The following is a 72,089-nucleotide window of genomic DNA, read 5'->3' on the forward strand; positions in this document are numbered from 1 at the left end:
TTTGCATGGATGGCACCCACAATTATCTAGGAATTTTTGGTGGCTGTAGGTGTGGCCAGCTGTTTTTGATAATCTTCCAGTAATCTTCCAGTAACTGAAGCATGCAAGCTACGTAACAGAGTTCCAGTGATTGGCCCAGGGTTCTGATAAATGGTTACAAGACTCTGCATGTTTTCTGCTATTACTGGTCAGGGGAGGTACCTATTGACACCAAACTTTGTACACAGGAAAATGAAGTTAAGTAGAATACCTCTACCAAAAATTGCAATCCAGGAATATTTGGTGAGAAGGTATGTACATGTGGTGGAAATAAATGTTCGATTAATTGGCTGCTTACACTATGTGGCTGTACAGCTCCGTGGTTTAAATAAATAAAAGCTTTGCTGCAAATTTTAGTCAGTTTTAAGACTGAATGGCTCTTATTTGGCCAACGTATTCAATTTATAAGCAACCTTTTGCCTCCACCCCCTACCACCACCCCTGTTGGAGCTCGCCTGATACAGTAAACATGAAGTTAAAAACTATCTAAAATGGTCTGGAAAACAAGGAATTGGTGTATATAAAACATGTGAATATTTGTACATGTAGCTTCAACCATTGGTGAACTACAACACATCAAATACTTAAAGTCAGCATTTCTTGATACTTTTGAATAGGCAATAAGACCGATTTTGTCACAATAATAGTTGTTTATTGCACTTATCTCCAGTCTCTAGATTGTTAATATATATATAAGAGAATGTTTCTATACATCCGCTTTAAACCAGTCGTGAAAATTTCTTTGTGACAATGAAAACATTCATAATGGGCATGCACTAGCTTTGTGCACATTATATATGAATGCATAGCTTAGTCTGCATGTATCTACATACCTGGAATGATAGCAAAAGAACTCATGTATGACAATTTCTTAACAGCGTCCTCTAGTTTACCCCATGTGGGTGAGGGTGCATTGTCTAACCACTCTTTAAGCATAGTACAACAGCAATTAACTGCTCTGTCAGGATTATATGCATTATTCTTAGATATATTCTCAATTTTATGATATTCCAGACCAAGGAGTGTTCCTAGTCTCTCCCATTTTGCTGCATATGGTTCAATTACACTGTTATATAGATCCAGCATGGTGGGAGTATCTCCTCCTATAATCAGGTCACTTGATACTGACACATTTCAAACTACAATGTAACTCACTTTTTTTTGCCATTTGGTATGATGGAAGTGTCATCAGTCATACCAGCCATGATAGTAACTCAACCTACAGTATAACAAGATACATAGTGTACGAAGATCAAAAGACTAGCAAATCATTCTTATGTAAACAAAAATATGTAGACCACTGAGCAAAAATCCTCTTTTTTCACATTTTATACTTTAAATTGTATCATGAAAATTCTGTAGCTCCTTAGTGGCTTGCAGTATGCACATGAACAAGTAGATCTATCTAATAACAAAGCAATTACTCGACTTGTATTTTTTCTGCTGTTATTAGTGGTTTTTTAGTGGTATAGCTACAAGCATAAATTGATAACAGCTAAGGGGGCTTGATTTTTCTTTCAGTGTTGCTTTAGCCTGACAGGTGCCTTTAGGCATACTGTAGTACGTAAAATGCATGCTTCATGGATTTACCTGTGTCCTCCTTTGTGTCCCATTTATCTTTGCAGATAGCACAAGGTGTTAGAATTCTAGGAAAACAGGGAACAGAAAGTGGGAATGGGAATGACCAATGGAAAATGCCTGGTAATGTGAATAATATATGGATTAGATTTTACAGCACAATGCTTATTTGTTAGATCCTTCTATTAAAATAATCAAAACACTCTAATAGAGCAGTCACTTGCATTAAAATGTTCTAATAGAGCAGTCAAGAATGTTTCATTAACTATCCTGCATTGAAAGCCTGGTAATTGATGGATTATAGCTGCATGTCATAGATTAGGTACATTGTACATAGATTAGCAAAGTCATCACCACTGAAAGTTAGCTACTCCCTTGAAAATTTAACCATTAAATTGAATAGGTTGACTGACAGTGCCTGCATATAGATGTGGGAAGTTGTACCTGCAACCTCAGGATAAAATCACGATAGGTATGTGACAGCTGCAGTATATGTATAGGTGCATAGCTCCAATGAGGAGACTATTAAAGGACAGTATGAGCAGTCATGGGGACTCCTCTGGATATACTTCAACTTGACAAGCAAACCAGTGCTGCAAGCGTAGTCCTATCATATGTCTCAGTGGCAGAGGAAGTAGATGAAGTGAAGGGGTGTAGTGACGTAACTGACTTTATATAGTGTATGATGTAATATTGTGATTGTAAGTGCACGTGCATGGGTTGTAAGTGTCATTCCATCCTAGCCGTTTGCTGTAGTTGCGTGATTGTTTACAGTTGATTATGAATTGTTAATCTTCTTGTTGTGAACTATACACGAGATACTACATTGGCGACGAGTACGGGATCCTGATAGCAGAAACTCCTACCGTGACTGACAGTGGGAAGGCTAACTAAGTTTGACCCTAGGAACGACTCAATAACCGCTTATGTTGAAAGAGTTAATCTCTATTTCACGGCCAACGAGGTTGCTGACGGAAAGAAGGTTGCAGTATTCTTAAGTGCCATAGGACCAAAGACCTAGCTACGCTCTATACTGAGGAATTCGACTACCCTAGCGTCGGCTGAGAAGTCATTCACGTAGATAGTGGAAATTCTCAAAGGACACAATGACCCTAAGCCGCTGGTCATTGCCGAACGTTTTAACTTTCACAGACGCACTCAGCAGGCCAGAGAATCTGTTAACGATTTGCCGCGGAACTACAATGCCTCACAATTCATTGTGAATTCGGAGCTCACCTTGATCATAGATCCTGAAGCACAGAGAGATCGATTTGTTTGTGGACTGGGGAATGAAACAATTCAGAAACGGCTACTGACTGAAAAAGATTTAACTTTCAAGGGCGCCATTGACATTGCCCAGGATGGAATCAGCTGCCAGACATGCCAAGTCCTTACAAGGTGGTGCTTCACCCACGCATTGTGATGCAACAAATAGGCTGGGGCAGGGCTTTGCTAAGGAATGCTACTGGTGTGTCAATCTTCTCATAGACAAACACAATGTCCTTACAGAAGTGCCAAATGCCACAACTGTGGTAAACAGAGACACCTGAAGAAAATGTGTAGACAAAAGCAAACAGACCAACCACCCAATCATTCAAAAGAAATCAAGAAGAAATCAACCCACACTGCAGCTAAGCCTATTGACAATGTTGACAGTTCTACAGCACTCTATGCTGTGGGGGATAGGACAGTCAAACCATTTACAGTGGATGTACTGCTTAATGGAAAACCCTTTTCCATGGAGCTTGATCTGGTGCTACAGTCTCAATAATTTCAAATACAACATTTCAACAAGTTTTCCAAATGTCGATTTACAACCTTCCAGTGTAAAATTACATGCTTACTCAGGAGAGTCAATCTCTAGCTGTTCTGGGTCAGTTGAAAGTGAATGTTACGTATGGTAATCAACAGGCCAAACTCCGTTTAGTTGTTGTTTTTGGAAATGGCCCAGTCTCTTTGGTCGTGATTGGATGTTGTTAAATTGGAAACAAATTTACAATGTTGTTAGTGATACTACGTTGGATAATTTACTGGATCGTTACAGTGAGTTGTTTGAACCAGGACTTGGTAAGTTGAAAGATTTCAAAGCTAAAATTCATGTGGATCCTCAAGCCACACCTAAATTTTGCAAGGCTTGTTCCGTTCCATATTCAATGAAAGCCAAAATAGAGGAACAACTTTCACAATTGGAGAAAGATGGTATTATTGAACCAATACAGTATGCAGAGTGGGCAGCACCCATTGTGCCTGTCCTCAAGGCTGATGGCAAGTAACTAAGAATTTGTGGAGACTTCAAAGTCACAGTGAACAAAGCATCTAAACTTGATAATTATCCAATCCCTAAGATTGAAGATCTTTGTGCAACACTTGCCCATGGTACTTCATTCACGAAACTGGATATGAGTCAGGCTTATCAACAGATCATGTTGGACGATGACTCCAAGAAGTATGTGGTCATAAACACTCACAGAGGATTGTTTTGCTACAACCGGTTACCATTTGGTATCTCGTCAGCACCAGGCATATTCCAACGTGTTATGGAATGTCTCCTCAGAGAAATCCCTGGAGTGGCCGTCTATCTTGACGATATTTTAATTACTGCCTCATCACACGCAGAGCATTTGAAAACTTTCGACAGAGTCTTTCAGACACTAAAGGATGCTGGTCTCAAGTTGAAGAGGAACAAATGTGTGTTCTTAACTGAATCTGTTACGTAACTATTTAGGGCACCGTATTGATGCACAAGGCTTTCATCCAGTGGAAGAGAAAATCAAAGCTCTTTTGGAAGTCCCTGCACCTACCAATGTCACTGCACTCAAGTTCTTCCTGGGAATGGTGACATATTACACAAAATTCCTTCCCAATTTGTCAACAGAGCTTGCTCCTTTGCACAAATTGCTGAAGCAATCAGTTCAATGGCAGTGGACAGCAGAACAGCAGAAAGCTTTTGATAAGGCCAAGACTCTGTTGGCATTGTCACAGTTACTGTAGTTCATTTTGACCCCACTCTGGAGATTCGTTTAGCTTGTGACGCTTCAGATTATGGCATCGGTGCAGTCTTATCACACCTCATGCCAGATGGATTAGAAAAGCCCATTGGATTTGTATCACGAACTCTGGCAGATGCTGAGAAAAACTATTCTCAGTTGGAGAAGAAGGGTCTTGCCTGTGTGTATGGTATCAAGTGTTTTCATTCTTATTTGTATGGCCACAAGTTCATTTTACAAACAGATCATCAACCATTGACGACACTTTTCAGTGAGACAAAGAATGTTCCTAGTCAAGCATCAAGTCGTATTCAACGTTGGGCCTTGTTGAGTACATTGTCATTTTCCGATCAACCAGTAAGCATTCTAATGCTGATGCAATGAGTCGTTTACCTTTACCCGACAAACCTGTTAGTACACCCGTTCCAGCAGAATTAGTACTGATGATTGAGAAATTGGATGATGCTCCTATATCATCCACTCAGATTGCCAGTTGGACTAAGACAGACCCTGTATTATCAAAAGTGTTTCAGTACATTTTGTTAGGCTGGCCAAGGAAAGTTGACAGTGAGTTTACACCTTATTGGAACAGACATCTTGAACTTTCTACTCATGCTGGTTGTATTCTCTGGGGTGTCCGTGTCATCGTCCCACCTAAAGGACGAAGTGCTGTTTTGGCAGAATTACATGGTGGTCATCCCGGGATTACAAGGATGAAAGCCTTGGCACGTCACTTAGTTTGGTGGCCTAAGTTGGACAATGATGTTAAAGATGTTGTAAAACATTGTGATGACTGTCAGCAGAACCGAGCCACACCTTTTCCTGTGCCACTTCATCCTTGGCAATGGCCCACACGCCCGTGTACTAGACTGCACATTGATTTTGCTGGACCAATCGAAGGTAAAATGTTGTTAATTGTTGTTGATCCTCATTCAAAGTGGATTGAAGCCTTTTCCATGGAGAATGCTACCAGTACTGCCATTATTCACTACCTTAGACAACTTTTTGCTCAGTTTGGAATTCCTGAGACTATTGTATCAGACAATGGCACACAGTTTGTTTCTGTAGAATTCAAGGAACTTTGTCGACTGAATGGCATCCGCCATGTTCAAACAGCCCTGTACCATCCATCATCTAATGGATTGGCTGAATGTGCTGTTCGAGTTGTGAAGCAAGGCATTCATAAGCAGTCTTCTGGAACTTTGAATGATCGCATCTCCCGATTATTGTTTCAATATTGCATTACTCCCCACAGCACCACTGGAATCTCTCCAAGTGAACTGTTGATTGGTAGACGATTACGATCCAGACTGGATTTCCTGAAACCTAATATGGAAGAGAGAGTTGTTGTTAAGCAACAGAAGCAGAAGGAGTCACACGATCAACATTGTAGAGATTGTACCTTTTCTGTAGGAGAGAGTATATGCCAAGAATTATCGTAAAGGACAGAGGTGGTTATCTGGTTCAATCGTGGACAAGACTGGTCCTGTTTCTTTCAAAGTGAAACTACAAGATGGTAAGATCATTCGCTGTCACCAAGATCAACTCAGACCATGTTGCACTGATGACTCAGAGTTACCATTACTGAATGACAATGATGTGAATATGTTCCCTAGTATTCAAGAGCCTCGTGTTTCCAATGACGAAGTTTCAACTGACTCTACAAGTGAATGTCGCTATCCCTCCAGAATTCACAGACCTCCCACTCGTTACATAGAAGAGTCTGACACTTAAGGGGAGAGGAGATGTAGTGACGTAACTGACTTTATATAGTGTATGATGTAATATTGTGATTGTAAGTGCATGTGCATGGGTTGTAAGTGTCATTCCATCCTGTAGTTGCGTGATTGTTTACAGTTGATTATGAATTGTTAATCTTCTTCTTGTGAACTATACACGAGATACTACAAGGGGCTGACTAGATTATAAAATCTCTGGCAGCAGGGGGTCTGGAGGGCACAGCGCCCCAGAAGCTGTACCATTTCAATGCCTCAAAGTTATATAATTTGTGGAAAAAGCTTTTGGGAGCTGTAACATACAAGCCAAAAGTACCATGCAACTCACTAGTTATGATTCTGATGAGCAAGATGATGCTCTATTTGTATAATTATAGCAACATCGCAGGCATTCGAACAGCAAGCTTTGTTGGCAGGCGATCCTTTGGCTGTGAGGGGTGATTATGCACTCAGTGATGATAACACAAGAATTTGAACTCACGTTTGAGCGGGAACAACTATGAAGCTCGAGTGGTAGCAAGCTGCTCCCTTTTGTTTCAATGTGCAATCTGGTGACTTCTTTGATGACAACAACAAGCGACCCTTTATTTTCTTCACCCTGATTGTTACCTCAAATAAATAAAGTGAGGATCCTGACTAAAGCCAACATTGCTTGGTAGGCTTACAGTTGGTGAGAATGGGAAATTTACCGCAAGAAACATAATAACACCAGAAGAAACCAGGGCAGGAATGACACTGAAATTATCACAATGGAACTAGTGCTATTGGGTATTCGCTACAAAGGTTCGTCCTGGAGGAGAGGAAAGCTAACAGGCAACATTATTGTCCCGATTGTTTGTATCCAGTATTATAATTATGCTGTGGATTGCAGCAAGCATTAAGAACTGGAGATCAAGATGTACATTTTTAAACAGTTTGAATTTTCTTAATTTCAAGTTGTTCTTGATGGAGAACTGAAACAACTAAATTCCACAGGAAAATATTAATGAAAGTTGATCTTATTACTGAAGAGATGGAGGATGTCCTATGAGAAAAGGGCCATTTGCCACAACTTTTTAGTGACACTATGGTTTACTTCTTCGCTCTCAGATCTAGAAGTGGTGAAGAGCACAAACATTTATGATTTAAAACATGTCAAATTCAGCTAGTGGAGCCACCAGGAAGTTTAGTATACGTATCTTTGGTACAATGAAGATAAATCTAACCAAGCAGGAAAATATCATATGAATGTGGCTCCAATGGAGGTTATTCACCATGCAAATGAAGCTAACCCTTACAAAATGGCTGGTACTGGCAATTGTATAAGCTTGTAACTCATTTTGTCCATCTGAATGCTCTTTATCTTGCTCCACTTCCATATCCTGAAGAATTTTGGTTTAGAAAAGTCCACTAGGTCACTGCAATTTAGCAGTAGTACCTCTCATAAAGAGTGTCTCTTTACCAGGGTACTTCTGAATCATGTGCACCTTTGTGCTACTACATTGCATGATGGACTGGTGGATGAGGTATAATGAAGAGAACAGGACACAAATCTGTTAAAGGTGTTAGGGCATATAAGTGGTCAACTGCACAGTCAACTTCACTTTCACTCACTCAAAGAACAGTGACTAGGTCTTTGACTAATTTGTGCTTTGTTGTGTATAGCAAAAACAAATTCTGGTTAATAATAAATTCTTGCATGCATAGTGATAACTAATTTATTTATGTGTGGTTACCCACAAGTCTCTTAGTACTAAAGAGACTTATGTTGGAGTCTTTCAGTGAATATTAAGCAACTTCTATTTAATTGAACTTCAAAGCCCAGTCATGGTTTTTTTTCTCCTTTCTCCACCTTTTCAAACACACTTTATGTAACAACTTTAAACAGACTGTAGGACCAGGTGTCCTACAGACCTTTAGCACTTGTACTGTAAAGCCTTAATAAATAAATAAAATAAATAAATAAAAAGCGTTGCTCATATACCATTTTCTAAGCTACAGTAAGTTGATCATAACATTAGTTAGCTCAAGTTTTCAAAACAGCTGTGCAGTTTCCATCGAGGCTTTCAGTGTGCAGGAGCAGCTGCAAATTTGAGGCTAGAATCCCAAGGACAATTCATTATAGCTACTTGCATTTAGTAATCAGAAGTCAAGTGGCTCAAGAGTCAAGTCAGCTAGATTGAGTACTAGGTTCATTCCGAGGTTGGACTCCCAAGCCCAATCTATCAGAGATGCTAAAATCTTTCCAAAGAAACCATGGAAATCCCATGAAACTTCTCAGAAATCTTGAAATCTCTGAAATCTCATAGGCAATTATTGCATGGTTGCTAATTAATTGGTTGCTGACCCTCACACTTGTACACATACTACGCATTCCTCTGTTGTATGTGATATGTAGGAGATGATTGTTTAGGTTTGCTCCATTGAACAACTAAATGTCACATAGCTGCCACACAGGAAGAAACATCACCTATTAGACATGATGCCAATCAAGTTCAAGAGAAAGGCTTATTTTCAATACTGTGCCAAAGTGTGCTATATTTCCATCAAAGTGTAGGGTAAGTGGCCAATTATCGAGTCTCACTGAAACCACTATTGCAGCAACAAAAAATAATACTGTTTAACGTACTGTATAGTAAGGATACCAAAAAAATAGTGCTCCCAAACAACTTGCACGATGCCAATTATTGACCATGTATTTATGAATATTTCTGTTATTAATAACATATAGTGAGATGTAGAACTCTGGTTGTTGTCACATTCTTTGGCACAGTGTGGTCTTTTTGCATTTATAGGTAATGCTATACGTGCCTGACTGAAACCTTATGTTAGAACTTTTGTTTTTCACAGGGCGAAGATGCAGCATGGAAGGTACCCATGACAACTGACCAGACAGCTGCTCACACTAACACTGTCAATTGATACTCACTTGAAAACAGAGGAAGGAGACATCCTTTGTTGTATTTGTGATCAGAATGACTGACAATAAGTCCAACCATCAACAACTCTTGAAATTTACGTGATCATGTGTGCCATTGTAACAGGTGTAGAGAAGCAAATACCTGTAATAAAGCTGGAACATGTTATGACTGAATAGCAGTTGTTAGTGCTGTTGTAGACAACTGCAATGAAAACCATTTCTCAATGTTCTTGCAATTGGTTTGCATAAATCCATTTAAAAACATAATTAGTGTTGTTGCATGTGAAAACAGCCGGATGAAAAGTAATCAACCAGCACTGTTGTTGCATGTGAAAACAGATGAAAAGTAATCAACCAGCACATTAGCTTTGTCCTTAGAATCAGTAAACATAGTTCCTTGGTGGATAAGAGGGCCAATTCCAGTATTATCTTGTTTTCTACTTTTGATGAATGACCGTAATCTTTTGGTAACTTTGTTGCTATTAGGGTCTATCAGGGAAGAGATGTAATTATTGAACGCTTGACGATATTCTCTTTGGCATTGTCTTTTAAGGTCATGATATTTGGACCAGTCTAAAGGGGAGTCAGAAGTACGTGCGCGATTGTAGACACGTTGTTTCTTCCCACTTAAGCGTTTGACATTGTTGGTTACCCAGGGCTGCTTAGATTGAGTGGAAGTGGATTTAGTGGGCAGACCAGCATTGCATATCACAAGAAAAGTATTCCATAGGACATCTACTGGTGTAGAGGACGACTAGGTGGTCACACAAAGATTGCATTTCTTGTCTTATATGATCAAAATTAGCTCGAGACCATAGGTAAATAGATCTTTCTATAGGAGGTCCTAATGGAGCAAGGACATAAGATGTCACAAGGATGGCTTCGTGGTCACTAATACCATCAATTGTATTACAAAATTCAACTAACGAAGGTCTGTCAGTAATAAAAACATCTAGTATTTTTGAGCCTCTGGTTGGATAATTGACAAGTTGAGACAAAGCATTATCTTGCAGGAAGTCTAGAAATATCTGGTTTAGGTTAAGTGAGTATTGATGACTGTTGATGGTGTTGTTGATCCAATCTATACCTGGAAGATTGACATCTCCAGTAATCCACAGTACTGAGTCAGGATAGCTATGTCTGATAGATTCCAGCTGGTGACAGCATTCATTTAAATAAGCTTCATTACTTGATGGAGGTCGATAGAGTGAACAGATAATTAAGTGAGGCTGGTTGGGAAGTTGTATCTGGCATGCCACTAGTTCACAGGATGTTTCTATTTGTATGTTACAAGAAGCAAGAGAATCATGGCATGCTATAAAAATGCCTCCATAGCCATCAGCACGGTCAATCCGATGTACATTGTAATTGGATGGAAATATTTCACAGTTCTTAACATCAGGTTTGAGCCAAGATTCACAACCTATAATGATGTCAGAGGTATGGAAGCAGATAAGGTTAAGAAAGGACTCCTTTTTAGCTAAGAGAGACTGACAATTTAGAGCTAAGATGGTAAGGGAGCGATTAAATGAATTATCAAGATAATCATTGGGGGTAGGATCACTAGGGGTAAGGGGTAACTGATTATCAGTGCGGGGGGAAGCTAAGTTTGCCTCCACACTATCCTCCCATTTTTTATCGTGTAGGTGTTTTCTGTTTTGTTCATATTAATTAACTGCTCCCGTAAGGCCTTGTTCCTCTTCTGTTCAATGGGTGTGAAATCTGGGGTGATGAATACATTACGGACATCTTCTGGGTGAGAGGTGCATGGATCTTAGTTTAGATTTATTTCTTAGTATTAAGGCTTTCTCCTCCATACTGCTGAGGGTTAGTTTAAGTAAACGTGGTCGGCTAGATTTTTTCCTAAATGGAAAGCATTTGTAATAGCCACTTTTGCTCCCAAGTAATTCTGAAATAATGATACACATTTCTTGATGTTAGAGTCATCTTGTTTTCTAGATAGGCCATCATCTGCAGTGGATTCTTCTAACTTATGGATCATTATGTTCAGCTGCTGCTTCTTTCTCTTTTTGCTCGGAAAGTAAATATACTGCAATTTGCTCTGCAGATTCAGGGGGTACAGCATTAACAGAAGTAGAGACCTTTGATAGCTGTGTAGTGTGCTCATTTAGTAATGACTTTATTGATTTTTGAAAGGACTCAATTTGTGATTCAACAGATTTCACTCTTTCATGAAGTTTTCGTTCAGAACATTGAATCTCAGTGACGGAAGTTTCGACGGCTGTAATAGACTCTTTCCAAAAATACGTCACTGCTTAGCAACACCTTTCCGACATTTTGATTGGGGCCACTGTCAATAATCACGATTTCGCTACATAGAAATACGGTGGTGAAAACAGCTCGAGCAGAGTAGTATTGTTAAAGGACAGGCCATAAAAGTCTTCGAGGTTGCAAATTAGTGTTCTAGTTAGAGGCAGGTGGTTATCAGGGCTGAACAAGGTGCGAAACATCGACAACACTAATTTCAGTTTCGTCTGCCCGTACAAGAAGCTATTATAATATAGCATGTTAGTCTGGGTAATCATTAGTACTGTATTGGTGATAGTAACTGTAACAGTAGCTGACCTCCCACACGCTATTTAACAGCTTCTTGTGAGGGCAGACGGCAAGAAAATTAGTGTTGTCGATGTTTCGCACCTTGTTCAGCCCTGATAACCACCTGCCTCTAACCAGAACACTAATTTGCAACCTTGAAAACTTCTACGGCCTGTCCTTTAACAGTACTACTCTGCTCGAGCTGTTTTCACCACCGTATTTCTATCTTAGTGTAGCGCAATCGTGATTATTGACAGTGGACCCAATCAAAATGTCGAACATGTTGCTAAGCAGTGACGTATTTTTGGAAAGAGCCTATTCTAGCACTTGATTGTCATAGTGCCGTAAAGCAACAGGGCACTTTGTACAGGGGGTATTGGGAGAGATAGCGGTTCACTATGTTAATGTTCACTATACTGCAGCAAGGGGCAAGGTGAGGCATAGCTACATACTTAATTTCAAGACAAATGCGTATGGTTTTGCGTCAATACCAAAACTTAAGTTTGGTTTCATCTGGGGGACTCTTTCGCATTGCCATATCACGCTAACTAGCCTTTTACCTTTATTATCCAATAGTTAGGTCTACATGTCAAAGGAATGTTGACTTAGTAGAAGCTGTCCAAAGACGATCAGTGAGGTTTATCTATATATATATTTATTCTATATATTAATTCTCTTCGCCCACGCACGTGTTTTTCGAGCACTGATCCGTCATTCTTGGTCGGATTTCAATCGGATCAGTACCATTCTAGAATTTGAGACAAATCTTATGATCCAGGATTGGTGGCGATTCGTTGAACTACGGAAAATACCCTTTAAACCACCGTAACTACCCTAGGAAGACACGAATTCGTCCATAACTTTCTTGAGACCCTTATCGTGTTACCAGCCTTCCCCATCCCCCAGCCTACACTAGACTTTTCTCTCCCCTTTGGCCGACAGAACGAGAAACGTTAAAATCGAGGCCATTAAATTTTCAAACACAAACTCCTCCCAGGTTTTTCCCCCGATTAGCTTCAAACTCGCTAAATCAACTACCCGTCCAAATCAATGTGTCATAAGGTGGTTTTCGTGTCTATCATTACGTGCTAACCTTGGTTGCGAGATACTTATCACTGTCAATGGCCATTATAAGTTTACGATACGCGTATACGGCATCCCGGTATACACGCGTTGCCAATAGAAATCAGATGACGTCACGGTTAAAATTTAATATCTCAAAGCTTACAGTGAGATAGGATCAATCACTTTTTCATCATTTAACCAATCACATCAGCGAATTTGATCATGTGATCTGATGTGTACGCTATCATCCGGCAACTAAAAAAATTTTTTATCACAACCACCAGTATAAAAGGAGAGTTTCGTAGTGGGTGTGGCAAGTCTACGAGCTATGATCGGGCTACTTGACAGTCTACAGAGGGAAGACTCGCCGGGTATACACACTCTGCACCCTGCTGTGCTGTCCACTACAAGGATAGAGAAGTGTCAGCTACTGCGACACGAATGCAAGCATGACAGGGACTACAGACAGACCTAAAACGGAGGATTAACAGCAACACCACTGTAAGGGAGAAGGAAACAGTCGTAGTAGGGGTGGCAATTTAACGAGCTATGATCACTCCAATCAGGCTACCTAACAGACTACACAAGGAAGATTCGCCATTATGAGAGATACAGAACGGAAGATTACGTTCAACTACTCTAATAAAACATACATCTACTTTACCAGGCTACGAATCGTGGACAACATCATGAAGTGACTGTTGCAGTGTAGGGAAACATAAGATACGTTTTCATTCCTTGGTAACTCCACAGGGACAGCTAAAACTTCTAGAAGCTCTATTACTTATCTCTGTTGAACTACCCTAATAGAACATACATCGCGATATCTACCCTAATAGAACACACACAACCTCTCTACAAACAATCAATCAGTCAATCTCTCTAGAGTAACCACTCTTCATATGAAGGATTCACCTTGGTAATGCACCTTGATTCAGAAAGCAACAAAAGAACTCTTCTCTCCAAATCCACATGGTTGTGTTGACCTTGCTCAGTACAGCTGATAAACTTGGAATACCCATACTCAATACTGTACTGCATACACACTTGATCAAGCGATAAGTAAACATTACACTACCATGACTAGGATGTAGAAATAAAACTACAATTCAGTTACTCAAATTATATACAAAAACCACTCTTCATATGAAGGATTCATCTTGGTAACGCACCTTGATTCAGAAAGCAACAAAAGAACTCTTCTCTCTAAATCCACATGGTTGTGTTGACCTTGCTCAGTACAGCTGATAAACTTGGAATACCCATACTCAATACTGTACTGCATACACACTTGATCATGCGATAAGTAAACATTACACTACCATGACTAGGATGTAGAAATAAAACTACAATTCAGTTACTCAAATTGACTACATAAATATACAAAATGAATGTGCCAAATGCAAGTTGAATTAGAACATAGCTCATTGTGGTGATGCACCAACTATTGGTAAATTGATCCTCATACCACACTCAAAGACTTTGTTAGTTCATGCAACATCATCAAAGTTGAGTACATCCCTGCCATTCAAAACTAAATCTTTTTCATGGTTGTAATGGGACACATCTTGATACGCCACCTTCATGAGAACCCGAGTTCTGCATGAGTACTGTACAGATGTGCAGAAATTCCAGTGCACAAGGCCACCAACATTATAACTCAAACACTGCCACCACAATTGAGGAAATTATGCATGCACATCAGTAGCTATGTGTAGAGTCTAATCATGTCTTTGTTGGTATGTAATGATGTGATTACTCCTTGATCATTAGTAATGTTCAAGTATTCACACAATAGGACATAACAATTGTCTTAGTATCACGCGCATTTTGCGCGGGTACCACTAGTATATATTAATTCTCTTCGCCCACGCACGTGTTTTTCTAGCACTGATCCGTCATTCTTGGTCGGATTTCAATCGGATCGCTACCATTCAATTCTAGAATTTGAGACAAGTCTTATGATCCAGGATTGGTGGCGATTCGTTAAACTACGGAAAATACCCTTTAAACCACCGCAACTACCCTAGGAAGACACGAATTCGTCCATAACTTTCTGGAGACCCTTATCGTGTTACCAGCCTTCCCCATCCCAGCCTACACTAGACGTTTCTCTCCCCTGTGGCTGACAGAACGAGAAACGTTAAAATCGAGGCCATATAAATTTCAAACACAAACTCCTCCCAGGTTTTTCCCCCGATTAGCTTCAAACTCGCTAAATCAACTACCCGTCCAAATCAGTGTGTCATAAGGTGGTTTTTGTGTCTATCATTACGTGCTAACCTTGGTTGCGAGATACTTATCACTGTCAATGGCCATTATAAGTTTACGATACGCGTATACGGCATCCCGGTATACACGCGTTGCCAATAGAAATCAGATGACGTCATGGTTAAAATTTAATATCTAAAAGCTTACAGTGAGATAGGATCAATCACTTTTTCATGATTTAACCAATCACATCAGCGAATTTGATCATGTGATCTGGTGTGTACGCTATCATCCGGCAAACACACTCGCCAGTATAAAAGGCGAAGTTTCATAGTGGGTGTGGCCAGTCTACAACAACTTGACAGAGACTACACAAGAAAGATTCATCAGGAATACACACTCTGCACCCTGCTGCGCTCATTACAAGGATAGACGCCCTGAGGCCTACACCGCTGTCCGCTAGACGAAGTATGACTACAGCGACACGAAGACAGACAGTTCAGGGAAGCCTAAAATTTAGGATTACCAGCACACCACTGCAAGGGAGATGGAAACAGTAAATAAAGGAGAGTTTCGTAGTGGGTGTGGCAAGTCTACGAGCGATGATTATTTCTATCAGGCTACTTGACAGAGACCACACAAGGAAGACTCGCCGGAAATACTCACATTGTGCACCCTGCTGTGCTGTCCACCACAAGGATAGACGTCCTGAGGCCTATCCCGCTGTGTGCTAGACGAATTATAGCTACTGTGACAAGAAGACAAGCAGGTCAGGGACTATAGACATACCTAAAACGGAGGATTACTAGCAACACCACTGCAAGGGAGAAGGAAACAGTCAATAAAGGATAGTTTCATAGTGGGTGTGGCAAGTTAATGTGGGATGATCACTCCGACCAGGCTGCCTACAATGACACACTCTGCACCCTACAGGATGACACCTTTGTGAACAAGGAAAATTACGTTCAACTACTCTAATAGAACATACATCTACCTTACTAGGCGATGAATTGTGGGGACTAGATCATTTAGTTGCTATTGCAGTCTTCAATGTGTAGGGAGGCACGGACACATTTTCACTCCTTGGTAACTCAACAGGGACAGCTGAAACTTCCAGAAGCTCTACTGATCAACCACTCTTCGTATGAAGGATTCACCTGGGCTATGCTGATATACAACTCTTCACATATGCTGGTGTTGACCTTGCTCAGTGCAGTCGATTAACTTGAATACGTACTCAATACTGTACTGCATACACACTTTGTCATGTAATAAGTAAACAACACAACAATACCATGACTAGGATGTAGAAATGAAACTCCAATTCAGTTACTCATATTAACAAAACAATCTATCCACTATATGTGACAAATGCAACTTGGCTCATTGTGGTAATGCACCAACCATTGGTCAACTGATCCTCATGCCACACTCAAGCACTTTATGTTATTTCATGCAACATCATCCAAATGAAGTATAGAGTATATCCCAATTGTGGTATTTGTCTGCCGCTCAAAACTAATTTTATGTATGTGCATGGTTGTAATGGGACCTGCATGAGTACTGCACAGATGCGCAGAAATTCCAGTGCACAAGGCCAACCTACATTATATAAACTATAACATCAGTCACTCTTTGTTCATGAAGCCACCAACATTATAGCTAGATTTTAGTGCCACACACAATTGAAGAGATTATGCATGCACATAAGTAGCTATGTGTAATCATGACTTTGTTGGTATGTAATGATGTGATTACTTCTTGATCATTAGTAATGTTCAAACTTTAAGTGTATTCACACAATAGCACACAATTGTCTTAGTATCACGCGCATTTTGCGCGGGTACACCTAGTATTTAATAATTACTCACCTTATGCTAGTGTTACAGAAATGTTGGAAAGACTTGATTTTAAGACTTTAGCAGAGAGAAGAAATGAATCAAAATTGATATATTTGTACAAGATTGTTAATAATTTAGTAGAAATAAACACAGATGATATCCTTTTCCCCCAACCACCTATTCATAATACAAGAGGGCACCAACTGCGATTTTTACCACCTCCCACCAGAACCAACTCCTACCACTACTCTTTTTTCCCTTCAACAATTCGACAATGGAACAATCTTCCGGAATCTGTAATTAATTCATCAAGTGTAGAACATTTTAAATCCTTACTTAATTTATAACTGTAGTGTGCTTTTATACTCTACTTTGAGGTCTTGCACAGTAATAAAATAATAATGTCGTAAAATCCGCAAACAAAGTTCATTTTAGTGATTACATACGAAGTGCCCAGACTGCCCACACTATACACGGCCATTTTGTCAATTATGACGTCATTGCGGATAAGGTCCATAACAATAATAATCAGAAATGACACGAAAATCGTATATATCCGTAAATTACTGACGCATAAAATATGCTTCATTAAACTTAACAGGAGCGGTGTAAGGCTTCGAAACCCCCCGAGTCACTTAGCTAATCATCTGGCACTGGTTTGGCTGCCAATCTTGAATGTGTGTAATGGTATAAAATTCCACAGGAAGACAGTATTAACAAAGAATGAGTATCGACGAGAAATGAGGGCTGGCCGACACCGAGGACTTCTGGTAGATAACTAAAACTGAAACTACAGTGACAACTGAAATTGATGAATGTACGATGAGGCTTAACTAAATCTGTTCACCGGCTCACTGCTGCTATTAACAACTCGTGACAATTCAAGTTCAGTATATATCTGAAGTTTGAGAAAGGGGGTACGCACGTAACTGATTGACCGGCACGACTCGAGTCAGGTGGCTAGTGCAGCTGCAAGACACACAGCTGCACGGCCTCAAGTGTCTGAATATATAATACATAAACTTACAGGACATATAGACGGGTTGCCTATTTAGGGCGTGTCCCTTGTGTAACGCGAGAAAATGCGACTTTCCGTTTTACGCATGATTACAATGTTGGTCAAGAAGTCAACAAAAAACCCATTTTTTAAATAGTTTGGCTAACGTTTTTGGCTCTTCAAATGTACAAGATGAGTTAAAATCATCCAGTCTATCATTCTAAGTAGTAGCAAAGTCTTACAAAGAATGTTTTCAGCGAGTTTTATCGCTTTCCAAAAACCCGAGATTGAGAGAAAATCATCTTCTCGTTCAGCCTTCACCTTACACGCTGGATATGTTATAGCTCAAACCTTTCTCTATAACATACTTTCTGTTCTGAAGGCTGGCTAACTCTTGCTTGCTAAAGTTAACCGAAACGTTCATTTTCTCCAATAGCTGTAATACATTTTTGACTTAGCGAACTCGGAAAGTATGTGGAAAATTTACGGTAAAACGACCACGCCTTAAAAAGGCAACCCGTCTATAGTCTACTGGCAATGCAGCATGCAATGGAGAAAGTGAAGCGACCTCGTATAGCAGTGATAGGCGCTGGAATAACCGGTCTACCTACTGCAGTGATGTTGACAAAGATTTTGTACAAACCGGAAGTGACACTGATAGCCGAAGAGTTTTCCCCACACATCACTAGTGATATTGCTGGAGCAATAATCCGACCTGTTGTGGACAACAACGAAGTAGGGTCACGTGATTCCAGAAGGGATCAATGGACTAAGGTTACTTTCCAGCACTTGTACAGCCTCTTTTCATCACCACTTGCAAAGACACTGGACATTTCTTTGGTATCTGTTTATGACGTGTATGAGGGTGAGAGAGAAGACCCATGGTGGAAGGATTACGTTTTAGGTTTTCGTCATGTTGGAGAGGAAGAGATGAGAGTTTTGCAATATCCTGCTGGCAAAAACTGTTGGGCTTATTCTACCTTCACGATGATCAGTGGTTCCTACCTAACATGGCAGATGGAACAGTTCAAAGCTAATGGTGGTGTAGTAGTCCAGAGGAGACTGGAGAGTCTAAAAGAAATTGATGGTACTTATGACATCATAGTGAACTGTACAGGACTAGGTAGTAGACAACTAGTGAATGATCCTGAAGTGTACCCAGTTAGAGGTCAGGCTATTGTGGTCAAGGCTCCATGGATCAAGACGGTCTTTGCTGAGGAGACAGAAGATGGCATACTAACATATGTATTTCCAAGAGCTGACAGTGTAGTATTAGGTGGTACTGCTGATGTAGGCAACTGGTCCACACAAGTAGATCCATTAGTTAGTAAAGCAATCATGGAGAGATGTTGTATGTACATTCCCGGACTATCTACAGCTGAGGTGGTGAAGGAGATGGTGGGACTTCGACCAGGCAGGAGCAAAGTTAGACTTGAAGTAGATGAAACAACTTTGAAGAAATCCATAATTGTACATAATTATGGTCATGGTGGACTAGGAGTAACTTTCTTCATGGGGTGTGCTCTAGATGCTGTTAAATTGGTAGAACATTGCTTAATTCAAAAAGGGTTTACAGTGAACAGCAAACTGTAACATGCTTCTCTGTAGCTATATTTACCCCATATATTTATAGTTACTATAGTTACATGGCCAGATTGTACGAGGAGTAATTGACTGTAGCTATATTGTTGTATTTTTGGCAAGTCATGCAAGTATTACACATCAGTGTTCACTCGCTATGGTTAGAACATACGACTGAGTCACTGAAAGGTCACTCGTAAATTTGTCGCGGCAGGCGGAGAAAACAGTTGACCACAAAGGCACTCTACCCACGTGAGTAGGGGCGCGCTCATATATAGAGACCCGACGTACCCAAGACATCATTTTTTGATTACAATTCCTTTCGACACTCAACAGAGCGGCGATCGTCAAGGCAGTGAAGTCATCGGTGAGTTGGATTTTGCTTTCTGCTGAGTTCGCCCGGTTGGGTTTGTTTATGTTTGTACATGACAAAGGGACTAGCTATGACTAAGTTCCTTCCGGCAGTGACGTAGCTGCTCAGTGGCTAGTTAGCCAGAAACTTTCTTCACCTTTAACTCCGAAACTCATGCAGTTATTTTGAATCTCGCAAGGAAAAAAAACAGTAGCTAAACTGAGCGATCGAATTGCCAGCGCGGCAGTAGCAAGATCGAACTGTGATGAAATCGAACGCCCGCACTGATTTCGGGCCAGTGGTGACTAGAGACATTCATTGTTAGCTATCAGAGTACAGTTAAGCTTATAGCTATATTAGCTATAAAGCCTCCAACTTATTGATAGTCATCGCCGTTTTCGGATACCATCTCGCATTGAGCTACTGATAGCACTTCTGACGGTCAGGCGTCAACAAGTCGAGCAACAAGTGACGCTTGCATCTCTTGTTGTGTGTGGTTAGCGTAGGATGTAAACCCGGCCGGCTTAATTAATTGCGGAACAGTATAGCATGGGGCTAATCAGAGCGCTATACATTACCAACTTTGTCTGTAGAAGAATTAATTTAAGGGACATGACGTTATGATAAAAGGAAAAAAGGATTAATGCATTGCAAACATATGCGAATACAACTGGGCAACATGGTGCAGCAGTGAAAAGACTGCTGCTGTTAAATAGCAACAAAAGTTGTCAGCCATCTATTAATATATGACTTAGAATCAGAAAATCAGGAAAATGTTGGTGCTGTCACCTGGCAATTTCAGTGTTTTCTAATAGCTATTGCATTTCTACAAATGTACCAGAAATGCAATACTATTATAAATTAATACTGAAATTGTCAGGTGACAACACCAATATTTTCCTGATTTTCTGATGCTAAATTATATATTAATAGATGGCTGACAACTTTTGTTGCTATTTTTCACAGCAACAGTCTTTTCACTGCTGCACCATGTTACCTTAAATTTGCATTCCCATATGTTTGCAATACATTCTTTTTCCTTTTTAAATCATAACCTTATGTCCATCCAAACTTGGTAATGATTTGACTCGAGACCACTAGAGCCCCGAGTGCTAACGGTAGCCTATATATTTTCTGTAGTACACTGCGAGGGTGTGGTCGAGAGGACAAGGCGAAGCCACTCAGCAGAAATGTCTCGTAGCCTACAAAAGTGAAAAAAACAGCAACAGTAAAGCCATTAATCAATGAACAAGGCCGGAGGAGACGGTCCGGTTGGTCAGGCCTGAGCCGGACCAATAATCTGGAGTTTAACCAACTAGCTGACCAGCTCAAACTACATTACTCTCATGCAATCTTTGGACGATCACATCTACATGTAGCTACGTACATTTTACGGATGTTATTGAAAATGCATGACACGAGTAGTTACCTAGTTTCTCAGCCTCAGAACTACACGTATAGTACCTCCAATTACCTTACAGTACAGCATTGCATTCGTATCGTTTTGTACAGAAATGATTGTGGGTTCTACGTACAGTATCACGTGTGCTGATAGTTGGCATTTATCACGTGTAAGGCAGGTTCCTTCTTTGATTCTAAACCAGCACACTTATATCACAATTCAATCTTCATAAAATAATCATTAGCATTCCTTGGCTTGTCTCTCTTGGCTTCCTTTACTGGGCGAAGGGCTGGCAGTGACACACCAGATGACTCATTCCTCGGCAAGAAGCTGCACACTCATACATTACATGGTGGCCATCTGGATGAAATGTTGAGTGGAAATCACTCCTCTTCAACTACCCACTCGTCCTGTCGAGATACCGAGCAAACTCTCAGTCTCACCCACATCGCGCCATTTTCGAATGCTGATTGGTCTCGTGACTGTCCACCAGTATATTTACGTGATGATCCGTTCACTTGATACAAACCACTATAGTAGTATACAGCTGTGTAGCATTTTATTGTAGCTGTGTGAATTCACTGTATAGTAATTATATCCTAGCCAAAGGGGGCCATGCTGCATGGGTTCCCTGTGAAATTTGGGGGGAAAGTTGCAATTTGCTAGCTAGTTTACTTTAAAATTTAGCATCAATTTTAAATTTTAAGGCATTTTCAAACCTTTAAATTGCAAAAATTCTGCAGCTCCTGGGGGTTGCACCCCCAGACCCCCCTTGAACTTCTAATTGCTAGCTATAACTAAATGAACCATACAGCAAGTTTCATGCTGTGTCCCCTGTATGTCAGGTCTACAATAGTATATATAGAAAGTCTGAAGAACAACAGATAGACCTGAGCATATTTATATAGCTAGCTAGCAGTGAAATATCACTAAAATTGCATATCTGAGTGTCTAATTTTCAAAAATTTCCTGTGGGGGCATGCCCCCAGACCCCCCTAGAATGCTTTGCACACTCTGCAACAGCTCCTCTCTCATTGGCATGTATACAGTAGCAATTTCAACATTATAGTCAATGGCCTGACCAACTCAATTTTCCCTCCTCCGGCCCTGATGAAATATAATTGCAGCTACTAAATTGCTTTGATTATAATTGAACTAATCACCTGCAGCTGGCCTGAAATTTTTGTTTTTGAGCCAAATTTCCTGATATGGCTACAGTATATTCTGCCAGCGTACACCAGAGTGAGATATCTAGTTTTCTGCGTACTAGTGCACCAGGACTTCAGTTATTATATAGGTCTAGCTGTTTTTCTGCTTTTTGTTGTTTTTATAAATTAGGTGGAGATCGGGGAGGATGGCTGGGGAGTGCCATTAGGGTTGGAATAATTTTTAAACAAAGGAAAAAAAGTTAGTTTTTTAATTGGTACTGAGACTAGACTCCTGACCCTCTTGTAATTCAGTATATTGTAGCTATATGTAATTGTTAAATCATGACGTTATCATCATCAAGCATAGCTATAGCTACGCGCGCTTTAGTAATGTATGAACCTGGACTGAGTTACAATGAAGAAGATGGTAACCGTTTAAGAGTTTATTGCAGTGAGAAAACTAGTGCCTACTCGTGATAGTGAATTTGTAGCGAGTTATCAGTTAGCTAATCCATTGGATCCAGAATTCACTGGGACAGGAGGATGATCAGAACGACCGAGGAAGCCACTAGCTACATACAGTATATGTGGGTAATGGACAGTTTGTACAGCTATCTAATCATTGTTTTTGAGTCTGGCCATCAATGTGACAAAGTCGTATCAAAATCACTGAATGAGTCAATTAAGAATTCACTGGACTTGCAATGATGAGCAATTTATTGAGCAATTTAAAAACTGAATTGTGGGATTAGTGGGATTACAAACATTTGTGTGGGTAGCCATTAATTAATATTATTTTGTTGTTAATTGTTATGGTAATGTTGTTGACAGCTTTAATTGTTATTGGGGCTATATAGTTCTAGTTGTGGTCATTCCAGTCAGGGTGTCTCCGTGGGGTGTGTTTATGGTTGTGTCACATTCGCACAAAGTGCTTTATTGCCATAGGAAAATGAAGTAGCGACCAAGTTTGGTCCTTCCATTCATAACTCCATGTTGGTACGTCCTATCAACTTCCGCTTCACCATTCTCTTTGTCTCTCCTTGAGTTATCTCGTAAATTAAAGTTAATCTGAATCAAGTAGGCTTTTCTACTGACAGTTCTTCATAGTGGCGGAGGACAACAACCTGGTATTCCAAGACAGAATGTTTATCACTTTCCAGGGTTTCTAATGCCCAGCAGCTACAGAGCCTACAAACGGTTTGACTCTACATGCATTTTGGAGCTATCTTCATTATGGGCTCCTACTGGAGAAATTTAAAAGTGTGCTATGCATACCTAGCTAGCTAGCTAATGCATTCTGTGAGCAAATTTCACTATTACATACTGTACGTAGTGCATCACTGTTTTCTTCATCCATGACTTCTGAATCCATTGTAGTTAATATTGTTGAGTGATCAGCAAATATCAGTAGATCACAAGATTTAGCCATGGAATCAATCACAGCTCAGGTACCTCATTGATCATCCATTAAAAATCAACATCATTTGGAAACAACACCCCAACTGACTGGTCATATCTTCTAACAGAGCACATTAATTTTGCTATTTGTCCAATTCCATATGTAATTTAAAAACTCAGACAAAAGAGATCGGCAAAATGAAAAAAAAATTGCAAAACTTCCAGGTCTCAGACCTGGGCCACCAGTGTGAAAGGCAGGTGTGGTACCAACTGTGCTATCTAGTGTGCTACCACTGCTAGCTCCCCAGATTTCTTACTTTTCTATCTTATAAATGTGATTCAATAAGTAACCTGCATATAGTAAGAAGACCGGATGAGGAAGAAATCAAAGCTGAACCATAATCTTAAGTTTGCCTGTTAAGCATAGTGGTGTCTTTCACTGTCTGTATGAAGGTAAGTTTTTGGTGAGTTCAAGGCGAGCTAGGGTTGGCCCAGCTTCTTCGCTCACTCCAACTCTAACTCACCAAACACTTACCTTCATACAACTAGACTAGTGTGCTTGATGCTTGAGTTATGATGAGTGAGAGCCAGACGAATAGCTTGTATAAGTCGGCATCTGGAACATAGCCACTATGTATTTTTAACCAATTCCTCACGTTAGCTTCAACTGTGTGCACAAAAGTATAAGAATCGATTGTGGGCTCCCATTAGATGTATCATGCAAAGCTGTATGTTGTGTATCTACTTACTGTATGTAAGCCAGTCAGCTGTTAGTAGCCTCCTCTTCCTATGTATTGGCACTGCTTATTAGTCTAATTGCCATGCATTTATGCTGCTGCAACTGCTGCAATAGGTTTAAGCCAATTTTAGGGGGCATTTTCCCCCACTTTTTAATTCCCCTGATCTCCCCCCGCCAAGCATCTGCAGTATTATTGATCAGTCATACATTTGCAATTGTACAATTGTTGACCACCCAGCTAATACTAGCTATGACAAAACTTTGCCCTATTCTAAACATGATGTTAATCAGCAGTTATAGTCCACCAACCCACCAAGTTTCATATCCTTTAACTTCCCTCTTACCTGAAGTAAATGACATCCCTTTGCCTAGCATATCACCGTTAACAGTCCATGTTGAAGGAGTGGCCCAATTACTAACTAACATCCAAACACACAAAGCTAGTGGACCAGACAATTTACCTGCTCGTTTCCTCAAGGAAGTTGCTTACGAGATTGCTCCTGTTTTAACAATTGTTTTCCAAGCATCGTTAGACCAAGGTCTCTTACCAAATATTTGGTCAACTGCTGCAGTCGTTCCGATATATTAAAAAGGAAGTAAAACTGAGCCAAGCAATTACAGACTGGTATCCCTTACTTGTATTTGTTCCAAATTCTAGAACACATTGTTTATTCTGCCATATCCAAACACTTAGAACACCACCAAACACTTTGTGATGAACAGCATGGATTTTGTAAGAGAATAAGTTGTGAAACTCAATTGATTTCCACAGTGAATGATTTTGCCGAATGTCTGAATCAAAGGGGACAATGCAACATCCTTCTACTATAGATTTCAGTAAGGCTTTTGATTAAGTTCCTCACTCGCTCCTGTATCACAAGCTAGCACATTACGGAGTACAAGGATCACTACAATCTTGGCTAAAATCATTTCTGAGTCACAGATCACAATACGTTATTTTAGATAACCACAAAAGTGATACCACCCAGGTACTTTCTGGTGTACCTCAAGGCACGGTTCTTGCCCCTCTATTGTTTTTGATTTATATTAACGACCTACCTTTTTCCATCCACAATAAGATCAAACTGTATGCAGATGACGTATTGTTGTATTCTCGAATAACATCAATTGCTGACTGCTTAAGTTTTCAACAGGACTTAGACCTACTTGCTCAATGGGCCAACAGATGGAAGATGACATTCAATATCCTGAAATGTGAGTTCCTGAGAGTAACAAACCAACACAATCCTATCTTGCACACATATTATATTGAAAATTCTCCCATTAAGGAAGTTCCATCTACCAAATATCTAGGGGTCACCATCGACAACAAGCTTACCTTCAATGACCATATCCAAACAATCACCAATAAAGCTAACCAAATCAATGCCTTTATTTACAGAAACCTGCGCCACTGTCCAAGCATTGTGAAATGTAACTGCTACAGAAGTATGGTCAGGCCAGTGCTTGAATATGCATCATCTGTATGGACCCCATACCTTAAATAATATTAATAGAATTGAAGCAGTACAGAGAAGAGCGGCCAGATTTTGCCTAAATGAGTTTTCAAGTTTCTCTAGTGTTACTAGCATGCTAAGCACACTCAACTTACCTCCTGTACAACGAAGAGAGAGAGCTAAACTTATAATGTTGTATAAAATTATTAATGATCTTATTGATATCCCCAAAGATTACTTTACCCCTAATGATTCGCGAGTAAGAAAAAGATACTACAGGCAACTGATGACAAACATTGACTCGTATAAAATTTCCTTTTTCCCTTCTGTGATTAAACTTTGGAACCCCCTTCCTCCCTATATAATTAATTCCCCCTCCCTGGATAATTTTTGTAACAACTTAAGTAATTATATCTGTGTGTTATAATCATTTGTGATTTCTGCACAGTAAAAACAAATAAATAAAGTGTCCACACTATCGGCTGCCATTTAACGCTTTGACGTCATTGCAGATAAGGTCCATTGTGTATAAACCTCATTTATAAAATTCATCAATAACACTTTGATAATGTCAAGAGATTGTGCTGGGACTATGTAATCAGGTAAGTTGTTCCATAGCTGAATGACATTTAGATAAAAGCTGAATTTATATGCATCTATAGCTACTCTGGTTGATGGTTGAACAAATTTTAAGTGACTACCCATTGTGACTTGTGTGGAATACTGGATGTAGCTTGGAGGTGGTAAATTCACACATTCATAGATAATTTTGTGAGTAAATGCAGTCCTTTATCTCGCATTGCAATACTGTCACACTTCAGTGAGTTAATTATTTGTCAATGAGTAACACTACTTGTCCAAGAATACTTTGACATTACAAATCTGGGAGCACACCATTGGACACTCTCTAACTTATTAATCGTATAGCTATCTGGTATGGGGAGCCATACTGAGACAGCATATTTGAGGATTGGTTTATGTTAAATCACGTGATTTTCCTCTGACATGATCTAAAGTTTCTGTGGAGGATTGCCAGTGCTGAATTTGCTTTCTTGCAGGTGGAATCTGCATGTTTGTTGAAAGACAATCGGGAATCAATCATGACTCCAAGATATTTGACTGAGTTAAGAGAAGTGAGACTTTGGTTGTGTAAGGTGTATTGGATTACTTTTGAGCATAACTGTTAGGACCATACATTTGTCAATGTTCAGTTTCATCCTCCATTTTGTCCCCCACTCTTCAAGGGTATACAAATCATTTTGTAATAATTGTAGGGTCAGCTTGTATCTCAATTTGTCTATACAATATACAGTCATCAGCTTACAAGCAACATGATGATGTTAGCTGGCTAGAAATATCATCTATAAAAAGTAAACATAAGATAGGCCCCAGTATTGTGCCTTGTGGGACACCATTCAACATCTCTGCAGGGCGTCTGTGATTTCATGATTTCAATGTGATTTCTGATGAAGCGTAGGAGATTTCAAGAGTGTTGGATCCCCTCGAATTATGGCTCTGGGATTGTAAACATAGCTAGATGATACCTGTTTCGTGATACCTCTGAATAACTGAGCTATTGATTAGCCAAAAATGTAACACTTTTAGCTAGTACACTAGCTGTAGCTAGTCTAAGAGATATATACATATCAAAGGCAAATTCCAATGTACTGGCGATACTAATATAATTATGTACACTCATCAAATTTATCGTTTTTCATCTTAAAACTACAGTATGTACCAAGCTGGGATACAACTTCCTATTTGGAACATTCTTTGCCAGGCTACAGCTTCATTGGAATACAGCTAGAAATGCCAAACCCTTTGAAAGACTGCCTAGCATGCTGTATCGCTTACCCCGTACCATGTAGACTGATATTTCACACTACATATAAAACATATAGCTACAGCCATTGTACAGTTGCGATTGTGAATACAATTTTAAAAAAAACGCCGTATATACAAACCTGGCACAACATACTATTTAGCCATACAGTACATACCTCACTATACAGTTCCACAATCACTGTACGTCCTCAATATCTTGATAACAATATTTGTTTCAGTGAATGTTGCTCACTTTCACATTCCATTATGAGAAACACACTTGGCAATTTCTACGCAATTTTCTCTATTCCCACATGGTCCTGCACAAAGGTCATGCCACTTTCACATCCCAACTCATAACAAAAATTGGTTGTATAGGTTTTTAATTGTAAACTATGTGTATACATAGTAAGGAAGTCAACTAACTAGGAATTATTACATAACATTTCCATGGTAACATCGATGTGCTTGGGATTTACCTGATTTGCCCTTATGTGCTGTACACCCTCAGGCATTGCATGGATGTACATATCAGACATACCGCTTGCGCCATGTTACAACTATAACTTGTATTACTGTGTAAGACCTCAAAGTTGAGTATATAAAGCACACTGCCATAGTTGCACAGTTTCAAATAATTGCAATTGTAATTGACAGGGTGTCCACTCAGTAGCTACATAAATACTGATTTTTAGTGGGAGCCCTGCGAGTAAACATGCATGTAAAAAGAGAAAAGTACAACACACATAGCTATATGTATGGTACACACAAGACAAATCCAATTACTGATACAACAGCAGGAACACACAAAGCAGAATAATATTAATGATAATAAATTTTTTAAAATGATGACAGCAGTAGGCTCAACAGTAGATCTTAGATTCAGTTCCACCAACACGGTGATAGAAATTCTTTAAAAATTGGTAGAAATCCAGAGAGCAAGACACAACTATATGGTTCTAGTATTGAAAAATACCTGTATACATGATGTACACAGTATGTCTTTGTATGAAGACATCGCAACGTTATCTGGGTTGCATGTCAGAGAAGTTTTAGAAGACCAGATACCTTCCAAAGAGAAAGAGAGAAATACCAGCATTGATCAGTGCAGGGTGAACAATGTATCAAAATCAGAGTGCTGGGACCCCTTGCTGTCCACAGAAGATGATGCGATCTGTGTTAAGTGCTATTGCTCTCCATTTCTGCTAGCCACTTCTCTTCTAATACTACCCCATCTTCCATATAAGATGCACTAGCTCTTTCCAGCACAGTCTCTAAATAACGACCAAACTTTAGCCTTGTACACACAAGGTGATGATCATTGTTGCAGTAAGCTCCTCTCTTCACACTCATGTTTGAGCAACATTTCCTGTCTCTTTGACTCATTAAAACAAAATCAGTGCAACTTCACATTATAGTTGATGTGGTAGATATTTTAGGAGACCTCAAGATGTGGCTACACATATAGGCATGATAGATGTACAGTAGGGAACAGCAGCAATACTGCAGCTGCACTGGTCAGGAAAATTAACAGGATGTTACATAAAATAATGACTCCACTAATCTCTTTCTTGTGCTTTAGTAATGAGGATGTTCGCGGTAGGATAGGAATGTCATTGTCATTAGCAGATATTATTTCCAGTTGTGAGCTTTGTTGGTTGGGTCATCCAACCAGAATGTGTGACCATCGTCTTTCTAAGTAAATGTGTGACCATCGTCTTTCTAAGTATATCCTATTTGAGTGGTTTCTCCAATGCCATCTGCTACATGGGGTTAAACTTTGTTGGTGGGATAAGGCGAGACAAGACTTGAAGCATTTTCATAACTATAAAAGTAACTGGTATGTGGTTGTGTTGTGCAACAATCTGTTGGGTCCTTGAAATACACAAGATGTTTCTCAAACAATGACAACGGAAACTTTCAATAAATGTTAATATCTGTGTTTGACAGGCCATGTCTCTACAGCGTAAAGAAGAATGTCTATTACTACAGCTTGGTGCACAATGGTCTTAGTCAATATGGACAATGAACTGTCACAAGACAGATTTTTTTGCATAGCCTCAAACACTGCTGCAACACGGGACACTAACAGTCAACTTAGCATTCACACTGGCGACACTGCTGTAGCACTCTACCACAGACCCTATAGGTAATGAAAGAATGGCACAGAATAATACCATCACCAATATGAATATATAGGGTCCAAATCAGTTTGAGTCAGACCCTTCCCAGCAACCAGAAACTTGCTGATATGCAATCCACAATTGCATGCTTCACCACACTATCCACTTCAACAGTGGCCTTAAAAATTCTGTTATTTATAGGTGCTATGACAACAGCCATAGATACTTAACGTTAATTATCTATACTACAGCATGTCATGAATTGAATTTAAAGGCAATGAATTGCTCCATCTTTTAATGAAAAATTCATTCTCATAGCTGCCAGGGCTTGTGAGTTACAATACTTTTAATATTAAAGTAACATTTTTCTGTGAATCAACAGACACTGTACACATACAGGTGAATTTCCTATACTCAGTCACATAATATATGTATGTAAACACTAAACAGGTTACTACTAAGATCCCTTTATCATACAGTAGCTATTTGTTTATACACTTCTTTAGGTATCATATGAACAATCCTGTTATAAGTTCACATTCATTGAGTGGTAATTTATTGCAGCCATATAAACTGTGTACTACTTTTGCGGTATTTATTTTGTCATTTGACACCAAAAATCAAATTATAACGAAATAGGAAATGCTATAATTGTTTATAAGGAAAGTAAAAGGGTTTTATGTTTTCTAGTGTTTTGCAGGATTCCATATACATTGTTTATGATGAAAGTGTTGTCCATATATAGCTATAAAGTATGTAGTCTTAGTCTCTATATAAGTGCACATCATGTACAGTTAATTATTTTCCATTCCATGGATAGCTCTAGAGCTACTGGTATACAGGCATGCATATATATAACCTATAAAGAGGATGCCCATTGGCTTATATCTCTATTGCATGGTATATAATAATACACTGTAAAAAAATAAGTAGTGAATACTGTAGCAAACAGTGAATGGCACTGTACATTTTAGTGACCGTCACTAAGAATTTCCAACGGTATTAATTATTTGCCTCAGTATTTACTACTTATTTAATGGTATTTATTATTTGCCTCAGTATTTACTACTTATTTAACGGTATTTATTATTTGCCTCAGTATTTACTACTTATTTAATGGTATTTATTATTTGCCTCAGTATTTACTACTTATTTAACGGTATTTATTATTTGCCTCAGTATTTACTACTTATTTTTTACAGTGTATATAACTGGGAGAATGGGACCAGACGTTCATTAATGTTATGACCAGGATCACTAAAATATTCAAATCCCTCCAAAGAACTTCTAAACCCCATGTTGGTGTCACTACAGTACGTAGTTCCATCAATTTATCTTCAATTGGACTACTGAGTTCTACAATTTGGATCAGATCACACACCTGATTTTGTGCAATGCATACTACAGTATCTGGCTATTTATATCTCAGTATTGTTGGCACAGTACCTGTTCTTGAGAAATTGTTGTGCCATCCAGTATTTGCTACCATCATTGCTCCCATTTTCACAAGGATTTAATTAAGTAAAGTATTATTAATGTCAACGCATGATCCTCAAATAGGCCCTCCACAGTCACCAAGAGCAGTGTTAGGAGTGCATTCCTTTAGCAGTGGTTGCCGTAGCTTTAAAAATGAAATATATGTACATCTCCCAGGAATGTTGCTCACAACATACATGATGTATGGTACTGTTAGTGGAATGTTCTTTTACAGGGGGCAAAGGATGAAGGTTTCCAATGGCTTCAGGTAACCCTCCTTTAAAGAGTGATTTCTAAGTTCTTTAAGGGGTGTGCCTTGGATTTTTCAAAGGGGGTTTCCACTGGAAAGTAGATCCAGGATGTAGGGTCTGGGGGTCCAAGCTCCCAAAAGATTTAATTTTGCAGACTGTCAAATGCCAGTAGTCTGAGTGTTAAACGAAGTAAAAACAAACTAGTGAAGGTCACTAGTTAGGTCCTGAAATTCCTAGCAAGCAAAGTGTACCCATGGAATAGTGCTGCAGATGCAAGTTTTTAGCTGTAGTATATTGTTACATGTAGTGACTGTTCTATTAGAACATTTCACTGACTGCTCTATTTAGAATGCGATGCATGCTCAGAGAGTGCCTGAAATTTTGTGTAAGATAGAACATAGTGTTTTAAATTTAACAGTATTTGTAAAAATTGTACCAGCACGGATTGCAAACATTGAGAAATGAAACTTCAGGTTTCTAGAATCTGGAATCTATAACACATTTTAAACCTTCATCTTAAGTAGCTAACAGTTTCTTACACAATAGTAACACTTGTGGTATTATTCTGATGAATAATATTGGTGAGTACTCTAATAAAGCAGTCAGACATTAAACTACTCTAATATGACAGTCACTTAGCTGTAGTGGAAATCTCTTTTCAAAATTCTTCCTGAATAACATGACATTGTATACTCTGTTATGGTAACATTATCATTTAGAGTAGTCAACAAGTGAGAGTCTTGTCCATGATATATTCTTGTTTTATGATCGCTGGGTATATATGTATCCTAGATTATAGGTAGGGTTTTAAAACTCCTAAAAACAATACACCCCTGTCATTGGTGAGTTCTCTTAGTAATGCACCTATCAAAGTTTTGGAGCACCTACCCCCATGTGGGCAAACAAGGGGTATAACAAGGATATTAGAAAAAAAATTGTAGGCCCGGGGTTTAGGCAATGCTTGAAACAAAGGATTGAGGTATTCAGATGGAGACTAGACCAACAATTTTGCCCCAGTGTAGGGGATTAGACTTTGAATTTGGCCAAATCCTGTAACTCCTATTCCCCCTCCTTGCCTGCATGGGGGTAGGTGGGGCAAAACTTTGATAGGTGCATAAGTAGAATGATAATCAGCTAGTTTAATTTGTGGTGAATACATAATCATGTTATCCCAAACAACCTTTTATGTATAAAATCTTTCATCATGTAGCTATGTAATGTGCTTGCATGCAGCTCTCAATCCATAGCTGGCAATCAAAGACTATTCAAGCTTTGCTTGCACAGACTTGGCCAAACAACAGCAGTTAGTTGGATGCTTTCTGGTATTGTTACACCTTCACTTGTTCATTTCTTGCTCCTATAGCTGATTAGCACACACACACACACACACACACACACACACACACACACACACACACACACACACACACACACACACACACACACACACACACACAAACACACAAACACACACAAACCACCTCTATTCTTTTACCTGTAATGTTCACAAGGGAGAAAATGCCATAACCCCATTACTCCACCAATGCAATAGTCTAAAGTTTTATGGTAAGAATTTCATGGGCACAGTTTGATCAGCCTCCAGCTTATTTATTAATCTCTGACTGCTGTATATCTCTATACATACATATTGTGTGAAAAAGGAATCATATGAATTGCAATTGAGCCACAGTAGCTTTAAGATATACAGCTGTTAGTTGGCTTATATTACAAGTCCTGATACAGCTACATAATTTCATTGCATTCTCAATAACCTAGTAACCGTATATGTACAGTAAATTGTTATTTAGGCCTTAGTCAAATATGCTCAAAATTTTGCCCAAATGCTTTCAGGAATTTCACCTATTATGGTCTTTGAGTGTTCCTATTATGCTTGTATTATGTTTCTAGGTTAACAACATTTCTTACAATTATCTTGGAACATTTTAATCAGTGAATGCTCTATTAGAGTATTTCAATGCAAAGTGATTGTTCTATTAGAGAGTATTGATCTAATGAACTATGTACAATGCATATAATGAGTGCTCTATTGCAATTTACAATTTCTACTGACTTGGAGCATCAATCTATTTCCATGGAATTAAGCTCCATAATTGCCTAATATGCTAGTTTTAACACTCCAGCCTATTATTGTGCTTTTTATTAGCTGGCATATTGAATATTTTTGTTAGTCAATAATGTAATAAATAAAATTGTTTATAGTAAGGATTTAGTTTTAGTCATAATCATAGTCAGTTTTGTCAATAACTTTAGTTTTAGTTATATATAGTATAATATTCCTTTTAGTTATTGATTTAGTTATGGTTATATTCTCTGTGTTGCTTAAGTTTTAGTTAAAAGTGTGATAATCTTGTAGTTATACTTATAGCTTTAGTAAAATTTATAAAACCTTTTAGTTTTAGTTATAGTTTTAGTTGTACATAAGAAAATTGTTTGGTTTTAGTTATAGTTTTAGTTATCTTTCTCAAATCTTTTTAGTTTTAGATTTAGTTTTGGTAAATTATTCTGTTGTTTTTTAGTTATTGTTTTAGTTATAATAATATTGATTTGCTTTTAGGTATAATTTTAGTTTTAGTCAACTAGTACATATTTGTCTTATTAAAAGTACTTTAAGGTTTAGCTTTAGTTAACTAAGCCACCACTTATATATAGTCACAAACTATAGCATATATTGATGTTTGGATGCTATGTACAGCATGGCGTAATAGAGTGTCATTCTGTATTTCTTTCCACCTGTAGAACGTATGCATACATTGGTCTGAGCAACATATATAGTGTTGTTTTAGTAAAGAGTTTTAGTTTTATTGTTTCTTTAATGATTTTAGCTTTAGTTTTAGTTGTAGTAATCCTTCTTAACTCATTTAGTTATAGATTTAGTTATGTTTATATTGTCTGTGTTGTTTTAGTTATAGTTTTAGTAAAGAACATGAAAATCTTTCAGTTTTAGTTGTGCATAAGAACATCTTTTCTACTTTTAGTTATCTTTCTCAATTCTTTTTAGTTTTAAATTTAGTTTTGGTAAGTTATTCTGTTGTTTTTTAGTTATAGATTTAGTTATAATATGGATTTGATTTTAGTTAGCTAAAAAATATTTGTCTTACTAAGAGTATACTTTTTATAGATAACTAAAACAACATGCAATATAGTACACTGTATAATAATATATCAGAATTGGCTGCAGGACACCAGTTATCTGAAATTGCTGCACTTGATAAGAAGTTGGTACTGCTGTACAATTTGCTACTAAGAACATCTCCTGCAACCTAGGAACAGTCATTATTTGTAGAATATAAACTCTTACCAGCACTTTGTTGGTGGTTATGTACCTATTAATGTATAATGTTTCCCTACCCCCCTCGAGCATAGGTGGGGCTATACAGGGAGAATTGACACGAAACTGTTGCCCCACTATGGGGCATTTGACAATCGTTCATTAAGTGCCCAAGTATTTTTTGTTATAACTTTCTATGCTATGTCAAACTCCCGCGTTACAAATGGGGCCAATGGTGGGAATTTGACACTATATAGGTTTGCCCTATTATGCATGGGGCATTTGATATGTGTCAAATTCCCACATATGCCCTAGGATGGATAGTGGGGCAATACAGTGGTGGATCTAGGAATTTATAATGGGGATTTCCAGTTTAGAAGGTGGAGATATACACTGACATGAGATATGCACAAGTTTGTACTACCTTGTCTGGTTTGGTAAGGTGAGACCAAAAAAAAAAAAAAAAAGGTCACAACCTATTGATAGTACATAAAATACCTGAAATAACTTGCTACACACTGCTTTAATAGCTACTGTGACTGCTCTATTAGAGTATCTCGATCGAGGCACACACCGCAATAATTAAAGCATTTAATTGTTATACGCAATCAATTTTCAAAGGGGGCTTCCGTGAAAACCTTGAAACCCCCCTAAATCCGCCACTGCAATACATTGCTACAGTAGGTGCATTATTAGGTACTGTAGTTAACTGGAATACATCAGTGGAATGGAATAATAGTGACCGTGATTGGATTTGCAATGGTAGTTAACAGGTATATACTAGAGGTGTGTGATAACCAATCGGAATATCAAGATTATCGCACACCTCTAGGAAGTTGAGCCGAATGCAATAATTTATGCAAAAACAATAATATTATTCAAGTGCATTTAAGACACAATCTCAAACAGTTAGTACCCTCATGATTTGCACTAAAATTTCTTCACCTGCTTACACAGTGCATGATAGGTACATAGCAGCAGTATATGATTATTCAGTATTGTGCATGCTGTTAAAATAAAATGTCACTTTAAAGTAATAGAATGGTTGAGGGAACATGCGATTGGCTGATACAGTAGCTTATTTGCTGCTTAGTAACAGTTGCTGTAGCTATCAGATTAATATGGTCAGATGTGATTAATAGTTATCACATTGCAAACAGGAAGGTGTAAAACAGTGTTTGACTTCAATTATTTTACACCCTCTAAATTGTTTACAATACTAGTACTATTATAATCTGCTATAATACCACAAACAGTGATTCTGTTATTTTACTCAAAATCTGTTTACTTATTATTTTTTTTGCTCTTTATCATTGCACCTTAATAATATAAACAGTCGCAGAGATAAATATCTGAAGTTTGAATAGCAGATTATTATAGTAGGATCTGCAGAATATGCCAGGAAATAAGAGGTATAGTATAGCGGCGTAACCCCCAAAATTGGCAATATTGTGCACTTTTTCATAAAGCCATGAAACTTTCCACATAAATAGTATTCCTCATGACATGCACTTTTAGATATAGTGCCATCGCTGAGTTGACCTTTGGTGACCTTTATGGCCATTTTTGTTTGTACAGAAAATTTATCATTTTTGTCTTTAACTCCCTGAGGCAATAATTAACTTGTTAAAACATGGTGCCAAACAAAAGATCTTGCTGATAGAAACAACTTGGTTTTTATCTGAAGTCAATTGGTAATTTCATTACAAAGTTATGATCATTTTTACTAGCTGCAAAATTTGATAAATTTACCTGCCCTTGAGGTGTGAATTACCTGTGGGCAGATAATTATGCATAAATTTATCAAATTTTGTAGCGAATAAAAATACTCATAACTTAAGAATGAATTCACATATTGACTTCAAATAAAAACCAAGTTGTTTCTATCAACAAGATCTTTATTTTGGTACCATGTTTTAGCAAGTTAATTATTGCCCCAGGGAGTTAAAGACAAAAATGATCAATTTTCTGTACAAAAATGGCTGTAAAGGTCACCATAGGTCGAATCAGCGATGGCACTATATCTAAAAAGTACATGTATTGAGGAGTACTATTTATGTGGAAAGTTTCATGGCTTTATGAAAAAGTGCATAATTTTTTGGTTGTGCCGCTATACTAGTAGTAACAAATAATTCCAGATGAAATTGATAATTTTACTATAATTTAAAATCCTCTTCAGGAGATATATCTCTAAAACTGGAAAAGATCAAGATACTCTAATAGAACATTCACCTACACTCAAGCAGTCACCAGTATCAAAATACTCTATGTATGATGCGATCCCTGTTGTTGGCTTCCAAGGCCTACATGGGCAGTACTTGCCTGGTCTACTAACAGATGGCCAGGGACAAGAGCGCTGTCATTAGCTGTACCAGCAACAATTACCATATTTCTGGGCAATGAGCTGAGTGTTGGCAGCACATACATGTGTGTGTGTGTGTGTGTGTGTCATGCATGGGGATTTGGGCAGTGAACCTCCATTGCTTCCCTTTTAGTAGACATATGCTGGAGAAAAAGCCTAGATCCATTCTGTAAGTTTGCCACCTTCATTCCCTTGGTCTTGGTGGCCATGGCATAGAAGCTAGCTGCCATTAATTTTTAACAGTCATCTATTGTAGCTTTGCTTTCAGGCAAAGTATGCCATTCCTCAGTCATAGTTAGCACATGATGTTACCATTAATGCATTGCACCCTTTCATTCTCATTGCTGAGCTCTAGCTGCTATCCTGGATCCTCCATGGGATAGCAAATCTAGTTATTTCTTTCATAGGGCACCTCCATTTGAGTGGTTCTTGGTCAGTGGAGACCCAATCTGATTTTTACTGAAATATTAGTTTTAATGGATCATTCACAACACAGGAAAAGTTACTGATAAATATTATGCAAAATTTTACAACAAATATGACTATCCACATACTCCATGGAATTGTTGGCCAATTGAATACAATATACCAAGGAAAATCACCTGTGAAATCTATTGTGATATTTATTGTAGAATTGTTTATAGAATTTGCAATGCATTTTTCTGTGAATCTTATCACAAATCATCTGACAACCTTATTGTATTTCATTTGTTAAATTTTCTATAAAACCATTGAAGAATTCCCCATTGCAGGTTTACTAATTCTGTTATAATTTTTCACGACACAAAAAAAACTTTTACAAAAATATAAAAGCATGTACAGTAATACAACATGTCCTGCATCGGTACCGTAACTATAGTCCTGTCCTTTAGTAATCATCATATGTTCTGTCTGTTAAGTGATCAACAAATGTTCCATCTGTTTAGTGTTCAACAAATGTTCCATCTGTTTAGTGTTCAAAAAATGTTCCATCTGTTTAGTGATTAACAAATTCCATCTGTTTAGTGATCAACAAATTCCATCTGTTTAGTGTTCAAAAAATGTTCCATCTGTTTAGTGATTAACAAATGTTCCATCTGTTTAGTGATCAACAAATTTCCATCTGTTTAGTGTTCAAAAAATGTTCCATCTGTTTAGTGATTAACAAATGTTCCATCTGTTTAGTGATTAACAAATGTTCCATCTGTTTAGTGTTCAACAAATGTTCCATCTGTTTAGTGAATAACAAATGTTCCATCTGTTTAGTGTTCAACAAATTTTTCCATCCATTTAGTGATCAACAAATTTTCCGTCTGTTTAGTGTTCAACAAATAATGTTCCATCTGTTTAGTGATCAACAAATGTTCCATCTGTTTAGTGATCAACAAATTTCCATCTGTTTAGTGTTCAAAAAATGTTCCATCTGTTTAGTGATTAACAAATTCCATCTGTTTAGTGATCAACAAATTCCATCTGTTTAGTGTTCAAAAAATGTTCCATCTGTTTAGTGATTAACAAATGTTCCATCTGTTTAGTGATCAACAAATGTTCCATCTGTTTAGTGATCAACAAATTTCCATCTGTTTAGTGTTCAAAAAATGTTCCATCTGTTTAGTGATTAACAAATTCCATCTGTTTAGTGATCAACAAATTCCATCTGTTTAGTGTTCAAAAAATGTTCCATCTGTTTAGTGTTCAAAAAATGTTCCATCTGTTTAGTGATTAACAAATTCCATCTGTTTAGTGATCAACAAATTCCATCTGTTTAGTGTTCAAAAAATGTTCCATCTGTTTAGTGTTCAAAAAATGTTCCATCTGTTTAGTGTTCAAAAAATGTTCCATCTGTTTAGTGATTAACAAATGTTCCATCTGTTTAGTGATCAACAAATGTTCCATCTGTTTAGTGTTCAACAAATGTTCCATCTGTTTAGTGATTAACAAATGTTCCATCTGTTTAGTGATCAACAAATTCCATCTGTTTAGTGTTCAAAAAATGTTCCATCTGTTTAGTGATTAACAAATGTTCCATCTGTTTAGTGATCAACAAATTTCCATCTGTTTAGTGTTCAAAAAATGTTCCATCTGTTTAGTGATTAACAAATGTTCCATCTGTTTAGTGATTAACAAATGTTCCATCTGTTTAGTGATTAACAAATGTTCCATCTGTTTAGTGATCAACAAATGTTCCATCTGTTTAGTGTTCAACAAATGTTCCATCTGTTTAGTGTTCAACAAATTTCCATCTGTTTAGTGTTCAACAAATTTCCATCTGTTTAGTGTTCAACAAATGTTCCATCTGTTTAGTGAATAACAAATGTTCCATCTGTTTAGTGTTCAACAAATTTTTCCGTACATTTAGTGATCAACAAATTTTCCGTCTGTTTAGAGATCAACAAATAATGTTCCATCTGTTTAGTGATCAACAAATTTCCATCTGTTTAGTATTCAACAAATGTTCCGTCTGTTTAGTGATCAACAAATTTCCATCTGTTTAGTAATCAACAAATGTCTGTCTGCTTAGTGTTCAACAAATACTCCATCTGTTTAGTGATCAACAAATGTTCCATTTGCTTAGTGGTCAACATATGTTCCATCTGTTTAGTGATCATCAACAAAAATTAATGTTCCATCTGTGTAAAGATCAACAAACGTTCCATCTGTTTAGTAATCATCAACAAATGTTCCATCCAAAGAATTCTCCACATACAAATCACAATTGTTACAAATGTGTGGCTCGAATAAAAAATCTTCAGCAAATTGGCCACAGCCTCAGAAATATAGCTTTTCCCTGCAGTATAATAATATATTATCAGCTGTGCATACTTATATAATTAAATAATAACTCACAAAGTTTAGACAGCCAATATTCATGCTGAAATCCTTCCAGATTCTTACAGGTTTTAGTTAGACTTGCTACAATGATGCATATACACAATGATGCATACACAATGATAATGATAGGAACTGATGTGCTTGCTTACCAGATGGAGTGGATCCTTAAGTTGGTTAGCCAACACTACAGCCTGAAATTTTTACATTCGACAACCATACAAGTCAGGCATTAGCTATCACTATTGGAGTTCCTCAGGGGTCTATCTTGGGACCTCTGCTGTTTTCAATATATGTGAATGATTTGCCAAATTCAATTACTTTATGTGATGTTAACATGTATGCTGATGACACAGAGTTGCACTATAGTAGCAGTCAACTAGAAAGAGTGGAGCAAGTTCTTCAGAATGGCCTTGAGGAGGTTTCTAATTGGATGTCAGTGAATGGATTTAAATTGAACATTGATAAATCAGTTTGTATGTTGATTGGTACACGACAAAGAGTTAGTGGTGGGACTTTATGCTTGTCACTTAATGACAGTATGTTGAAGCAAGTGACATCAACCAAGTATCTAGGTTTGTTTATAGATCAATATTTAACGTGGCAAAATCATATAGATTATGTTTTGAAAAGAGTGAGGGGAAAAATCTACTCTATTAATCGCCTAAAACCTCCTCCTACTGTCAGGAAGTTACTGTACCAAGTGTATCTTCTGCCCATTCTAGAATATTGTGATGTGGTGTGGCAACCAACAAATGCAAGCCAAACTAGACGTTTAGAAAGATTTCACTCTAAGTATATTTCTCTTTGTAATGACTCATCTATCTCAGGACAGTCCCTTACTGAACGACGCAAGTTTCATACCATTCTACAAACTTACAAAGTATTGCACAAGTTGGCTCCAGATTATCTCCATGGCATATTTGAATATGCTGTTAATGTTACGGGACGTATCAGCAGAAATGCTCATCGCTTGTTTGTTCCACAGCTACGGACTAATTATGGGAAAAGAAGCCTATATTATAGAGGTACTATATTGTGGAACGCTCTGCCAGCTGCTTTGTATCACGTATCAACTTTATTTCAATTCAGGAGTAGCTATTTAGAACAATATAATTGTAGTTAATATTAATTTGTAAATGTATGTAGTTTTATACATGTATGCTGTATACAGGGCGTAGCTGAAAAACAGCTTTGCTGATGCTACCTTCCCTGTTTAAATAAATTGAAAAAATATATATATATATCACTTCGGCGTGTTGTGTTACTTCAATGGCAGCCAATCTATACGCCGGGTTACCATTAACAATCAATTTTCAGTTGTACAAATGAAAGTGCATGTGTGCAAACAAATTGAAAACGATTAAATGGCATCGCTCAGTCAACACATGCTACAATTGCAACTTACCTCTCTAAAGTGCCGCCAGTTTTATCTCGGCTGGTGTCACTGAAGAACTATAACATCTCCTTCTTAATATCACTGATCAAAACGCCCATACTTATTAAAGAATACCCTCATGAAGCCAAAAACACTTAAGCATCCTGCACGACGTGCACATCTTCATCAGTTTGAACTGAGTTCCCGCCGTTTCTATCACGTAGTTATACTGTCATGGTGACAATCACGTGAATTGCTCAACGCTCGTAAGTTCGTCGTTCTGGAAGCCTTTGGTGATGGTTTATGCAAACAGCAAGATGTTTTCAGTCCGTGCAGAGACATTTCAGAGTGTTTGGAAATGAAAGCAAGAAGAAGTTTCACAAGAATACATCTCGGAATACATGCGTGCTCTGTGCGCATGCGTATAAGGATCTATGACCTGTTACCGGGGTTTTCAAGTCCGTTGTCCTATTATAATTGCGCATGCGCTAAAAACCTACTAACCGAAGGGCCATTCACTGGTGATAAAGGAGTCACAACAACACAGTGAGTAATAGTTTTACCAAATTTACAATCATCCATCATAATAGGGTACACACAGTTACCTGATCTCACTTGAATCTGCCATTTCTTTCGCACTGCTAAGCGCATGCGTCAAAATACATAGGACAAACCGGACTTGAAAACCCCGGTACTGCGGTTTTCCAGGTTCTTGCAATGCAAAGCATCATGCGCTAATATTGTGTCAGTATGCGCAGTTCTTTAAATACACCTGTAATATTCTGTGGCTGTCGAGTTGTATGCGTAGGCATGCTTGAAGTCCTGTCAGTCAGTAGTTGTCACTGAAAATCCACTGTTGAACAACTGCGCACATACATGCTTATATAGCGCATGACGCTTTGCATTGCAAGAACTTGGAAAACCGCAGTACCGGGGTTTTCAAGTCCGTTGTCCTATGTATTTTGGCGCATGCGCTTAGCAGTGCGAAAGAAATGGCAGATTCAAGTGAGATCAGGTAACTGTGTGTGCCCTATTATGATGGATGATTGTAAATGTGGTAAAACTATTGCTCACTGTGTTGTTGTGACTCTTCTATCACCAGTGAATGGCCCTTCGGTTAGTAGGTTTTTTAGCGCATGCGCAATTATAATAGGACAACGGACTTGAAAATCCCGGTACCGGGTACCGGGGTTTTCAAGTCCGTTGTCCTATTATAATTGCGCATGCGCTAAAAACCTACTAACCGAAGGGCCATTCACTGGTGATAAAGGAGTCACAACAACACAGTGAGTAATAGTTTTACCACATTTACAATCATCCATCATAATAGGGCACACACAGTTACCTGATCTCACTTGAATCTGCCATTTCTTTCGCACTGCTAAGCGCATGCGCCAAAATACATAGGACAACGGACTTGAAAACCCCGGTACTGCGGTTTTCCAAGTTCTTGCAATGTAAAGCGTCATGCGCTAATAATGTGTCAGTATGCGCAGTTCTTTAAATACACCTGTAATATTCTGTGGCTGTCGAGTTGTATGCGTAGGCATGCCTAAAGTCCTGTGAGTCGGTAGTCGTCACTGAAAATTCCGCTGTTGAACAACTGCGCACCACATGTTTGTATAGCGCATGACGCTTTGCATTGTAAGAACTTGGAAAACCGCAGTACTGCGGTTTTCCAAGTTCTTACAATGCAAAGCGTCATGCGCTATACAAGCATGTATACGTGCGCAGTTGTTCAACAGTGGATTTTCAGTGACAACTACTGACTCACAGGACTTTAGGCATGCCTACGCATACAACTCGACAGCCACAGAACATTACAGGTGTATTCAAAGAACTGCGCATACTGACACAATATTAGCACATGACGCTTTGCATTGCAAGGACATGGAAAACCGCAGTACACTGGATTTCAAGTCCGTTGTCCTATTTAAACTCGCACATGCGTTTCATTTATGTGCAAGAATGCGCGAGTTTAAATAGGACAACGGACTTGAAATCCAGTGTATTTAATGTAGATGAGGCAAGTGGCCATGGTATGTGTCCAGATATAAAGGGATCATATCACTACAATACTAAGAGAAGAGACGTGCTTATGATGAGAGGTTGCTTTTCTCCTCTGGTTTTTTCTGCTTGTGGAGGTATGGGACCGACTGCAACCATCGTGTATAAGAAACTTGCTTTTATGTTTGCTGACAAGTGGGAAATGAATTATAATCGGTGTTTGTACTGGATGAAATGCAGACTTTGCTTCTCTTTATTAAGATCAGCCATTATGTGTTTGAGGGGTCATTGCTCTACTGTACATTGTCCAACATCTACCAGTATTGATCTGGCCTATTCTGAGGGCAGGCTCAATGCCAATGCCCTCGAATAGCTTTGTTATTAATAGTTGCTGGTGTTATCCAGCTGTCCAGCACTTGACAACCAGTGGTGGTAAGGGAATTCCATCTAGCCCGGGAGAAAAAAATGCAATGCCATGCACATATGCTATTACTTTCTATAAAAGTTGATGCTTTTTGGAAAACTCATATTGGGATTTGAATGGAAGGTTGATTTAGTATGAAGTTTCAGAACACTTATAAAGGAAGTTCAATTTTTGGTTAGTGACTCTGTCCGCATGCTGCAGTAACATGCACATTGTTTATAGAGATCATTTACTTTGATTGGATCATGCATGGTGGCTTATACAAGGATGCTTTGCTGCTGTCGGTTCATCACAGCCCTATATACCCAGTCTTTAATCAGTCATGAAATCACAAGTCCACGATGATTTGCATACAACCACAGTCCAAGCAAGTTGGATGAACATGCAGAAATAGAATTCTATAAAGCATTTTACAATGCACTAAAATTCGCTGTAAAATAAAGCACACTATTTTATTGTCATTGTATCACTATTTGTAAAGTGAGAATACATTGTGGAATTACTCGCAATATTCTTTTGTCATAATTCCATAATGAAATATCATATAGCATTTTATACTATATTCCTCAGTACTGTTTAATGTCCTGTGAAATTGTTTGTACTATATTTACTGTGGTTTATCTCAGTAAAATGCTATGCATACAGGGGCGGATCTAGGATTTATAAAAGGGGGGGAGGGGCTAACTCAAGGTACTAATCTCTTGGGTAGGGGGGTCTGGGGGCATGCCCCCCCCTCCCCCCCCCCCCAGGAAAATTTTGAAAAATAGATGCTAAAATACTGCAATTTGGAGACATTTCCACATAAAATTCATATCTAGATATTTTATATACTACCTTTAGATTATAGGTATGGCTCTCTGAAGCATTTTGCTAATGGAAAAGTTTGGGTAGGTACAGACAACCAAGTACATGATGCACCCCTCTCACAATTGTACAACACTGAATAGGTGCTTGTTAGAAGAAAGTGGAAAATTTTGAAATTTGAACAATACAAGATTGAATCTGAGAGCATTTTCAATGGAAATTGTGTACCTGAATTAAGTATTGCCATACATATTAACTACACAAGTAGATGCATGAATGAAGCCCTTTAAACAGACTAATGCACTTCATTGTATGTATAAGTGCAGGAAGATTTGGAAAAATTCCATAACAGAACCAACTACATGTTTCCAGTGAATGTTCTATTAGAGTAGTTAGCTGACTGCTCTATTATCGATCTTGTACACCTCCAATGCTGATCCGGGTCCTTGTTGCATAAACTTTAGCATAAATCCACTGATAATACCTTGGAAAGATGTTTATAAGGTGGTTTTATGAGTATTTGTAATATTAGTGATCATATAATTATGCTAAGACAAAATTTCATTATAATACTCAGCATATTGATCAAGTAAAGCCTAAATATGAAGGTGGGGGCTTCAGCCCCCAAAGCCCCCCCCTGGATCCGCCCCTGGCATAATTCTACTGAGTGTTTCATAGCACAGAAAAATGTTCTGCAAAACACTACATACTATTCCTCAGGTACTTTTCCTATGCAAAAATGATGACAATGATGGAGCAAGCTGTAGGATCATAATATGATTGATGGCAATGTTAGTTCTAGTGTGATCCACTAAAACAAAGCAGCAGAGAGAATAAACCATCAGTAGATGGACCGGTATGCTGAAAGGGAATATGCTAAGAGAATCACGTGCCGAGAAAATTCCCCAAAAGTCATTACATCATAGCTTTGTACACTGTGCGTCGTAATTAGGGCGTGGCATTTCGGCACAACTTCCTGAGTGTTCTAGGGTGTAAAAAGTGCAAGCTGGTAAAAAGTGTGTAGGACAAGCAGAGTCATGCCACGCATGGTATGTTGCAAGAAGACGTGCAGCGTTGGGAGTGATGATTTTGTGATTTCTTCTACACTGAGTATCATTCTCCGTATAGTCTGGTAGGGAAGACTTGTGTGTCCGCCATGCCGGGATTACCTCTTTACGGTCTTCGCATACAGGTTAGGGGGACTGATTGCTGTTACTCTCGTGGTGTTGGTAGGACGAGATTGCTTTCCTGAAAGCGGTCGCAAGGCGATCGTGTTTACGTTCATCTTCAGTCAACTTTCCATTCAGATTTGTGTGCTCATTTCTGAAGCCCTAATAGTGATAGTCAGCAGCAGGGGACACATGAATAATGGTCATCCGCGTCGCCACTTACCTCACTGTTTACGCCTTAGAGCATTGCTATTACTTGTAGAGATATGTGGTTGTGTCTTTGGCTGTTATGTGGCTTGGAGTTCTCACATACAAGATCACATTGAGTGTGAACGAGCAAACCGAGTCAGTCAAGCCATTGAAGCATATGTAATCAGTGTCATTGTTGTCCTGACAATCACTACCATAGCTATCTTGTATTTTTTTGACCCACTGGGGCTGCAGACACCAAGTTTGTTAACTGAACTGAACATAACTCACGACAACAAAGACGAGAGTGACAATGTCGGCATTGAAGTGAAGAAATTTAGTCGCCGAAGGCGAATTAGAGAAGGTAATAGTATTCCAGCTGATGAGAACAATACAAGATTGTACAGTGCCAGTTCACGAAGCTATTGGGCTAAAAGGATCAGAACGTTGTGCTGTTGTGTTGGTAGTCATAATAACAGGTCAAGAGTAAAGGCCTTGGAGGATATAGTTCATTCAATGGCGACCATGTTTGATGGTGTTGACATCACGCTGTCTGACTTTGTGGCTGCTCTCATGTTAGTTCATCGTGACCAGAAGAAAAAGATGAAGGATAATGAAAAACACAACCCAGCGGCTGAGCTGAGGAATGTGAGTTGCCAATTAAATATAAGATTTGTTTACTGACATGAGAGTCTATGCTGTACACTTGGTAAAAAAATGGTTCCTCAGTCTGGTATGGTAGTGATGTCAGGATATATGCATAAAATGTCATAGCCATAACGCACTAATATAATCACTGGAATCATAGTTATTAAATGTGTGACGATTTAGAGAGTTTTAAAATTTGTTGATCTTGCATTGTGTCAGGCCAGAGTGAAAATTTACCTGGCTTACTAGGAGGTCTGGGGGCTTCCCCCACCCCTGAAAGTTTTGAGTATTAAAAATGCTGTCTGTGATAACTGCAAAACTCACTCAACACTCTCATACTACGTATTTGCCACACATGCACTTTAATAACAATGTATGTGTATTTGAATAGCATATTTTCTTACAGAATGAGCTAATGCAATGCCATGTGTATACTAAACCAAATCCTACAATAGAGAAAATATTGGGTATATACTATATAGTACAGTGAAACCTCTCCCCTTTAACAAGACCACCTCGCTGTCTCTAGTGAGTCCCAAACACAGCTTAAATAATGGTATGCATTGATCTTTGAGAGATAATAAGGCCCTGCTAACAGGTCCTTAAAATGGCTAGAGACCTGCTAGCAGAAAGACCTTAAGCAGTGCAAATCTCATTTTTAAATCATTGATTTGCTGTGCTCTCCCAAGCTAATAGTCCCCAGCAGGTGACCAGTCACTGAAGCCAGTACACTCATTTCATTTATAAGCATACATAAAGGAATTCGATAATGGGAGGTAGTGAAGGTCTAAAGTTGTAGGGACATGTGCGGAGATATTACAGAAAATTCTGTTAGCACCCATCTGTTTTCTAGTGTGTTGTGTGTTTTAAGCCTCTTTCGTTTTATACAACTAAACTATAGATGGATGTTACCAAATTGTACATCATAGGGTTGTAATTCAAATACAACCTTCTGGTGTCAATTAGCAATATAATCATGAATGCTATTATGTTTATGATAGAGAAGTTTAGTTGATCAATTCGGCAATAATTATATTGAACATTTCTAATGAGTGTTGTCTCTCTTGATAACACAAGATTCACTGTGCCATAGTTCAGATTTTGGGTGATAGCTACCTTGACTTGGTGCAAAGTTTTGTGCAAGCTCTTGGTACTCTTATCAGCATCTGCTACAAGGAAAACACATGTTGTAGTATTGTGATATGGGGTATACATGTGAAATACAAAAGTTTCTACAGTTCACTGTAGTTGCATAAAAAGATATGTGGTCAGTTTTCTCTACTGTGCACATTATTTACGTATGGTTGTATAAATATTAGTAAAACATATTGATGTTTAGTCAGAGAGATGTCCAGTAGTTCTTATGTGTATGATGTTTGCTTTAACTAGTCCATTATCATAGTGTACAAAATACATTAGTGAATCACTGTGTCCTAACAAATATACATATTTAGATAATCTCTAGTAGTGCTGAGCATTAGTGCTGTGAACCTGCAGAGTTTACTAAAACCAGTTATTGGAAGGTGAATAATTGGATATTGACCGGTTATTGTCTGATTGTAAATTAGCAGACATTAAACATGCCTTTTGGAAGCCTTAGGGTGGTACCAAAGTGACCATCAACATCCTGCCTTACAATAACAGCTATTACAAGCACATATTTACACATGCTTTGAGGTTATGTTGTGATGTTAACACTTGTCAGCAGGGGTAATTTATGGTTTACCAAGTGGGCAGGCAAAACCAGTTAAAAGGCTTCTTAGCCAATAATTGGCTTGACCTAGACAATACCAGTTAATAACTGGTTTTTCCATACCAGTTCACAACACTACTGGGCATTAGTGATTTTTCAATGCTCAAATGGTAGGTACTATTTGTATGTTAGATGATAGTATTATGATGGTGAAAATACACTATGAAATATATAACATTGATTTTACTTTCAGAGAAGTGTATACATATTAATGGACTATATAAACAGTCTGTTTTGGCTATTGTGTTTATTTTATCCATACTTGCACATTCTACATGTTAGTCAATTGCCCAATGCAAATTTTCATGCAAATAATTATGGTGATACTATTCCAATACTAGACCTAGTTATTAATCTAACCTTGATAAATGAATTGTTATACACAGTTCACCTATGAACTAATGGATGAAAATCACACCAAGTTCTACCCACCAAATTATGACAAACAAACAACCGAGAAGGAAGTTGATTTCTTATTACCAGTAAGTACTTGGAGCCTACGTATGATGTTGGTGCAATTGTACAGTCAAGACATTCTAGTGATTTTCATGCTCTTGTGTTCTATTTAGGAGACACATTTGATGATGAACGATATTAACCACTACCTGAAGTTTGCGCTGGGCATATATGGATGGCCTATATACTTGTACCTCGAACCATTAGTTGGATCAGCTTGTCTGTGTGCACATCTAAAGTGAGTACACCATTTTATTGCACTTCACTGACATAACCCTTAAGTGTGATGGTAATTAATAGCATTTTAACAATCTGTCTTCAACTTACAGAACTTGTTTAATGGCTGTTCATGTAAATTGAATCACATCATTTTTAGTGTTGTAGCTAATGAAGCCACAGGTGATAATTCTAGTGCTTATGATAGTTCACCAACGTTCTTGCCACTAGCAGCCATTCAAGCCTAGCTAAGGATGGTTAAACAGAAAATAGTGGTCTTATCATGAAATAATATGCCTGGAGCAATAGTGAAGGTGCTGTTCGACTGGTATACTGTTCCCAAACTTTGATGGTAGTTATTGTATAGAGGAACCAGCGTACTAGAGAGACTAAACTGTTGGAAATTTATCTGTCGCTATAGACAGCTCTTGGATAGCTTGTGAGTGCTACACTGTTAGTCTAGGCTACATCGCTGGTCTTAGTGGTCTACCTGTATACAGTGCCGAATGATACTTGACTAGCATTCATCTAACATAGCAACAAAGTTGAGACGGCTTAAACTTGATGAACTCACAAATTAGCATTGCAACACTTACCTATTCACACGAAATTGTTATACGCCAGCTGCACTGGCATAAGCACTGCCATAAGCACTGCCAATATCAATGGTAATGCACTAGTCATTGAAGGTAGCATCACACTCCAGAAGCCACATCATAGACCAATTATGTTGTCACAGTCTAACCACAACATTCCACTGCCTTCAGCCTATTGTGACAACTTGGTGATATATTATAGATGAATATATTCAAACCGCAAAGTTCTCTTGAAGTAAATAGAGTTTCCTTTTAAGGTGTAGGCAAAACAAGGATGAAGAATGAGTGATCACATGACAATAATTTTCTTATAGCATGCAAAAAAAGGCTATTAGAGCAGGAACACAGTACTGTATAGTAAAAAAACTTTGGCAATAAAATGTTTGGCAAAAATCCACTATAGAAAAACATTGGCAGAAAAAGCTTTGGAGAATAAGGACTCCACCTTAATTCCTCTTAATTTATGCGTTATCTGATCAAAAATATACAACCGATTGTTGAGGGGCACATAGGTGTGCTATGTACCATGTGAAAGTGTTATCCAGTGGTTGTGATTACTTATGAATGTCAAGTGAAATGAATTCAGGCTCCAGCAGTGTAGGCTATCACGCATACCAAAGCATTTGATTGAAGCATTTGATTGAATCCCTCGCAGGGCGATGAACTATGTTATATGTCAGAGAGAATCTATTGTTGGTTAAACTTGGTTCAGTGACTGCTCTATTAGAGTATTTCAATCAATTTGGTGGAAGGAGCCAAAACTGTATTTCGGTGTATAATCTTACAATTGGCTATTGTTCACTAGTATGTTCCCAAAACCCTGGAATTCTACTTGTCCTTTCCTGCTACTGTTCTCCCAGTTTGTGTCTTTTCCTATGCTAACATACACTTCAATTAACAAGTTTGGCATCACTCTTTTATGGATAGATGTGAATCAAGGCATGTCTTTTCGATTGATTTTAGTAAATTCAAAGGGAATTCACCTTCTATATTCTTGAGATCTTTCACTGGGTGGAAGCCTGCCACTCATTATTTTTGAAAGAAACTCTGAATGGATGGTGTTTATTCAATGTTAATAAGTGGTGGTTTGTTACATTTGTAATTGATATGTAATTGCTGAACAAGTAAAAGTCATCACAAAATTTCCATTTACCATAGCTGCTGAGAAATAGCATAAGCAATCAATTATCAGTACCACAGAATGTACCTTCGCCTTTAAAAGTTCTTCTGGCATGAGTTTGGTCAAGGTATTCCACTTGATAACGTCTTCTTGTGCCCCAAGTTTAAAGCCCCCTGACCAATAACAGCTGAAAAGGTGTGGAGTTGAAATAACCAGTTACCGAAACTATAACTCAATTATTGGAACTCACATATGTATGCTTGTGTGTTTGAATTACCAGACTAACCACGCACCAAAATGCTACTCCTATAAAGTCATTAAAAATTTGATTAAAATCCCACGAAATTATGAGTACCTAACCAACATCCATGCAAAATTTAAGTATGCCAGCGTGCATATTGTACGAGTTGTGATGGGTGTTTTTTTTTGTAAAAATGCTCATATGTGACCAGATTTTACAAAAGCAATCCAAATCACATATCAGGCAAAAATCAAACTAACACCTCCAGTGGATAGCTACACTATCGTATTAGTAGTTTTGACACTCAGTACCACTCAAACTACTCAAGGCTGGTTTCAACAGATGTCTTTTCTGGGTGGTATGTAGAGCTTGAATGGTGGTTTTAGGCCTTGTGAAGGACTACCTGGCTTGGCAAGAATCAGTGGTTTACTGCACTGTAAATTCAAATGGGTACAAATGACCCAAATTTTTGGGTTGTTTTACCTGCAATTCAAATGACCGATTTTTTGGTAGTAATGACCCAAGGATATACTTCGTTATTTTAACTTTGTAAGATATAGTCATATTACCCAGATGCCCTAAAGTCTCTTCAACCTCTAGCCAAGTGTTTGAAATAACCTTGCCATCATGGTTATTTTAACCATCTGTGGTAAAATTAACTCTCGTCACAAAATATTTATTTATTTATTTACATTAATTAACAAGTCAGTCATCATTAGTAATAACATACATTAATCTGTCTGTGACACATATTCGCAATAATTGTTACATACTGCATCTTAATACTTTAAACATACCTGATCTTATAGAAGTTTCAAATTGTATATAAAACCTATGTCCTCCATGTTCACTTTTGATTGTGGGATGTAACACAAATGTTATAATGACTAGTGTACTGTAAATTTAACCATGTAGCTGGTCATCTAATCTGTGCCATAGTAGACTTAGACTACACACTGAAATTACCCAAATATGTTATTTCAACATCCTAAGTGAACAGTTATATTGACCTACCCTAGTTATTTTGACCGATTTAGTCCAAAAGCCTACCCTAGTTATAACCACTTTTAGATGGTCATTTTAACAAAAAAAAATTGTAGGTTAAATTACCCATGGAGGTTGAATTGATCCATTTGAATTTACTTTGTGGTGGATAGCCTGATAATGTTGACCAGACGCTTTTCTGTGGATTTTGCTACATATCAGCCACTAAGGAGCCAGCACAACCCTGTAATCTCGTCTCTGGATTCCAGTCGTGGTCTGCCTCCATTTTGAGGTCTAACCCTTGCCCACCCCCCACCCTCCACCCCTTTGTGAGCACTCGTGATACTACTTCGCTCATCCAACTGCTCAGATTTTCTGGCATCTGATACTTGAAACATATTTCTGGTAATTGAGTCAATTGGATAAGTAATTGCTTATTTTAGTGCCATTAAGGCTGGCTGAAATATCATACTTTGTATGTACAAGACTCCACTAATTTCATTTATATGGTTTTGTATTTAGTTAACTATATTCATGTGTCTCCTTTGGTTTGGTAATTAGTTACCCTTGTACTTGCTTTCTATTGTACTGTATGTTTGGTACTCTTTGCCTTTTGCTTGGTACCTATGGTTTCATGTGTGCATATACTACTGTGTGCAAGTTATACTGGTTTAGTTGTTCCTCCCCTGTCTTAGAGTTACGACAGTATGTAATATTTTTGTTTTTCTTCAGGTGTAGAGCAATAAATAGCCGTTCCCAAGATTTTGCGTACGATAATTGTTGTCTTGCCAACACAACAGCACTTGAGTTACATGCTCATTTGAAAGATGATGATGTCATCTATGTCAGTTATGAGAATAGGGTATGTAAAGCACATTGCTTGTGTTGACATGTTATAATTAAACAGTCTGAATGTAATGAAACTGTGATGTCATGTGGTAATTATTTGTGACCTACCTGTAATTTGGGAAACCTTAGATTGTGAGATACACGATTTTATTTTTTAAAACCCAATATAGCTTGTGAAGGTCAAAAGCTATGAGTTAGCTTTCACGTACATGAATGCAGCCAGAACTCAAGTCCACAGCAAGTTAGCTACTCATCCTTGTATGTAACTGGCTAAGCAAAAAGCAGTCATTTTGCACATTTCTCAAATTTCATTAATCTATAGTAACAAAGGAGTGGACTGCCAAAGTGTATCTTTTATGATCTATCGTCTTGGAGTTATTACACTAGCAGTTGAAATAGCAAGAAAGTTGATTTGTATAGCAACAATATGGCAAATAAATTATAGGTGTTTAATTAATTAATCAATCATGACACACAACTGAATAACTACGAAAACAGCACTCAGCTCAATCTGTTCAAAAATCCATCAAGATTTAGTGTTTTCTATATTCTTCTCTCTGCACAAAGAACACTGGAATGACGACAGTAAACTTTATTTCTACTGTATCATAAATAAGTGCCCGTAACACACATGCCTTTTGCTACACAGACACAAAACAAAGAGTTTCTTACTCTCCATGAACTGGCGAATCCAATGAAGTATACGTTTTCTTTATTTGAGTTTGGTTGCATTTTGTACTGAAGCGTGTATAAAACATTTATGTCGCACACACACATTTTAAAAAAATAGTCAGTTTTGCTCAGCAGGTCACGTATAGCCATGATTTTGAGCAACTTTTTTTTCACAATAGTATTTGTAACACAAGCACATCACTGGCAAGAAAAATGGCCCTGCAGGTTATATATGGAGTCTCCAGCCAAAATATTTTTGATACACTACCTCCGTTTCTCGTTAATGTATTCGTGAGCACTGTTATATGGCATTTTTGCACTTGTACTTCTCTTTGAAATGAGGCCTGAAAGTGGTATACAGTATATTAAGATATTAAGAGCTGAGTTAGCAGAACATGTGTACCACAGATTACCTTGTCACAACAAAATTATTTTATAGTCACTATCCCACTACGGACTGGCCTTTGTAGCAGGGAGTCAGAAACATGTTACTAAAACTGTTGAACATAGAAAGTATCCCAGACCAGGTAGTGACTTGTCCACAGACAGCTTGTGGTCTAGGCAAGTGCCTGAGGAGCCACACAACCTGGGATCCAGGATTTTGTCTGCATTCAACCTGTACTTAAACATCATGGTTTCCCATGTTGCAATAGGGGTTGATCATTAATAATAATCGTTTGCTGTTTTTTTAGGTATGTTTGCCTCCATTTTCACTCTGTTTTGATCATTCTCATGAAGCAGTGGTGTTGTCAATACGTGGATCAATGTCACTAAGTGTAAGTATATGTTTTGTGATGATATGCTGATTATATTTACCAGATGTTGGTCTTGCAGGATGCTTTGACTGATATGCACCTATCCATGGAGGATATACCAGTGGATGATGATAATTACAAACATCTTACAATGAAAGTTCACTCTGTAAGTTGTACATATATATATGTACGCATGTGATATTTTCACATAAACAATAATGCTATTGCTGTTTGGTTTAACCACCTTAATTGCCTTATCTCACAGCATACGTATTTTGCACCTAGTCATACACTGTACATTTATTTAGTCCCTTTAAAAGATGCTTATTATTGAATGAGGTGTCTGTCCACAGTCGGCCAAAAACTATCTGTGGGTGAGTACCTGCTTTCCTAAATTTGGTTTGGGGTAAATGTCTATTGCATGTCTGTGCATGCATACACTCATGTGAGCATACAAACTTGAAGATGCAGAAAAGAAATTTTCATTTTGTGGATGAAGGCTACTGTGTTGAACATTAAAGTTTTCTTAATGTTTAGGGTGTGTGGCCTGTCACTGATACTGCTTAATGTATGCTTGCCTATAAACTACTTAGTAACTGAAAAACAAAGTAGCAGATCTCGTAAGCTACTAATAAGTATTACCTACCCCACATCTGGTGGCAGCTATAAACAACACTTAACACCTCGCTCACTTGTTTAGTTTCCCCTTATTCTGTAATTATGGGCTGGTAGTTTGGGGCTCTCCTTTCCATGTACATCAGGGATCATGTTCTCAATCCAAGCACCTTTGTGTGTCTCTAGCAGTTTATCTTGCTGTTGCTGAGGGGAACTGCCTTGAAACTTCATGACTAGAGAACTTGCATAAGAAAAAGTAATAGACAAACAATAAAGCAGTTGAGAATACATTTGTGTACGTAACTTGTGGCTTGAAGATAATTATGCAATATCAACTTGTTTGTAAACAGACAATGCTGACTGGAAACTTTAACCACTGTCTTTTTAAAATTAGTAGCACTACTTTAGAGCTTGTTAAGTTGATTACTAAGACGTTAGTAGTTGTTGTTTGAATTGCTTCATTTGTGTTGACTGTTGAGAGATTTGTGTATTGGTCATTATTACCACATTAGGGCATGTATGGGGCTGCAAAAAAGGTTAAGAAAAAAGTTGATGAAAGGCTGGAGAAGGTTTTTACATCTAATAAGGTACCATGAGTATTTGTATAGATATGATGTTTGATCATGTAGCTATAATTGCTGTATGTGCAATTGTGAAGTTGTATTTGAGCATTACTGTAATTGAACATACGTAGCTGAAAGCAAAGCGTATATAATGGCCACTTCACTTTCAAGTCAGTAATTGATGGTTGGGCTGCACATTCAGACAAAAACATTAACTCTTACACCATTTTTTCCTTTGATGTTGTATGCACAGGTTCACTAGTCATAATGATGTTACATAAAGCAAACAGACAAGTATAAGATGCTATAGGAAGTACGTAGATAGCTGGCCAGTAGTAGTAGTACAGTGGTTATAGCTCTGGATGTTAAGTGTGGATATTGCCAGCTTGAATTTTTCAAATGTTTAATACTGTTGTGCACCTTTTTATGTGGCTGTTCTATTAGAATATCTCAATATGCTTACTATGCATGTGTCAAGGTTTTGCTATATGGCTCCATACAAAATGCAGCTATAAAATGATTAGAGCTATGATGGCTATAATTTATCAAACTGCAGGTTATTCCCAGTATTTGTAAATATATAGTCCTTTTATGCCACTAATCATACAAATTTTGTGGATTCATACATGTGACTGCCTCTGAGATAACCGGTCTTATCGTCTATTTGAACATTTCAAGAAATAGTGGTTTTAAATATTTATTGTGTTGTAGCTTGCCAATGCTTGAAGCTAAGTGTACTAAATTTTCAAACATTTGACATCAATTCCTTACCTTCCACAGCATCCTTTGTACAATAACAGCTAAGTTTCCTGCTGTTTAAATAGTTTAACTCAAGGTTGACTTTAGGTGAGTTCAAAGGTGGTGGGCAGGGGATGGAGGGAGGGCAAGAGGTTGTTTACAAGATTAAAGAGGAGCACGTAGGGCTAAATCAGGCCTACTTGTGGGCCATTTAGATTTCCAAACTGGCTAAAATGAAAGGAAATGTAGAGCACAGGCCTTTGCTCAACTTCACTAAACTAAGCAATCACATATAGCCATCCCCAGGTTTCATTCAGGCCCCAGACCACTTGTACAGCTCACCACTGGGCTTTGGGAAGAGCAGAGACTACTCAATCCTGGCTGATTTTGACAGTGAAATTTGATGGTATGTTATCTTTGTGTTCATGGCAAAAAATCAAAGCTGCTATCATGCATGGTAAGACCAATTTTTCCAGACCCAGTCACATTTTGCAAAATTAATTTTGTACTTAATTTTTCCTTTGTTCTCTCTATGCAATACGAAATTAATGTATTTACAATTGCAGTGATATATTCACATGTGCTATGTCATCATTCAAACTGTTACAGTATCAAAACTACAAGCTGATCATTACTGGCCACTCACTGGGAGCTGGTGTTGGTGCTGTTCTAGCAGTGATGTATCGTAGTCAGTATAAAAACCTTCATTGTTATGCCTTCTCTCCACCTGGATCATTATTTACACTGCCACTAGTAGAGTATTCTAAATCTTTTATCACCTCTGTTGTATATGGGAATGACATTGTTCCAAGGTGAGTGTTGATGTACATGTGTTATCTGGAAATTGTGTCAATGTCAACCATTGCAGACTAACTTTTCGTGGTTTGTTATACCTCAAGAAGAAAATGACACATCTTTTCAGACATTGTAAACTGCCCAAGGTAAAGTTCCATGTAATATTACTTGTTATTATGCTTGCATTATCATCCATTGTATGTACGTATATGTGACTTGGCCTGTGATGATAGGGCATGTGGGCACATGATTTTTTCCTACTTTTTCAAACTTCTTAAACTCATACCGTTTTATACCAAAATGCTATGGCAATAAAACTTTTAGCACTACGTTCGAATTTAATTGACTGTATGATGCAAGTTACAGAATGCAAATATTCTGTTTCAGTACTGAGATATGACCTGTAGAGTGATGGGGTATAGTTTGTGCCCACATACCCTGTTTTCGCAGGCCCGGTCACATTATGGTAGCTTTTATGTAGTATTATGTACATTGAATGTAACTGTTTTTTTTTTTAAATTTTATTTCTATTTTTTTTTTCATTTTTAGTGTAATTTTTTTTTTACATACTGTCTCGACAAAACCCTTCAATATTGTATATTTATTAGAAACTTCAGGGTTTTGCTGATGCAGCTGTAATTGTACATAGTGAAAATTATAACTGTTGCAAATTAAAGCACATCTTGTACACTTATTGATCTAGTGTTTTTATTCTTGTATAGCATGCTGTTCTTTGTCCATCATTGTTTTCCTGTTGCTACCAAAAGTATTGGGATCATCATCATCATCAGGAGTTCAACTATGATCCAAATGATAATTCAGCTGAGCAAGGATTGCTGAAGACCTTTATACAAGAATCAAGCACTCATAATCAAGAATCAAGCACCCATAATCAGTTGGCTAAAAAGGTGTGGACATGTGAAATGTGTGTAAGGTTGGTTTTAGACCACTTTAACTTAGCTTGGTGTGTTAACAATAGTATAATTACATTCAGCATCAATGCAGTATTGCCAATGGACCTATACACAGATAACACAGTAGGTCAATACTAGCATTTTTGATCAAGCCTTATGCCTTATATGCATGTTTTATCATTGGGACTGTACAATCTGTAATGTCCACTTAAAACAGAATGCATAATTATACAGTGGTCCCTCCATTATCCAGTCATCAACTATCTGAACTTTCTGTTATCCGAACTGTGAAGTGACTGTTCTATTAGAGTATTTTGCCTAAACTGTATGTTCCATTAGAGTATTTAATTATATAAATGTATGGGCTTTAATTATCTGAACGTTTCCATTATCCAAACACACCTAGGGCCCATTTAGTTAGGATAATGGAGAGACCACTGTAGTACCTTTTGGTGAGCCTTTAGCTTATCCATACTGATGTGTCTGTACGATTACAGTATCTCAAGATTTGGCATAAAAAGACTGACTTTCACCAATTTGTGGAGAAGATGTACACAGCTGAGCAAACACCAGCATTTGTGCCTGGTAGAGTACTGCACATCAAAGACACTGAAGGGAGGGTACACCGAAGGTGTGTTGATTGCTGTGTATGCCATATTTGAGAGAAAGTTTGTGAAAGGGTTAAACACTAACAACTTTCTCTGCAAAATCTATGATACAATCTATGATGCAGTAATGCATTTAACTATTTGAAGTTCTTTTTGTATGGTTTAGACAACTACTTCTGTGCATGGCCTTTTTATTGAAGTATTTTACATAGGTTTTGGAATATTCTTGGTGAGAAGAAAGTTTCTGCTGTGTGGAAACCAAATGAAGATTTTTGCCATATAATAGTTGATGATAATATGTTTGATGATCACTTACCAGACTATGTTACTAGTGCCATTGATCGCCTCTACAATCAACATGTTACTGGAAATGATAAACTGCAGAGGAGGAGGTCCTTGGCTCACACAGATTCATCAACAATACAGAAAAACACCATAACTGGACTCCCAGAAGATATTGAATTAGACTCTCAGCATGAACATACATTAAAGTCTCATGGAACTGAAGATGAATTGATTGGCTGCAACCAGCAACAGGTTGAGGATATACTGACTAATGGGCAAACTGTTGTCACTGTTCATGAAAATGAATGCACTGAAACCTCTGCGTGATTTTTTTCACACTTTTGTTATTTATAGCTACTTGTGCGCAATTTTTTATATCTGTTTATATTGATAAGGTTCAATTATTCCCATTGCTGATTTAAAGCTGAAATTAAGTTAATTTTTTTGCTACAATAACAATACAACGTTAATTGTATTCATTTTAATACCTGTATGAGTAACGAAGGGATGCAGATCAAGCAGGACATGCATGGTTACAACACTATACACAGTAGAATGTATCCCATCCAAAAACAGCTTATAGCTGTAAAAAAAGTGTGCATCCAAGTAAAGCAGAGTTAACTGCGACAAAAAGTAATGATATCCGATCATAATGCGGCCATGTGCAAGTTGTAAACTTAATATTAGCTAATCAGATAATACAATGTTATTGTTAAAGTGTTAATGAGAACTGTGTGATGCTGCTAGTTTTTAAATGTGTGAGCATCTTCATAAATGCCACACAAATTTAATTCTCAATAAAGCAATGTGTATAGATTCTCTGATAGCAATAAATAGTTTGAGTTTGGCCACCTTTCCTTTGTTCGTAGCATTGCCATATACAGGAAAGGCGGCCAAACTCAAACTATTTATTGCTATCAGAGAATCTATACACATTGCTTTATTGAGAATTAAATTTGTGTGGCATTTATGAAGATACTCACACATTTAAAAACTAGGAGCATCACACAGTTCTCATTAACACTTTAACAATAACATTGTATTATCTGATTAGCTAATATTAAGTTTACAACTTGCACACCTTGCACATGGCCGCATTATGATCGGATATCATTACTTTTTGTCGCAGTTAACTCTGCTTTACTTGGATGCGCACCTTTTTACAGCTATAAGCTGTTTTTGGATGGGATTTCAATACTTTTTGTTAGAATAAGCATGCACTGTTGATAACAGTAGGTGAGTTTCCATGGTTTTGACAGAAACCCACAGTGACAGAATATTAAAATATAGCTGTAATTTTAGTGGCCAGGGCCACCCACATTGGGGGGTAACTGGGGTATTTTTCCCCCGGCTCCAGCCTGGTGATGGAAAGCTCACTGCTTGAAGTTTCTTAGTTTACTACAGTGGTATATCCCCAGTATATGGAACAGTTAATTGTTTGGAATTTTAGTAGCATTTCAGTAAACCTGCATTCACTGATGTTTACTGAGAGTTTAAAACTTAGTAAAACAATTATGTTCCATATACTTAAAGTTACTGACATTTTACTATCAGTATAACTGGGCACAACTACAGTAAAGCAGCTTAACAAATTAGTAAACTAAGAACCTTCAAGCAGTGGCTATTGTCATTGTCAGCATGTAATGACCTTTTTTAATTTTTTTTGGTCTACTTACAGTTAGGCTGAAGTTGTGATTTATTTATTTTCATTTTTTTCACTGGATTTTCATGGACAAAATCTCCAGTAGTGAGTGCAGTCAAAATCGAGATACACTAATAGAGCAGTCACAGTATTCTTAAGAGGAGCAGTGTAGCAAGTTATTATAGTTACAAATAAGGAAATATAGTTGATGAGGGGCAGCTATTCTGAGCAGGTGACCTTTTTTTTTGGTCTTACAGCTAGGCTGAAGTTGCAATTCCAGAGTGGAACACCCCTTTGAAAAGTCTGGATCTGCCCCTGCATACACAGATTTAATATTCTTATACATGTTACAAATTGCTTTAGGGTCATAGCTACTCATGAAAATCACTCAAATTTAATGAAGACTATTATGTCACTATCTAGATATAAATTAATTACTATAATACAAATATTATATCAATATTAATTTTTTAGTTTAGAAGCAGACCCCCTGTTCATTACCATTATGGTGCACCCCTCTTTCCGAAAGCCCCTACAACAGGTAAAATTACTACACACATTGACAGTTCTGATTGTGAATAGTGTAACCTAGAATGGCTTTTAGTATGCCTCTAAATTATTTAAACTGGTGGCCTCTGTTTTATAAAAGAAAATTCATTTGAACTATTTTTGCTAAGAAATTCCTAATGCTTCCTGTATAGTTAAGCAAAGAGCCACCAAAGCTGTAACACTGCAAAAAAATTGGAATTTCCTGAAACCAGGTTAATGATCTGTCCTTAAGCATTTGCCCACACCATGTGTACATGTCCTGGAAATTCCATATTCTCTGCATCTATCCTGAACTTCAGTATAAACATAGCATATGATCTCTGCTATGAGAAACGTGATAAATCTAGCAGCTTTCCCTAACTATCAACACAGCAACTTTCCTACAGTACAAGACAACCTAAAGAAAATACCATTTTTCTCGCCACTTAAGGCACACCATCCTACATAAACCACATAGAAATTCCATGTTCTTCTGAGCTTCAGCACACAGCATCTGACCTCTGCTTTGAGAAAGATCATAAGCTTTCTTAAACAGCCGGCACTTTCCTACATGCAGCAGTACTAATGAAATACCATTTTCTCTCACCACTCAAGTAGGGGTGGGCGGTATCTCGGTTATATCGCAAAACCGCGATATTCTGATGTAACGATACCAGTATCGTCAAAAATTCTTGGAAACGATATTATCGCGATATCAAGACACACGGTAGTGTGTCGTGCGGCCCAAGAAGCCGGCGTGCCACCCGTGAGTATATTAACAGGAAGAAAGAAAACGCAATTTTCACACCTATGTAGCTCTGTGATCAATTATCCGATTGGAACCAAATTTGCTAGAGAGGTGCCGGCCAGTAAGGGAAGTCTACACACCAAATTTGAAGAAAATCGCTCCAACCATTTCCGAGATACGAGCGAACAAAATTTCGTTTTAATTTCTTCGTTTTTTTCTTCTACTTCTTCATTTCGCACATTCGCAAAATCCGCCATAAAACACGAATGCGTGCTCGGATCGGGCTGAAATTTGGCACACTTAAGGGCTCATTAAGGCGGATCTGTGTACCAACTTTGGTAGGAATCTGATGAACATTCACGGAGTTATGACCGATTATTTGCGTAAAATAAGGTCGAAGGTCTGTCACGCCTACAGGGTAAACTCCTTTGAGGAATCAGTTGAAAATTGATATGTAGATGGAGCAACCATCGTAGGAGTGCCTTTTTGTGGTTTGAAAGGAATCGGGATAAAGACCACGGAGATATGACACAAAACCCGACCTGTGTCAAAATTACGCAATCGATTTTTATGAATAAAAAACTATTAGTTTTCGTATCTACCAGGCAAACCGCTTAGAGCAATGAGCTGAAAATCAGTATGTAGCTGGAATAATCATCATAGAAAGTCCTTGCAGTAGTACAGAAGAATCGGATTACAAACCACTGAGTTATGATTCGAAAGGCAACTACGTGTAGCAAATGCGAGATCGAGATACTCTAATAGAACAGTCACCCTAATAAAGCATTCAGCTGCATTTATAATTTACTCAATTATATTACATTGCAAATTATTCTGTAGGGAATTCAGTTACAAACAAGTCACCCTGTAGTTAGATCAGCCAGAAGAAGGTACCTAATAGAGAGTTCAGTTACAAAGAAACCATCATGTAGAGAGTTCAGCTCAAACAAATTGCCCTGTAGAGAGATCAGCTAGAAGAAGTTACCTTGTAGAGAGTTCAGTTACAAAGAAACAATCATGCAAAGTGTTCAGCTACAAACAAATCACCCAGTAGAAAGTTCCGCTATGAACAGATCACACTGTAGAGAGTTCAGTTAGAAGCAAGTCATGTTGTAGAGAGATCAGCTAGAAGAAGTAACCTTGTAGAGAGTTCAGCTACAAAGAAACCACCATGTAAGAGAGTTCAGCTGCAAACAAACCACCTGTAGAGAGTTCAGCAGGAACAAGTCACCCTGTACAGAGATCAGCTAGAAACAAGTCACCCTGTAGAGAATTCAGCTACAAACAAATCACCCTGTAGAAAGATCAGGTAGAAGAAGTTACCTTGTAGATAGTTCAGCTGCAAACAAATCCCCTGTAGAGAGTTCAGCTAGAAACAAGTCACCCTGTAGAGAGATCAGCTAGAAACAAGTCACCCTGTAGAGAGTTCAGCTAGAAGAAGTCGCATTGTAGAGAGTTCAGCTACAAAGAAACTACCATGTAGAGAGTTCAGCTACAAACAAATCACCCTGTAGAGAACTCAGCTACAAACAAATCGCCCTGTAGAAAGATCAGCTAGAAGAAGTTACCTTGTAGGGAGTTCAGCTACGAACAGATCACCCTGTAGAGAGTTCAGCTACAAACAAATCACACTGTAGAGAGTTCAGTTACAAAGAAACCACAATGTAGAGAGTTCAGCTGCAAAAAAATCAATCACTCTGTAGAGAGTTCAGCTAGAAGAAGTCACCTTGTAGAGAGTTCAGCTGCAAATAAATCACCCTGTAGAGAATTCAGCTACAAACAAATCATCCTGTAGAAAGATCAGCTAGAAGAAGTTACCTTGTAGAGAGTTCAGCTACAAAGAAACCACCATGTAGAGAGATCAGCTGCAAAAACAAATCACCTGTAGAGAGTTCAGCTAGAAACAAGTCACCCTGTAGAGAGATCAGCTATAAACAAGTCACCCTGTAGAGAGTTCAACTAGAAGAAGTCACATTGTAGAGAGTTTAGCTACAAAGAAACTACCATGTAGAGAGTTCAGCTGCAAACAAACACCCTGTAGAGAACTCAACTACAAACAAATCGCCCTGTAGATAGATCAGCTAGAAGAAGTTACCTTGTAGGGAGTTCAGCTACAAACAAATCACCCTGTAGAGAGATCAGCTAGAAGAAGTCACCTTGTAGAGAGTTCAGCTGCAAATAAATCACCCTGTAGAGAATTCAGCTACAAACAAATCACCCTGTAGAAAGATCAGCTAGAAGAAGTTACCTTGTAGAGAGTTCAGCTACAAAGAAACCAGAGTTCAGCTGCAAACAAATCACCTGTAGAGAGTTCAGCTAGAAACAAGTCACCCTGTAGAGAGATCAGCTAGAAACAAGTCACCCTGTAGAGAGTTCAGCTAGAAGAAGTCACATTGTAGAGAGTTCAGTTACAATGAAACTCCCATGTAGAGAGTTCAGCTGCAAACAAATCACCCTGTAGAGAACTCAGCTACAAACAAATATGCAGTGTAAAAAGATCAGCTAGAAGAAGTTACCTTGTAGAGAGTTCAGCTACAACAAAACCATCATGTAGAGAGTTCAGCTACAAACAAATCACCTGTAGAGAGTTCAGCTAGAAACAAGTCACCCTGTAGAGAGATCAGCTAGAAAACAAGTCACCTTGTAGAGAGTTCAGCTAGAAGAAGTCACATTGTAGAGAATTCAGCTACAAAGAAACTACCATGTATAGAGAGTTCAGCTGCAAACAAATCACCCCGTAGAAAGTTCAGCTATGAACAGATTACCCTGCAGAGAGATCAGCTAGAAACAAGTCACCCTGTAGAGAGTTCAGCTAGAAGAAATTACCTTGTAGAGAGTTCAGCTACAAAGAAACCACCATATAGAGAGTTCAGCTGCAAACAAATCACCCAGTAGAAAGTTCAGCTATGAACAGATTACCCTGTTGAGAGTTCAGTTAGAAACAAGTCATCCTGTAGAGAGATCACCTAGAAGTATCACCTTGTAGAGAGTTCAGCTACAAACAAATCACCTGTAGAGAGTTCAGCTACAAACAAATCACCCTGTAGAGAGATCAGCTGCAAACGAACACCCTGTAGAGAACTCAGCTACAAACAAATCGCCCTGTAGAAAGATCAGCTAGAAGAAGTTACCTTGTAGGGATTTCAGCTACAAACAAATCACCCTGTAGAGAGTTCAGCTACAAAGAAATCATCATGTAGAGAGTTCAGCTGCAAACAAATCATCCTGTAGAAAGTTCAGCTATGAAAAGATCACCCTGTAGAGAGTTCAGCTAGAAGAAGTCACTTATTAGAGAGTTTAGCTACAAAGCAACCACCATGTAGAGAGTTCAGCTGCAAACACATCACCCTGTAGAGAATTCAGCTACAAACAAATCGCCCTGTAGAGAGACCAGCTAGAAACAAGTCACCCTGTAGACAGATCAGCTAGAAGAAGTTACCTTGTAGAGAGTTCATCAGCTGCAAACAAATCACCCTGTAGAGAATTCAACTACAAACAGATAACCCTGCAGAGAGTTCAGCTAGAGTCAAGTCACCCTGTAGAGAGAATCCCCGTAAAGAGTTCATCTACATACAAGCAGATCACCCTGTAGAGAGTTCAGCTACATTTCAAGTCACCCAGTAGAGAAATCAGCTGCAAATTATCCTGTGGGGATTAATTGACATGTAATAAATATATGCTCTCTTTTTATATTATGGACTCTTGATATATGCATTATATATATATAATTTGTACATTTACTGATAAAATCAGAATGAGTTAAAGTGTTTATAAAATCTGCTTCATCTTTTTCTTTTTCCTGTGGTAAAGAAAAATATATAGGTTAAAAAGCCCCAAAGCTGGCCATAGGCCGGCTTTGGGGTATACAAATACAAAAAGAAGTGAAATCTAATCAAAAACAGCCAAGCTGTAAAAAAAGGAGTGCGGCCCTTGAAAAGGCTACGGTGAAAAAAGATGTGAAATCCAAGGTGGCGGCCAAGAAATGGCTGTGATGGTAGGTTAATGGTAAAAATTTTAATAACGACAATTCAGGTGAATTTGGTGCCGCTTGGTTAATTGGCACAAAATTAAAACCCTAAATATTCTATGTGTATCAAAAGCATGCTTATTTCAGGAACTATGCATCACTGCCAACACAAATAATGTCTATGTAACTATACTTATTGTTCAACTCTGTTCCAAGAGAATTATAGCTTCCTTTTCCTCAAGAGTTCTTCAAAAACAAGATTCGATTGTGGGTTGCATCTCCAGTTACAAAAGCTTTAATTGTGGGTTTTGTTTTATTCAGATGATTAGCAGTATTTTCCACTATGGCTATAAGAGGTGAAATGAACTATATGATTCAAAAAAGTGTCATAATTGGTTAGGTTTATCAGCTTCAATATAACAATTATTATGTAGCTAGCAGTCATTTAGCAAACTGCAGTCTTTTGGTAATTTGCAGTCTCATAAGGCAACTATAGCATGTTCACCCACTGTAAATTTTGTCTTTGAATGTAAAATCTGTATCAGTTACCTTCTGATATGACCCCAGGTTATGGTGCTGGCATTTGTAGCTAGCCCATAGTTAACCCGGCAGATATAATAAGTTGACTATCGCAACAACAAATTCACACTGTGAAAAAAGAGGGATATAAGATGGTATTTCCAGTGGCTTATTGAATACAAAAAAGCTTGATATAACCTGTAGTATACTAACAATCACATGTAAGGCTTTAGTTAATGTGTTAAACATACTGAAACCATATATGTGATAGTATAGTGTGGGCATTATATTAGATATAAGCAATTTCAGGTAATATGGTAAATAAACTGAAACCATATATGTAATAGTATAGTATGCATTATACTAAAGTATAACATGAGTATAATACAGGGTTTATATTAAGGCTTATTTGTATTCAATAAGCCACTGGAAATACCATCTTATATCCCACCTTTTTCACAGTGTCAGAAAGCCCATAAATACAAATATAATTGCACTTTGCTAAGGACTGCCAGTGGACTAGCTAATAGCTACTAGTACCCTCCACTGAATTTTGCTTTTCAGTACACTTTATTGGTGTTATTATGGCTAACAAAGTGTCACTAGGCTAAGGAGCATGCATACTAATATATAATTGTGACGTTCAACACCACTACTACTTAGCTATACATGTTTCTGCCTCACAGATTTAGCTGATTAGAGCATGGCTAAGAGGAGCTGATGCATTATGGTATATAGCTAGCTATTATCTAAATGCTTGGTAGCTACAAATGAAAAGATTATGATATCATGCATACATGATAGCTATACTCAATGCATATTGCAATCTGTCTTGATGTAATGGAAAACTAAAATTTGAATGATATATAACAAACTGAAATACCATTATTTTCCACTGAAAATTGCTAAAAATACTCTTAGATTCACCTTTAGAGGGCCTAATTTTCCTGGGGGGCATGCCCCCAGACCCCCTAGGTTGGCATACTTCACATGCTAGTGTGTAATGTACTCACTATTCCAAATAGTTAATTTGACCATGATCTTCAACTAGGGCCTTGTGAGAAGGCTTGGTATCTTCTAATGTCTGGCTAGTTACCTATGTCCGGATCTCTGTCCAGGTTAGCCCCCTTTTCAAAAAATCCTAGATCCGCCCCTGGAACTTGTACGAAAATTTCTTACATGAAAATTTTGTATAACATCGAACTACCCTAAAAGAGCAGTCATTCACGTAAATCATTAGTATTAGTATTAATTTCAGGAAAAAGGCACAGCCTGCTCAATTACATGCATACAAATCAATCATTATAAAAATAATGATAATCAGTCCAATGTTTATCTAAGAGATTCTTGAATGAAGTTAATGAATCAACATTAACAATGTAACCAGGTAAACTATTCCAGTCATTAATTACCCTGTTCAAAAATGTGTAAGCCCTTGCAAACTTGTTAAAACTCTTTTTATATAATTTGAAATTGTGACCTCTTACAGGTGTGTAAGTAGTTGGGGAGAAGAAAAATGAAGCATCAACATTAATAAGTAGACCATGTAATATCTGATACACTAAAATCATGTCTCCTCGCTTCCATGTTTCTACACGAAAATTTTTATCACGAAATTAACAAACTTTTGGTCTTAGTGCGTGATCATCATTGCCAGCTATATAGGTGTTGGAAATTGACATCACTAGTGCTGTTGTGAGGCCTACAGTACACTATGACAATCATTTCGTAAATGCCCTTAGGATTGTTGGGAGTTGGCATGCATGGCATGAAGTCAGACAGTCACTTTCAACTGCTTCTTGGCATGTGATGTTTTGATTAAAGTAATGACATGTGGGATGCTTTTTGTTTCCATCCTATATTATAAGCACTAGTGCTTGGACATACACTCATGCTTCATCACATCCATTGTTCTGTGTATATAAAACAAATACATTAGCTATAAATATGTATATGCATATATACTGTATATACACCATGGACCGGATCACTGCTGATTGATTTTAATTTTAGGAAAGAAATCATGTCAAAGGCTAAAATTAATGACAAGAAGGATCTAGTATAGATCATAAACACAATTGGTGCATGTAGAAAAGAAATATGTGACCCGGTCTGCAAAAGGGGTCTTACATAATAGCCTTTCCAAATTGTCGAGTTTGACTAATCATAACTCCTCGTGTTTTCAACCTATCACCTTCATATTACACCAAGCCATATACGTAGTGCTACGTTAGGGGTATAAGGGACTAAATTTCAGGATGATACTACATTCACAAGTCAAGTTACAGGTTGCCAAGTACATGCAATTGAAAAGGCTATAAGACCCTTTTTGCAGACTGGGTCACATATATATCTAGCTTGGTTTACCAGTTACCTATCTGATTGTACAATGTCAACATGTGAAATCTGGTGGCCAGTTTTCAGAGTGGATACCACAGGGAAGTGGTCTATGGCCCTTACTTTTCTTGACATACATGAATGAGATACCTTCACAAGTCAGACATGGAAAATTGGTGCAATGTGCAAATGATAATAATATAGCTCTAATCTGCTCAGTTGGTCTATATAACTGAGAATTTACATTCTCAAGCTGAGCTCTCTGTTTGAGAATAGAACTGTTGTTATTGTACTTTATTGTGTTAACTGCCACATGGAAGAACGGCCCTACCGAATGTGTACGTTGAGTTTAAATCAATTCCATGCAATTAATCAATTAATTATCCTGTATAGCTGGCCAGATATCCTCAACGTGATAGAGTACTGAATTAAAAGACAATGTGCAAACTATTCATCACAGAGTGAAGTATATGCACTGCAGCACATACAATAATCATTTATTGCTTTATATCAAGACACGCGGTAGTGTGTCGTGCGGCCCAAGAAGACGGCGCGCCACACCCGTGAGTATATTGACAGGAAGAACGAAAACGTCATTTTCACACCTTTGTATATCAGTGATCACTTATCCGATTGGAACCAACTTTGCTACACAGTTGCCCGCCAGCAAGGGGAGTCTACAATCCAAATTTGAAGGAAATCGCTCAAGCCATTTCCGAGATACGAGCTGCCAAAGTTTCGTTTTTTTTTCTTCGTTTTTTTTTCTTCGTCTTTTCGCACACTTGCAAAAATTGCTATAACTAGCAAACGCGTACTCCGATCGCCATGAAATTTGGCACACAGAAAGGGAGTCCAACGGCGAATCCTAGCATCAAATTTGGTACAATTCCGAAGAGTGGTTCAGGAGTTATGACCGATTATTCGCGTAAAACAAGATCGATTTGTTGTCACGCCTACAGGGTAAACCGCTTCATGGAATGAGTTGAAAATTGCTATGTAGATGGAGTAACCATCGTAGGAGTGCCTTTTGGTGGTTTGAAAGGAATCGAGATAAAGCCCATGGAGATATGACACAAAACCCAATCTGTGTCACAATTACGCGATCAATTTTTACGAATAAAAAAGTATTAGTTTTCACGCCTACTAGGCAAACCGCTTATGCACCTATCAATGTTATCCCCCACCTACCCCCTCCCGGGCGTAGTGGGGGAAATGGTGGGGATTTGACTTTTTGAAAAATCAAATTCTCCACCCATGGGGGAACGACTAATGGTCAAATCTCCATAATAATAGTATGACTGTAAGGTACTTTAGGAAACAGGTCAATTCCTTTAGCTTGCAAGTTAAAACAAACGACTAAAATTTCGAGCGGTCAAATGCCCCACTAATGGGGCAGAGTTTCAGATCAAATCAGGTCAAAATCCCCCACTAATCCCCTAGTAAGCCCGGGAGGGGGGTAGTGGGGCTTAACATTGATAGGTGCATTAGAGCAATGAGCTGAAAATCGGTGTATAGCTGGAATAATCTTCATAGAAAGTCCTTGCAGTAGTACAGAAGAATCGGATTACAAACCACTGAGTTATGATTCTAAAGCCAACTCCGTGTAGCAAATGCGAGATCGAGATACTCTAATAGAACAGTCACCCTAATAGAGCATTCGGCTAATTATTAACTCCATTATAGAATTTTATTACATCACAAGTTATTCTGTAGGGAGTTCAGCTGCAAACAGTTAATCTTATAGACAGTTCAGCAAGAAGCAAGTCACCATGTAGAGAGTTAAGCAAATATATCACTATAGAGATTCAGAACATTACAAGTCACAATGAAGAAAGTTCAGCTATAAACAAGTCATGTACCCTGTAGAGAATTCAGCTACAATTAAGTCACTATCTAGAGAATTCAGCTACACAGAATTCAGCTACACACAAGTCACTGTGGAGAGAGTTCAGCTACAAACAAATTACCCTGTACAGAGATCCGCTACAAATAAAACACTTTGCAGAGTGTTCAGCTACAACAAATCAAACTTTAGAGCGATCAGCAATGAACAAATCAACACAAATCTACCTGTAGAGAGATAAGCTAGAAACAAATCACCCTGTAGAGAGTTCAGCTACAAAAAATCACTCTGTAGAGACATCAACTAGAAACTAGACACAATGTAAGGAGTTCAGCTACAAGTAATCACCCTGTAGAGAGTTCAGCTAAAACAAATCAACCTGCAGAGAGATCAGCTACAAACAAATCACCTTATAGACAGTTCAGCTACAAACAAATTACCCTGTAGAGAGATCGGCTACAAACAAATCAACCTGCAGAGAGATCAGCTACACACAAATCAACTTGTAGAGAGATCAGCAAAAAAAAATCACCCTGTAGAGACATCAGCTAGAAACTAGACACAATGTAAGGAGTTCAACTACAAGCAATCACCCTGTAGAGAGCTCAGCTAAAACAAATCAACCTGCAGAGAGATCAGCTATAGGCATGAGGCTATTATGCTCCAAAAATTGAGCATTATGCTTTTGAGCAGTGCTCAAAAAATCACCTATTATGCTTTTGAGAATTGCCCTTTATTCCCAAAATTATGCCACCATAATTGGCTAATAATGCCAGTTTATTGCTGTATCAGACCATTTTCATTGATGTTTAAGCTTCAAATAGTCTTGAATTCTTTAGCTGGTTGCTGTATTAGAGAATTTCATTTCAATATGACTGCTTTATTAGAGTAAATAATATTCAATGACTGTTCTATTAGAGTTTCTGACTGCTCTATTAGAGTATCTCGATCTTTTTTAACGGAATTGTGCAATCTGCAGATTTTCCTACTGTTAAAGCTTTATAACCACCTCAAAATGCTAGCATAATTCCTGATTTCCACACATACCTATTATGCCCGAAATTATGCCAGCATAATCGCCGCATCCCTAATCAGCTACAAACAAATCACCTTATAGAGAGTTCAGCTACAAACAAATTACCCTGTAGAGAGATCAGCTAGAAACTAGACACAATGTAAGGAGTTCAGCTACAAGCAAATCACCCTGTAGAGAGTTCAGCTAAAACAAATCAACCTGCAGAGAGACCAGCTACACACAAATCAACGTGTAGAGAGATCAGCTACAAACAAATCACCCTGTAGAGAGATCAGCTAGAAACTAGACACAATGTAAGGAGTTCAGCTACAAGCAAATCACCCTGTAGAGAGTTCAGCTACAAACACACCAACCTGTAGAGCGATCAGCTAGAAACATATCACCCTGAAGAGAGGTCAGCTACAAAAAATCACCCTGTAGAGATATCAGCTAGAAACAAATCACCCTGTAGAGAGATCAGCTAGAAGAAGTTACCTTGTAGATAGTTCAGCTACAAACAATTCACCCTGTAGAAAGATCAGCTAGAAGAAGTCACCTTGTAGAGTGTTCGGTTACAAAGAAACCATCATGT

At 38.0% G+C, this 72,089-nt stretch overlaps 2 protein-coding genes and 1 long non-coding RNA gene across 3 annotated transcripts; 2 read left to right on the forward strand and 1 right to left on the reverse strand.

Annotated features, from left to right (window-relative positions):
- The first annotated feature begins 18,458 nt into the window (after nucleotides 1–18,458).
- On the forward strand, nucleotides 18,459–19,502 carry LOC136253498 (D-aspartate oxidase-like). The gene has a single exon (XM_066046171.1). The coding sequence runs from the start codon at nucleotides 18,459–18,461 to the stop codon at nucleotides 19,500–19,502; it is 1,044 nt and encodes a 347-aa protein (XP_065902243.1).
- Nucleotides 19,503–39,483: 19,981 nt separating this feature from the next.
- On the reverse strand, nucleotides 39,484–40,363 carry LOC136253235 (uncharacterized). Its single transcript, XR_010700022.1, has 3 exons — nucleotides 40,272–40,363; nucleotides 40,138–40,203; nucleotides 39,484–40,078 (listed from the first exon to the last, which is right to left on the reverse strand). It is a non-coding gene; the product is annotated as an uncharacterized lncRNA (long non-coding RNA).
- Nucleotides 40,364–45,689: 5,326 nt separating this feature from the next.
- Nucleotides 45,690–59,315, forward strand: LOC136252921 (diacylglycerol lipase-beta-like). The gene is made up of 13 exons (XM_066045507.1): nucleotides 45,690–45,864; nucleotides 45,925–46,738; nucleotides 48,878–48,973; nucleotides 49,061–49,185; nucleotides 52,837–52,966; nucleotides 54,318–54,401; nucleotides 54,460–54,546; nucleotides 55,508–55,582; nucleotides 56,906–57,108; nucleotides 57,165–57,237; nucleotides 57,814–57,999; nucleotides 58,503–58,636; nucleotides 58,826–59,315. Exons 1-13 carry the CDS (start codon nucleotides 45,770–45,772, stop codon nucleotides 59,223–59,225), a joined length of 2,502 nt encoding a protein of 833 aa, XP_065901579.1. The 5' UTR covers nucleotides 45,690–45,769; the 3' UTR covers nucleotides 59,226–59,315.
- The last annotated feature ends 12,774 nt before the right edge of the window (nucleotides 59,316–72,089 follow it).

The sequence above is a fragment of the Dysidea avara genome, chromosome 4, assembly GCF_963678975.1.
Source record: "Dysidea avara chromosome 4, odDysAvar1.4, whole genome shotgun sequence".
Taxonomy (NCBI): domain Eukaryota; kingdom Metazoa; phylum Porifera; class Demospongiae; order Dictyoceratida; family Dysideidae; genus Dysidea; species Dysidea avara.

What these genes read in the sequence shown, in the direction of transcription:
- LOC136252921 (XM_066045507.1), top strand. Translation starts at nt 45,770, where the DNA reads ATGCCACGCATGGTATGTTGCAAGAAGACGTGCAGCGTTGGGAGTGAT. An exon ending in GTGGATCAATGTCACTAAGT is followed by an intron (nt 54,402 to 54,459) that starts GTAAGTATATGT and finishes TTGGTCTTGCAG; the next exon opens with GATGCTTTGACTGATATGCA. An exon ending in ATAATCAGTTGGCTAAAAAG is followed by an intron (nt 58,000 to 58,502) that starts GTGTGGACATGT and finishes GTACGATTACAG; the next exon opens with TATCTCAAGATTTGGCATAA.
- LOC136253498 (XM_066046171.1), top strand. Translation starts at nt 18,459, where the DNA reads ATGGAGAAAGTGAAGCGACCTCGTATAGCAGTGATAGGCGCTGGAATA.